At 58.9% G+C, this 66,549-nt stretch overlaps 4 protein-coding genes across 11 annotated transcripts; 3 read left to right on the top strand and 1 right to left on the bottom strand.

The window, feature by feature from the left end:
- Positions 1-14,106: 14,106 nt before the first annotated feature.
- On the top strand, positions 14,107-15,382 carry VENTX (VENT homeobox). Its single transcript, XM_060126816.1, has 2 exons — positions 14,107-14,341; positions 14,970-15,382. Exons 1-2 carry the CDS (start codon positions 14,128-14,130, stop codon positions 15,380-15,382), a joined length of 627 nt encoding a protein of 208 aa, XP_059982799.1. The 5' UTR covers positions 14,107-14,127.
- Positions 15,383-28,475: 13,093 nt separating this feature from the next.
- ZNF511 (zinc finger protein 511) lies at positions 28,476-32,120 on the bottom strand. 5 transcript variants are annotated; one of them, XM_060126805.1, is made up of 7 exons: positions 31,908-32,120; positions 31,635-31,708; positions 31,147-31,348; positions 30,871-30,995; positions 29,601-29,750; positions 29,152-29,210; positions 28,476-28,781 (listed from the first exon to the last, which is right to left on the bottom strand). In XM_060126805.1, exons 1-7 carry the CDS (start codon positions 32,058-32,060, stop codon positions 28,732-28,734), a joined length of 813 nt encoding a protein of 270 aa, XP_059982788.1. In that variant the 5' UTR covers positions 32,061-32,120; the 3' UTR covers positions 28,476-28,731. The 5 variants fall into 5 exon arrangements, with proteins under 5 accessions (XP_059982788.1, XP_059982787.1, XP_059982791.1 ...); XM_060126804.1 differs by having other exon boundaries at positions 28,476-28,810; positions 31,908-32,119; XM_060126808.1 differs by lacking the exon at positions 29,152-29,210.
- Positions 31,934-51,740, top strand: TUBGCP2 (tubulin gamma complex component 2). Of its 3 annotated transcripts, none has more exons than XM_060126803.1 (18): positions 31,934-32,216; positions 34,802-34,971; positions 35,912-36,007; positions 36,698-36,844; positions 37,721-37,880; positions 41,228-41,435; positions 41,617-41,816; positions 42,067-42,256; positions 42,834-42,979; positions 44,422-44,602; positions 44,988-45,168; positions 47,393-47,565; positions 47,715-47,843; positions 48,116-48,236; positions 48,748-48,891; positions 49,012-49,140; positions 49,801-49,964; positions 51,483-51,740. In XM_060126803.1, the coding sequence occupies exons 2-18, from the start codon at positions 34,822-34,824 to the stop codon at positions 51,616-51,618; spliced, it is 2,655 nt and encodes an 884-aa protein (XP_059982786.1). In that variant the 5' UTR covers positions 31,934-32,216; positions 34,802-34,821; the 3' UTR covers positions 51,619-51,740. The 3 variants fall into 3 exon arrangements, with proteins under 3 accessions (XP_059982786.1, XP_059982784.1, XP_059982785.1); XM_060126801.1 differs by having other exon boundaries at positions 31,936-32,216; positions 35,879-36,007; XM_060126802.1 differs by lacking the exon at positions 31,934-32,216 and adding an exon at positions 32,408-32,627 and having other exon boundaries at positions 35,879-36,007.
- A 2,556-nt stretch (positions 51,741-54,296) lies between these two features.
- Positions 54,297-66,303, top strand: ADAM8 (ADAM metallopeptidase domain 8). Of its 2 annotated transcripts, none has more exons than XM_060125630.1 (24): positions 54,297-54,428; positions 55,582-55,685; positions 56,557-56,633; positions 56,792-56,870; positions 56,965-57,041; positions 57,206-57,389; positions 57,698-57,760; positions 57,839-57,907; positions 58,207-58,376; positions 58,473-58,554; positions 58,862-59,010; positions 59,123-59,300; positions 59,558-59,647; positions 59,735-59,924; positions 60,020-60,101; positions 60,408-60,567; positions 61,003-61,080; positions 61,705-61,789; positions 62,471-62,585; positions 63,109-63,295; positions 63,756-63,821; positions 64,004-64,054; positions 65,334-65,411; positions 65,760-66,303. In XM_060125630.1, the coding sequence occupies exons 1-24, from the start codon at positions 54,383-54,385 to the stop codon at positions 65,808-65,810; spliced, it is 2,511 nt and encodes an 836-aa protein (XP_059981613.1). In that variant the 5' UTR covers positions 54,297-54,382; the 3' UTR covers positions 65,811-66,303. The 2 variants fall into 2 exon arrangements, with proteins under 2 accessions (XP_059981613.1, XP_059981612.1); XM_060125629.1 differs by having other exon boundaries at positions 64,001-64,054.
- Positions 66,304-66,549: the final 246 nt, after the last annotated feature.

The following is a 66,549-nucleotide window of genomic DNA, read 5'->3' as shown; positions in this document are numbered from 1 at the left end:
CGAGGCCGACTGTCCCTGAGGGCGGCGCGCACTCGAGTGTGGCTGGTCCGACCCGGCCCCGACTCCTGGGCGCTTCTGCCGGGAAGCCAGGGGTCGTGGTTCCAGCCCTCCCTTGGGAAACCTGCCACCGACCAGTCCCCTGCCCGGTGCCTGCCCTGGGCTCACCACCCCGGTGTTTGCCGAAGCCAGAACTGCCTGTTCCGGAGTCAGGAAGGAGAATTTGAGGCGGGGGTGCCCTCGTGGCCACAGCATCCCTGAGTCAGGGAGCCTGGTTTTCCTTGGCCACTGCAGGAACCAGGGACGAGCAGCCAACCCCAGAGGCCAAAGGGAAGAATTCCCGCTGGTCTGCAACCTGGGGATCCGAGAGGGGCCCCGGGTCACTGCCTCCTCCTCCGGCAAGCTGACAGACTCAGGCGCAGGACCTTCGAGGACCTCCTCCGTCTGACGACAGCTCAGCGCTGGGTCCCTCCAGCCCCCATCTGGTGCAGGAGAAGCAGGACTGCTGTGGGGGGCCCTCTGGGGAGAGGCAGGGCGGTGAAAATGCTCCTCGCCACAGCGCCCTCACTGGGGATACCGGAGAGCGCCTCGGGCAGGAGCACAAGCTCCACACCCAGGGACCTGGGAGCCAGCCTCGGCGGGCTGCCTGAGCCTGGCTCTGCCCCTCCTGGTCTGGTGGGCGCTCTTCAGGGTCCTGCGGACGTGGTGGTGCAGAAGGCGTGGCTGCCTGCTTACTGGGGCTCAGCCCACCTCACCGGCAAGAACCTGGGAAGCATTATCCTTCCTTGGGTCATGGGTGCGCACAGGCTGCCCAGCCCTGACCTGGCAGAGTGAGGAGGGCATGCTCGTCTTGGGTGACTGAGGGTCGCATGGCAGCGAGGGCCTGGGCCCTACGAGCCTTCAGGCCTGGGACATCCCGCAGCTTTGCCTCAGCCCCTTCTGAGCCCCGGCTGAGGGTCCTGCTGCTGCTCCAGACCCCCAGCAAGTCTCCCCACCCCTCAGAGCACAGGGAGCCCTCAGCCCTGCACGGCTCCCCGGCGACCTGGGCTCCTTGCTGCCGGCTCTGGGCTGGGCGAGCGCCTCCAGGATTTCACACGTGCCCCAGAGAAGGTCCAGTGCAGGGCTGAGGGGTGACAGCTTAATAGGCGCACACAGGATGGGAACCGCGCTCGGGCTTCGCAACCAAGGGAGTAAAGAACCATCCAGGTGCTAGTTCCGGTTAAGGCCCCGTCCTCGGCTGGCCCGACACACAGGCCCCGCGACAGCCAGGCACAAGTTGCGTGCAGGTCACACGTGTGAGTCGGGGTCTGAGACCAGGATGGCGGCCTGGGGCCTGGGGCCTGCGCCATCCCAGGGAAGGTGCTGCCCTTCATGCCAGCCTGGCAGTAGTGAGCTTCCCCCGCAGTGAGCCTGTCATCTGTCCCATCTGGAGTCTGGGAGCACCACGGTGTGCCCGACCCTCATTCCCCCCTGACTGAAGCCCAGGGCCTAGACAGCCGCAGTCCTCCAGAGCCCGGCAGTCAGACCCACTGCCCAAGGGGTCACTCAGCTGCTCAGTCTTACATGAGCTTTCAGACCAGGATTAAATTAGATACTCGATTGTTATTTACCCTCTATAGGCTGTTTTCAAACATAACAAGCCTCGGGCCATGAATCGTCCGCAAATGCACACAGTTCACACTGCCAGCCCTCTCTGATCAAGAGGAGGAATTCCACTGGCTCCCGTCAGGCCCTCATTGCCTGCCCACCCACCCTGCTGGAGGAATCTGTTAGGCGGGAATAGAGAGCTGCTGTGGCCCCTCTGACCTGAGCCTCTGAAGCTTCATGCCTGCCCCTGCCCCCTACCACCATGTTGAGAACCAAACCCAGAGTCCCCACCACAGGTTTGACGACCCAGGGTCCTCGTTCCCTCTCCCGCAGTGCGGGCTCTCGGCCTCGCCTCTGTCCCCACGGCGCTCCTGGCCTGAGTCTCCTCTCAGATCTCACTCTGGGTTTCCTTGACCAGGCCACCTAATCGTCCCTCTCCTGTGTCATGTGGCATCGTGGCTGTAGGGCTGTAGGAGGACGCATTAAGAGTGCCCTGCGTGACCTCCCGGCCCTTCGCTGCCCCTTATTCCCTCCGTCTCCCTGGAGAGGTCCAGGCGCTGCCCGGTGGCCACTGGAGGGTGGACAGGGCCCAAGTGGTCTGAGGCCCCCCTTCCCCTTGAGCGGGCACAGCTGGGGCAGTGGGGGGCATGCTGGGGGGATGCCCTTTCTGGGGCTGGCCCCTTTGGTCCTCACCACAAGTTGGCCTCCAACTTGGCCATTTTCAGGAATGGAGGCCATCAGCTCAGAGAAGACTTGCCAAGGCATGTACTTCCCGAGCCAGGGTCCACGTTCAGTGCGAACAAAAACGCCAGAGCACCCTTAAAGGTCCCCAGTAGCTCCCATCCAAGGTGCTGGGGAGGCCCCGGCTCTGGTTTACTTTGGCCCTGGACCTGGACCGGGCTAGTTGCCTCTGCCTTCTGTGCGTGGCCTCGCCCAGGCCGAGGGGAGGCCACAGAGAGGCAGGCGAGGCCGGCACCTCCGCCTTTCAGCTTCTCACCTGTGCACGCAGGTCCTGGACCCAGAACCCGAGGGGAGGGTCTCAGGGCCGGAGGGGGCCACTCCCCCGGCCTGTCCCCAGGACCAGGATCTGCCGAGGCCACTGTGTGTGGCCTTCCTTCTGCCCGCAGGGATCTGAAGCAGGATTACGTGGGATTGCAACCCCAGAAGCCTCCCGCGGAGGCTCAGAGGATGAGCGGCCCACCCGCCCTGGTTGGGAGTGGTCCCCGCTGCACGGGGGTTGGGGAGGGCGGAGGGCATTTTGTCAGGACCCCCACTTCAGTGGACAGCCAGGGGCACCCTCCCACCTCAAGGCCCCGGGCATCTGGAGCGGGCCCCATCAGCCCCGAGGGCCCAGGACAGGACGGCCCCCCTTCCCTCCCCTGAGCAGCAGAACTCAGTAGCCCCTGCTTCTTCCGAAGGACCTGCTGCCCTCTGTTGCTGGTGACCTGCCCTTCCCCAGTGCCTCTGTGCCTGGCTGACCAGAGGGGCTATAAGGGCAGTGGGTAGGGGCTTTGATGACCATGACTGAGGGAATTCTTTGTAAGTCTGCTTCAGCATATGTGGGGGAGACCGAACAGGAAACTGAGGCCCAGAGAGGTTAAGACACCAGGTCAGTGGCACGGCCCTTCAGCAGAGCCAAGACTAGAACCGGGCATGCGACTCCCAGCGCCCCTTCACCTCCCCGACCCCCCTTCCCACCCCCTGCAAGGCCCACCTGTAACTGGCACTCAGGACACGCCCCTTGTCCTCTGCCAGGGGTCAGCTCCGAGTGGCAGGAGCGTGGGGTGACCGGTGACGGCGCAGCACGGGGCCTGCAGGGTGGAGCTCAGGATGGGTAGGGGTCTGAGATGTGGGCACTGTCTCCAACTCACGCCCACAGGCCTTGGCAGCTAGAACATTCCACCTAGCCCAAGTGCAAGGGGCTCGGCAGGCAGGTGGGTGGGTGGGCAGCTCTGAGCAGGGCCCCCAGGCCCCGTCCCCAACTCCAGGCTTCTTGCCGCATGTGACAACACTGCTATCGCTCATTACTGGGGACAAAGGAGAACTTCCCTTGCTATGGAGGGAGAAGGAAACAGAAACCCTCTAAGGAAAGGAAACGTGCCCAAGTTAGGGCTGCTCTTGTCTTGGAACCACCTGGTTTTGGAAGCCCACGTATGAGCAGGAGACGTCTCAGTCCCGGGCTGAGGGGTTTCTTTTCTCCCCATTTTGAGGGGTTGCACTCTGGTCCACGTGTCTCACTACACAGGCCCACCCTGCTGACACCGGCGCCCCTCAACACCCCTCACGGTCCTGAGACAGCCCCTCCCCCCGGGATTTGCAGGCCTTCCTCAAACCACTTCCAGCTTCTCTGGGCTTCTGGAAACCACGGAATCAGGGTCTTGGCTCTGAATTCCAGGCCCAAGTAGAAAATGACCCACAGGTCCTCGACCCGCGTGAAGATCCGAGTCGACTGCTCTTGGTGGCCCGTCTGTGGCGTGGCCCAGCGTCTGGTCGCCCTGCAGCAGAGGGAGGGGTACCCCTGAGCACAGCCCGCCACCCACCAGGGCTCAGCCCGGCCCCCTGAGGCCTGCAGCCCCACCCGCGTCATGAGGATAGACTGCGTTCCAGAACATGGTCTTTCAAGGCGTCCACAGAAGCTGGCCTTCAACAACTTCATAAAGATCTAAAGCCGAACACTGGGTCAGCCTGAAAGACGGGAGAAAACGTCACAAAACGTCGGGCGCTCTCGGCAGAGGCTCAGAAATCGGTTACACCTTCGTGACCCTGCATCTCAGAGATGATTCAGATCTTCCCTGCAGTGCCCCCCGACATGCCCGCTGTGCCTGGACGTTCAGCCGTGAACGCAGAGCTGGCCAAGAGACAGGCAACGTCGAGAGTGATCACGGGGGGCCTCTCGGGCAGGGCTGGCCCTGCTGACCTCCTCTGGAAGGAGTGAGGGTGGGGTGGTGTCCGGAGCCCAGTCCCAAGCCCCCAGCATCGTCCTCCTGGCGTGGCGCCCGCTGTGGGGAGGGGTCTGGTACTCAGTCCAAAAGCAGGGGAGGGCTCTGGAAATTGGGGGAGACAGGAGAAAGGCGTCTGCTGTTTTGTTTTTCAAGCCTTCTCATTCCTGGGGTCCCCAGCTGTATTCAGAGCCCCTCTGAGGCCTGGGCTGCTTGGGGTCTTCTCGGGAGGAGGCCCAGACCCGGCCCGTGGCCTCTGCCGGGATGCACTGGGCCCTCCTGACAAGGAAATCAGTTCTGGGTTCTCCCAGCAGTAAGTTGACTCTGCCGCCCCTGAAGCGATTTTCACAGCCGGGGAGGTGCAACTGTGTTTTCCAGCTCACTAACCCGCGGTGGCTATGGCACAAAGCACGCCGGCTGCACAGAGCAGAGCGCGGCAGCCGGAGGATTCCACAGGTCCCTGCCGCCTGGAGACTGGAGACCAAGCCGCCCGTTGTCCCCCAAATGCCCCACCTGTTTACTCAGGCCCTTTGAACACTCTTCCGCCTGGGGAGAGCCCAGCCTGGCTGGACGGTGCCAGGCCGTGATTAAAGGGGCCTGGCCAGGCGTTCAGGGCCGGGCAGGGAGAAGGCCTTTGGGAGGGGAGCACGTGGCCCAGCTGAACAGGACCCTCTCTAACTTCCCGGGGGTGGGGCCGGGCCCAGGAGGATCCCTCTGTCTCTCCCTAGGATGGGGTTCGGGTTGGCGGCCTTCCCCACCCATGCTACGAGCTGGCGCCCCTCACCAGCACTTCTGTCCACAGTGCCCACGGCTCGTGAGAGGCCCCTTCCACAGTGGGATGGCTCATGGGGGGAAGAGCAAAAGGCTGCCTAGGGTGGGCCTGGGCAGCCCCCCACCCACCCGCATCACTCCATCCCCACCCAGACCCGGGACCACCTGTCACCCGGGAGAGCAGGGTACGGAGGGGAGGGGCCCCGAGCCAGTTCTTCCTGCAGCACCAAGAAAAGTAGTGAGGCCTCGAACCGGCAGGGCTCGCCGTTTGCTTCCCTCCCCTTCCCAGGGGTGGGGGCTGCCTTGGGGGTTCCAGGCTGTCACCATCCCTCGGCCCAGGTGCCACATGAACTTTTCCGTGGACTTCCCAGAGTCCTCGCAGTAGGCGGGCAGGTGACACAGAGACGACATGGGCCCCAGGGTGCCCGTCCCTCCATGCTTCCCGAGTAGAGCCCTGACCCCAGCCACACCCCAGCCCCAGAACCTGCCCTCTCGTCCCCGCGCCCACTTTCCCCTTACTCCCTGCACTCGAGCCACACAGGGCCTCCAGCTGCTCAGGGGCCTTTGCCTTTCCACCAGCCCCTCCTCGGTCAGAGGGTCCTGACAAAGGGTTCTCCCCCCAGAGACTCTGGGGGGGCCGTTTAACTCCCAGGAGAAGCAGTTGCAGACCCACTGCGGTTTCACTGCTCTGAACCCTGGGGCCCCTCCCCCATGAGTCCCATGGCCTCTCAGGCCCCATGGGTCCTGGAGCCCCTCCTCTGAGCGCTGTGGCCCTGGCCTCTGCCCCCAATGTCTCTCTCTGTTCCAGCTTCCCCTTCCCTCCTCCCAAGTCAAGGCCTGTACAAGGCTGCCCACGATGCTTGACCCCCCAGGATGGACCCTCCGCCTGTGCACAGGTGGGAGGGAGCATGTGCCTGGCTGGCCTCTGAGTGGTGCAGGTGAGAGCCAGATGCGGTCCCACCCAAGGAACTCAGCGCACGCACCCCAGGGTGGAGTTTCCCATGACCTCCAGTGACTCTGCGAAGCGGAGATGTTTGTAATAAATCCTTGTACCAAAAACATGACACACCAATCAAAACAAACATAAAATTACATCAAGGCCCGTTATAGCCAAATTGCTCAAAACCAATGATAAAGGCAATGTCTTCTTTCAGAGAGAGAAGACATCTTGTGTGCACAGGAGCAAAGATGAGGACGATAGCAGAGCTCTCGTTGGGAACAGTGCACATGAGAAGACAGTGGAGCAATGTCTTCAAATACTAAAACCTGCTAACTTATAGTTGCACTATAAGAAATATTTTTAAAAGTCCTTACACAGTAGGAAAGTGATACCAGATGGAAATATGAATGTACCAAAAAAATGAAGAGCACCAATAACAGTAACTACATGGAGGAATAGAAAAGGCTTTTTCTTATTATTTAAATCTCCTTAAAAGGTAACTGACCATTTAATCAGAATGTAGTGTGAGGCTTATAACACGTAGTGGTAAAACGTATGACAACCATAGCATAAGAGTCAGAAGGGAGAAATGGAGATACCAGACACTACTGTAAAGTTCTTATACTGTACACAAAGCAGGATGATATCACTAGAGGTACGTTGCGGTAAACTGAAGATGTATACTGTCAACCCTAGAGTAGCAAAAAAAATAATAATAATAATAAAAGTTATAGCTAGGGCTTCCCTGGTGGCACAGTGGTTGAGAGTCCACCTGCCGATGCAGGGGACACGGGTTCGTGCCCCAGTCCGGGAAGATACCACATGCCGCGGAGCGGCTGGGCCCGTGAGCCGTGGCCGCTGGGCCTGCGCATCCGGAGCCTGTGCTCCGCAACAGGAGAGGCCACAACAGTGAGAGGCCTGTGTACCGCAAAAAAAAAAAAAAAAGTTATAGCTAATAAGCCAACAAAGGAGATATGCTGGAATACTTTTTAAAATATTCAATTGATCAAAAAAAGAAACAGAACAAAGAACAGATGGGAAGTTATAAAATAATTAGTAAGATAATAGATTTAAACCTAACCTACCAGGACTTCCCTGGTGGTGCAGTGGTTAAGAATACGCCTGACAATGCAGGGGACATGCGTTCAATCCTTAGTCTGGGAAGATCCCACATGCCGTGGACCAACTAACCCTGCGTGCCACAGCTACTGAGCCTGCGCTCTAGAGCCCGCGAGCCACAACTATGAGCCTATGTGCTGCAGCTACTGAAGCCCATGTGCCTAGAACCCATGCTCCGCAACAGGAGAAGCTACCGTGATGAGAAGCCCACGCACCACAACAAAGAGTATCCCGTGCTCGCCACAACTAGAGAAAAGCCCGCATGCAGCAATGAAGACCCAAAACAGCCCCCCCACAAAAATGTAATTAAGCTATAAAAAAAATTAAAAATAAACCTAACCCATCAATAAGTACACCAAATGTAATTGGTCTAAATATCAAATTAAGAGTCAGAGGCTGTCAATGTGGATAAAAGAGCCAGACCCACATGCACAGAGCCTACACAAAGCACTCTTTAAAGATAAATACACAACTATGTTGAAAGTAAAAGCATGGAAAAGTGAAAAACATGCTAACACTAGTCAAAATAAACCTGGAGTCTCCACGCTAACATTAGACAAAGTTGACTTTAGAGCCAAGAAATTACAGAAATGAAGATCATTTCAAATTGATAAAAGCATCAATTTGTCAAAGGCATGTAACAATCTTAAACATTTGTGGACCTAACAAGACAGCTTCAAAATAGGTGAAAACTGATAGAATCACAAAGAGAAATAGACAAACTCACAATTACCATTGAAGTTTTCGATATCCCTTTCTCTATAATTGACCAAACAAGTAGGCAGAAAATGAGCCTATAACCCTACAGTACCAAACAATAAGTACAGTCGGTAGGTGCTTATCAACCAATTGACTCAATTGATATTTACTGACCACCCCACCCAGCAACAGAAGAATTCATATTCTTTTCAGGGACAACAGAAAATATTGACCAAGATAGACCATATTTGGGGCTGTAACACAAGTCTCAATAAATATAAAAGGACACATGTCAAAGTGTGTTCTACCAAACGAATGTAAAATGAAAACCAATACAGAAACATCCCTAAAAAATCCTGAAATACTTGGAAACTCAGTAACACGCTGAGTGACCCTGGGTCAAAGAAGAAATCAAAAGGGAATTATTATTTTGAACTAAGATTGAAAACATATCAAAATTGCAGGATGCACCAAAGCAGTACTTAGAGGAAAATTCATAGCACTGAGGGCTATATTAGAAAAGAAGAAAGGTTTAAAAAAATCAATGACAGCTTCTACATTAAGAAACCTGAAAAAGTAGACCAAAGACAACCCAAACTAAGTAGAAGAAAGGAAACAATGAAGATCACAGTAGAAATCAATGAAATAGAAACCAGGAAACAATAAAGGCAATGAATCTGAGAGCTGGTTGCTAGATATCAGGGGCATTGGTAAGCCTCAGGCTGCCCAAAGAGCTGGCACCAGGGGACTCTTGTGGGCTTCTTAGTTCACTTCCGAGCCATGGTCCTACCCTGTCCAGCCTGCCCTAGAGCACAGGCCAGAAGCCCTGGGTCTAATTACTGTCCCGTCTGGGGCCTTGGAGCCGAGGGGCGTCAAGCTTGGAGTGGCTGCTTGGTTCCTCCTGTTTCTAAAACCATCCTACACTCATTCCCGTCTTCTCCTGCATGGTGTCGTTTCTCCCTCCATCCCCCGCCTGTTTTTCAAGCATCTCCAAAGAAAAGTTGTTAACCCTCAAAATAAAACAAATATTTACAACTCAATAATTCCAAAATAGCATCATCTCTGCGGAGCTTCATGGATTCTTCCAGCCGTCCTACACTCGGGCCCGCACCTGGGGCTGCACGGTGAGCCCTTCCTTAGGGCCCCACTGTTTCTGCACACGGTGGCTTCACTGGCCCACTGCTGTCCTGTGCCCACCGAGGCCCCCAGCTCTGCCTGTTCTCTGCAGTCAGATGCCCAACGGCCAGTTCCCCCAGGAGAGAGCGACACCCCCACCGCACACAGGCAGTCTGACTCTCAGCTCTGCCAGCAGAGGCGACTTGAGCACATCCCACCTGGGGGCTTGGAGATGGGCTGGGCAGGCAGAGCGAAGGAGGCAGCAAGGAGGCTTTAGGATGCGCCGGAGGGCCTGGGCTCTGGGAGAGCTGGTGCCCGAGCAAAGGTCCCAGGTGCCATGGAGCCCTGGCTCCCTGCTGCCTCTGACCCATGGAGAGCGCTAGGCCCACCACCCTAGGCAGAGCACGGACTTGAGAGTCACTCAGGGCTGGGTCCACCCTGCCCGACCCCCACTGCCAAGTCGTCTGTCTCTCTGAGCCTATTTCCTCTCCCACCAAAGCTGGGGTGATAAGAGGTGCCTCAGAGGGGAGACCAGCTCCCTACTGTTGCCGTAACAACTGACTGTACACAGCCCAGATTTACTGCTGCACAGTTCTGGGGCCAGAAGCCCAAGTGGGTCTCCCTGGGCCAAATCAAGTGTCAGCGGCCTGGGCTGGTCCTGCTGGAGGCTCTGGGGGACCCCAGGCCTTAGAGGCCGCCCACCAAAGCCAGCTATGGCTAGCTCATTCCTTCCCACGCTGCCATGTCTCTGGGCCCTCGAGGACCCTGGTGATTAGATTGGGTCTACCTGGATGCGCCAGGATGGTCCATCCCAAGGGCAGTTGATGAACAATCTCAATCCTGCCTTTGCCACGTACACATTGCCAGGTCCCAGGGACTAGGCTGCAGACATCCTGGGGGGGTGGGTCATTCTGTACCGGACAAAACTACATGCACCTATTGCTCTGGACAGAGAGGTCACTCAGTAAAGATGGGCTTCTCCTCTGATTTCCCCCATCAGGAGGTTTGGCAAAGTTTCAAAGCCCTGGATGTAAAGAGTAAATGTGAAAGTAAATTGGCAGAGAAGATAGAGGTGAACAGGAGAAAAGAAGTGATGTGGGGAGGGACTTCCCTGGCTGTCCAGTGGTTAAGACTCCACACTTCCACTGCAGGTGGCACGGGTTCAATCCCTTGTCAGGGAAATAAGATCCCACATGCTGCGAGGTATGGCCAAAAAAAAGATGTGGGGAGACACTATGAAGTGATGGGGTCGCAGGATGAGTCCCAGGGCCTTCTCTCCTCAGCTCCCACTTTCATCTGAGCCTTCCCCATCTCATGGGCCTCATCTGACTGGGAGCAGGTCCTCTCCTGAGCGACGCCAAAGCATCCACCTGGGGAGGTAGACCTCACGTCCCACCTGGGGGACCTCACGTCCCACCTGGGGGACCTCACGTCCCACCTGCCTCTCTTTTAGCACACCCACTAGCTGCTGGAGCTCATGTCACCTAGTCCCCCTCTGGCCAGAGTCATGGGTAAAGTACCACTTGTGTTTGGAGCAATTTTCCAATAAGTTGAGAAGGAAAATTTCAAAGGCTCCAACACAGATGCCTTTGAGGAGGGGAGTGGCCCTAGCCTTTCAGGATGAATAGGAGGCTCTCTGGGGCCTCAGCAATGACAGCAATGACATAGAGGATGAGGCATAAATCGATGGTTTCTAACATGGTTCCCCTGGAGATTACACTGTCTGGGAAGTGCGGCCCTTTGGAAGGGGCCCTGAGGAGTGGGTGGTCCCACCCTGGAGCAAGACCCAGGAGATGGGCCCATCATGGTCCCTGGTGTGCAAACTGTGCTACCACCCTGTAAACGGCATCCAGGACGGGATGCCCACCATCCCCATACAAAAGGGGACCATCGCTTTCTTCAGTCACTAACGTGGTATCACCTTCAATCCTGCGGCACCGTCTGGCGTGAGCTCTACGTGACCTCTCCTCCGCAGCATCAAACCCTCCCCTCCACCAGGTTTTAAGAGGAGGGAGAGCACTTCTGTTTGAGTCCTGCCCAGTACCAAACTTGCCCGGATAAATCCCACAAAACAAAATCCATTCTCAAGAATCATCTCGCTACACTGACTCCACTGAGGAGGCCCCTCAGGGCTTCCAATCCCCCCGTGTCTGTACTCGTCACTCATTTCTGGAAGCTAAGGATGTGTTCATTCCCCATGAATTCAGCACCAAAAAGAGGCACAGGAACTGTACTCGTCACTCATTTCTGGAAGCTAAGGATGTGTTCATTCCCCATGAATTCAGCACCAAAAGGAGGCAGAGAAACACAGGAAATGAAAGTGTCTGGGCCTTCGCTTGACCTCCTGTCCCCACACAGCTCAGAGCAAAGTGCAGGGACAATGCCACTCGAACTGGGGGGACAGTGTCTGCCCCAGGGTGGATTGAGTGGGGCATTCTTTGGGGCTTTGCCATCATTTCAGGGGCTCACCTGGGATGGGAAGGGTGCTCCTGTCCACACAACATGCCTGGCTGGCCTGCTCCTGGGCCGCTGGGAAGCCGGGTCCCTGCAGGTGTCTTCATCCCTCCTGGTGGCCAGAGACGGTGCCCAGGCTCCCCTACACACGGGGTCCAGGGTTCTGCACCCAAAGCCCCCACGTTGACAGAAGTGGGATCCCTTCCTTCTCACCGCCACCATCCCCTGCCCCATCTCCCATCCCAGGGCCCAGCGGGGCTGGAGCTGACACTGTGCTGGAGGCCTGGTTGTGCTCAGTGTTGGGGTCTGGGTTTTGATATCCAAGCCCAGGGGCTCTCCCCCAGCCCCACATCCTCCCTCCCTCCTTCCTCTATGCCCCTGCTGGAGCCAGTGCCAGTCAGGGGCCTGGTCAGCACTGGCCCAGCCTTGCTGGGAACTAGAGACACCAGTCCAACACCCTCAGGGAGCCGGTCCTGAAGGTCGGCCCCTGCGCCTGGCCCCATGGCCCCATCCCACCCCCAGGCTAGCCAGGCCGCAGCCAGGCCCCCACGTCATCCACCCAGAGGCCACCTCCGGAGTGTCCTGAGTGGACATGGGGCAGGCGGAGGCAGCTGGCTGTCATCCTCATTAAAATTCTTTTTCAAACGCTCCTGTGAGTGGCCTGCTAAAGATAAGCTATCAGGAGAGAGGCCTTCAAAGAAAGCGCTCTAATGGTACAATTATCTTCAATCAACTCAGAACATCTTTATTACATTAGAAAGGGGCAATCCATCTTGGAATGCAGAAAGAACTGATCTAGCCACAGATGCAGGCCTGGCCTGGAGGGGTCTGAGGGCCCCTTTCAGTCATGCTTCTAAGTTTGCATGGAGAGAAACTTTCTAATTGAATTTTTCTAGCTGAACTGGATAAAGTGTCACCCAAAGCTAGATTTCATTAAACAACTTTGAGGGTTTCCCTGGTGGCGCAGTGGTTGAGAGTCCGCCTGCCGATGTAGGGGACGTGGGTTCGTGTCCCGGTCCAAGAAGATCCCACATGCCGTGGAGCGGCTGGGCCCGTGAGCCATGGCCGCTGAGCCTGCGCGTCCGGAGCCTGTGCTCCGCAACGGGAGAGGCCACAGCAGTGAGAGGCCTGAGTACCGCAAAAAAAAAAAAAAAAACACTTTGGTTTTTCAAAAATAAACATGTACGGATTTAGGTTGCTGTTTCCGTGTTCTGGGATATTAACCGGACATAAAGGTGTTACCTGCAAAATAATCTCATGATTTATTCTAAAACACAGTCGGGGTTTCTTTCGTTCCGCGAGAGGCTGCAGAGCGGTGCCTCGTCTGCAGCACCCCAGAAGGTTTTTAAACCAAAGATTGGTTCAGTTTTGGAAAAATAATCCGAGTGAAGCGTAAATCTCTGTCGGGCCTTGGCTCCACCTTCTACGAGCTGTGTCGGGGATCCCTCTCCGCCTGATCCGCGGGGTCCCCGTTGACAGCCCGGCCCCGTCTGGCCGGGTCAGTCGGAAGCCCGCGCCGCGGGGCTTTTCCCAGGTCCCAGGTCCCGCGACTCCGGACGATTCGGCCAAGCAAGTGAGGAGCGGGAGAGGCTGACGGTGAATCCAACACCCAGCGACTGACCTCGCGCCCCAGCGGCCCGAGGCGCCCTGCCTGTGCCCCAAGCCCTGCGTCGCAGGCGGATGAGAGGTCGGCCCCTCGGCCTTCTCCGCGGCTCCGGGCCCTGCCCGGGGACCTTCGACGTGCCTCGCCGGCCGTTCCTGGAGCCAGGCCGTGGGACGCCACGGAGAGCGTTCGGCAGCTACGGGTGCCTAAAAAGCCATTCAGGGTCAGGGCACCTGAGGCCCGACTACAAGGCGACAGAAGCAGGGTCCTCGGTCCGGGCGCAGGTTCAGTCAAAAGCAGCCCCCAGGGTTCGGAGGGAACGCCTGGGCCACAGCAGGCACGCGCCGAAGGCTCAGGCTCCGGACTGGGCGCAGCGGGAAGAGCAGCCGGCGAGCGACAGAGGGACAACACTACGGGAGGCGCCGGCGCCGCCTCTCTGACGGCGCCGAGCTCTCCGCGTCTCAGGATCCGCGCGCGGTCCCGACCTGTGCCCGGACCGCGGCTCAACCAGGTCGCGCCCACTGTGGGCTCCTGCGCGTGGGGAGGCTGGGGCCAGCGCCTCGTGCTCCCCGGGTGTACCAGCCACCTCCCAGCCGGGCCGCAGCGCTCCGGGAGAGGACAGCCAGGCTCTGGGAAGTCCACAGGGGTGCGCCAGGCAGGCCGGGGCTGGGGCGCTAGAGTCCCAGTCGGCCGTCCCGCCCTCCCGGGTCAGCGAAACCAATGGACGCCTGGGTCCACGCGGCAGCGACAGCGGCGATTGGAGAGCTGGGCATGAAAGGGGCGCCGCCTTTTTATAGGGCTCTGAGGGCGGGGGCGCAGTGGAGCCCCCGGCAGTGTCGCGGCGCGCTGGCCCCACGTCGCGCCTGCTGAGCCCCGCCAGCCCCGCGCCCGCCGGCCAGCGCATGGCCCCGGCGTCGCTCGGCATGAACCCTGTTGGGCTCAGGACGTGCAGCAGGGACCGTGCGGGGTCCGGCCCGTTGCCCTTCAGCGTCAAGTCGCTGCTGCAGGCAGAGCACTGGCTGGGCGCGGAGCCCGCGGAGCCCCGGGAGGAGAGGCCGCGGGGCGCCGCGGAACCCCGGGCCTGGGTCCCGGCGGCCGCCCCCTTGTCCTCCCCACGTAAGTGCCCTGTCGCACGGTTCTGGGCTGCGAGAGGAGCCCGCCCGGCCCGGGCTCGGAGGACTAGGGCGGGAAGGACGCTGTCTCTCGTAACTTTGGAAAGTAACCAGCCACTAACGCGCCGGCCCGGGCGCAGAGAAAGAAACCAGCCCACGCGAGCCCACCCGACCCCTCCCGCGCGCGCGCGAACCCCACGGCGGCTCCCCGGCCCCACGCCAAACAGGCTTCTGCTCTACCCTGGGGCGGAGCCCGCAACCCAAGACCCGGGGCTTCTTGTCTCGGAGTCTCTCTGGCCGAGCACCCCTTTTGCTGCCGTCACTCCCCGCGATGGTTGACTTCTGCTTGGCCTCTGTGCTTCCTGCCCAAGTTTTTCGCTTTTCCAAGTGGGCAGAGTTCCCCTCCTCCCGAGGGACGCAAGGCCACCGATCTGGGGAGCAGAACCCGAGTCCACAACGGCCCCCCTCTCCGCGCGCCGTCTCCCCGGTGCCTCGCTTCTATTACCCCGGAGGTTTGGGGGTATCTTGTCTCAACTGAGGTCCGCGGTCTCGGCCGGGACACGCATCCGGAACCGTCCTTGGCGCGCACTGCTGGCGTTTGAGCGTCCGCTTTGTGCTCTCTTTCCCCCTAGGCGCCCCCAGCCCTCCACCCTGCACCCTCAGGAAACACAAGAACAACCGCAAGCCGCGGACGCCCTTCACCACCGCGCAGCTGCTGGCGCTGGAGGGCAAGTTCCGCCAGAAGCAGTACCTGTCCATCGCGGAGCGCGCCGAGTTCTCCAGCAGCCTGAGCCTCTCCGAGACGCAGGTCAAGATCTGGTTTCAGAACCGCCGGGCCAAGGCCAAGCGACTGCAGGAGGCCGAGCTGGAGAAGCTGAAGCTGGCGGCCAAGCCGCTGCTGCCCTCGTTCGCCCTGCCCTTCCCGCTGGGCGTCCACCTTCACGGCTCCCCGGCCGTGTACGGCAGCGCGGCGGGCTCCCTGCCGCAGGTGCCGGGACTCCTCGCCGCGCCCGTGGCCGCCTACGGCATGTATTACCTGTCCTAGGGCTGCAAGGCCGTGGGCCCTGGGGGCCCGCTGGGGAGGAAGGGCACGCGCGCAGGGGGTGTAGGGGGCGGGGTGTTGTCTTCCGCCACCGGGGCCACCCCTTCCCAGGTCCGGAGACGGGTCCCCGCGGGCGAGCGGCGCCCCGGCCGGTTCCTTGCTCCTGGTGCGCAGCGGGCGTCTCGGAGTTCTCTTCTTGTCTCGTTTTTCAGGTTTTTGTTTTTGTTGTTGTTAACACTGTGTTAAACTGGATGCCGCAAGACTATCTGTGGGTATCTTACGGTTATTTTAAAAAAATGTTTTTATAAAGTTATGTTAGTGCAAACTTTCCTGAAAGACAGTGAACATAGTTTTATATTGTCCTCGAAATGGACAAAATAGGACTTTCCAATGTATACAAAGCAGCCAATAAAGTATTCTGAGGTTTCCTCTGTGGACCTGTCTCGGTAACCGCGGCGGCTCGGAAGAACTTAGTAGATTGTTTCTGGCTGCAGCGGCAGGAAACTGATTCGGAACAAAGAAACGACAGGAACAGTTTGGTGCCGGAATTGCTAAAGAGAAACTTACCAACTACTTTCGCTAACTAGGTTTCTCAGCGTTGTGTGCGAGTGGAGACTTTCACGCTTATTTTAGGGAATTTTTCCCGCGTTCATTTATGTATTTATGTATTTTACTAGAGAACGTCCGGGAGCCTGAGGCGAAGTGCTGTCTCTGTGGGATCATGTGCGTGAGGGTGCGTGCGGTGAGTGTGCGCGGGGCATCCACGCGTGGGCCCGGCGGCCTCGGAACCTCGGACTCGTGGAGCGCGGACCGCACCGCGGGCTGGCGCGGTCGCTTGGCTTCCGCGGGGACGGAGCTGGAGCGGGACAGCGGTCGGCGTTGTCCGGCGGAAAGAGAAGGAATGGCCGCGCGCCCGCAGCGGGACCGGCGGCGCCAGCGGCCAGCTGCGTCCTGCCGACTCGCCAGGGTGGCCGGTGGCCGGGGACCTGCTGCGCATCCTTCTGCTGCCTCTTGACAACATGCTGACATAACTTAGGAACCGGGCGCCCAGGCGCCAAGCAAGAGGACGGTCCGACCCTCTCCCCTGTCCGAGCGTCTGCCCTGCCGCCCCCAATGCTCCGACTCAGGGCTGGGGCCGTGGCGGGCGATCTTGGGGTTAGCTCACCTCCCCTCCCTCACCCGCCGGGCCGGAGGGGGCACCTGGGCGGCAGACCGCCTCTGCCGCGTGGGCGTAGGGACACGCAGTGACCACGCGAGAGGCCAATTCCAGGCCCGTCTCTCCCTGTAATGACTGCAGGGCTGGGGTCCTGCCGCCTGCGAAGGCGAAGCACTGACTTTTACTGGGCAGGCAGCGGAGGTGCCGCTCCACGGGAAGCAAGGATAATACTGCATTAATTTACATGTCGTAGCCATCATTCTCCCTCGGTTTCCTGGAAAAATGCAAACTCAGGATGAATTTGAAAGAGAAACTAACGCAGTTCTTGAAGTGCAGCTGCTAAGAATGAAGGCCTGGTGATGGGAAGGGGGAGGAGGCCAGATGCGTCCAGTCCCTCCTGGGGTGTGGGCCAGCGAGTCCTGAACCTGTGCTGCTTAAGCTCAGAACCCAGCTCCAGTCACGATTTGCGAGGGGCCAGACCCGTCCGTGGTCTGGAAAGTGCCAGAGAAGGCAGGTGGGGGCCGCTGCACCAAGGGAGCTGGACGAGGGGCCCAGGGGCCCTGAGAGCGACCACCCGCCTTCTGTGTGCCCAGGCACCTGCAGGACCACATCTGTGGCTTTTTAAGGCCCGTCAATACTTTGATCCTCTTCTCCACACCCCAGAGCGCTGGGCAGCCCGGGGCTGGCAGAGGGATCGGCTGCATCAATTTGCTACGGGTCTGCATGACCGGTTCTGACCAAGACACCTCCCCAGGGAGCCTCTCCTCTCAGGACCCCACGGAGCAGCTCGACCATCCTTTGTCTGACTCAGGGCTTGGCACCCAGACCACTGGAGGGTGAGCAAGGCTCTGTGGAGGCCCAGAGCCCACCAGCTGGGTGCCCTTGCTGGGAAAGGCTGAAGCAAACTTATCAAGACCAAGACTTTCCCATTGTTTTAGACCAGGCTCCCGCCCAGGGCAGAGCACTGTGGACTTCTACTGCCTGTCCACCGTCTCATGGACAACTCGGGCCCCTGAATGCCCTGGGCCAGGTCCTGGGGCCAGGGGACACTGCCGGCCATCTCCTCAGCCACTGTGTCTCCAAGGCCTTGAGGCTGCCCAGCTGGCCGGAGCCAACGCGGGAGGACTCACCCATCAGGACCCTGCACGGAGGGGTCCGAGCTCCAGAGTCCGGCTTCCCCCCCAGCCCCGCTGGTTCCCAGTCACCTGCCTCATGCCCGGCTGCTGGATTTGGAGACAGCAGCCCTGCCCTTGGGAGACCACCTGGACAGGGGGACAGGAGAGCAGTTCAGGGCAGAGCACGCCTCTCTGGAGGTGCAGGGGCCACCTGATCTGGGGACAAGGAGTGGGCCAAGTTATGCAAAGGTGTGGACTGCGGTGACCCTCGTAGTGCCAGAGTGGGGAAGATGGGACTAGGGAGGGCGCTAACAGTGACCCAGCCAGCATGCCTGGGTCTCGGGGTCTCAGGAAGACTGCCCTGAGGCTCCCACGCCAGGGTCGCCTCTGGCTCCTGGGTGGGGACCAGGGTCCCTTCCTGGCATCCAGTCAGCTCCTTGGTCCCTGCTGGCCCCCGAGCCAACCTGGCTTACTCTGTGCCAGGCGTGGACCCCAGGCCGCAGGTCTTGCGCCTGTGGACCACTCAGAGGGTTGGGCCAGGTCAGTTCTGCTTCAGCACTTCTGGGGGAGGGACTCCCGCAATCTGACCATAGGTCTTGAACGATCATAAAGAAGCAGTGCCGGGAGGGTAGAGGCCCTCTCATGGGACTCCTAAAAGTAAACACTGGGTACTTCTTAAGCTGGGTTGTGGGGCTGTGGTATCTACTGTCCTTGCCAGGACGTGTGATTTTATTTTTTATTTTTATAAATGTATGTATTTATTTATTTATTATTTTTGGCTGCATTGGGTCCTCGTTGCTGCGCGTGGCTTTCTCTAGTTGTGGCGAGCAAGGGCTACTCTTCGTTGCAGTGCGCAGGCTTCTTATTGCGGTGGCTTCTCTTGTTGTGGAGCACGGGCTCTAGGCGCGCAGGCTTCAGTAGTTGTGGCTCGCGGGCTCAGTAGTTGTGGCTTGCGGGCTCTAGAGCACAGGCTCTGTAGTTGTGGCGCACGGGCTTAGTTGCTCCGCGGCATGTGGGATCTTCCCGGACCAGGGCTCGAACCCGTGTCCCCTGCATTGGCAGGCGGATTCTTAACCACTGCGCCACCAGGGAAGCCCAGACGTGTGATTTTACATTTGCTTTTGTGCGTTTAAAACATTTCATAACAAGAAAACACTACTTAGGCAGTACTTCCTCCCAACAGACTGTAAAGACCTTGCCATGATTGGCATGTTAAGAAAAATGCCATTTCTGCATCGCCAGAGATGCCATGCTTCATGGACACAGCCAGGGGCAGGCAAAGGGCAGGGTTCTTTGCTGGCCTCGCTGGTCCCAAATCTGTGCACGCCCTCAGGAAGTATTTCTGAATCACTGTACTTCACCGTGTTTCCCTGGTGTGATAACGCATAATGCTATCCAGATGGCCTAAAGCTCTGGTACTTTCATTTGACTTTTAAAAAAGTGTTGCCTCATTAGCTAAACATACACAGTTCTTGCTATTTCTGATATTCCATACGTTATGCTGTGTTTCCATTGATTAGACCATTAAGAAAAATACCCATATAGCAAATTAACCAACATGGCCATGATGATAAGATGCTAAATTTCAGAGGCAGTAAAATGTGGGCAGGAAACGTCTCAGCATGTTAAGAAGCACGTGTTTTTAAAAACCACACCAAACAGCTGCATTGTTCCTGTACGCATCCAAGGGGTGTTACCGTTCTTCCAGGTTGACTTTGAAAATCTGTAGAACGAGGAACCATGTACTCACCCCTACCCTCGGCGAGCCCGTTTCCACAACTTGGGGTGGTGAATGCTGCACTCAGAAGCCCAGAGGCAGCGCCCCTGGACCCTGCAGGAGGCTGGGGAGGCCTCAGGGGCCAGAGAGGATTGCGTTCCTACCCGTGTAAGCAATTGTTTGGGTTTTCTGTTAAATGGAACTGAAACAAAGCACAGTGGTACCCATCTCTTACCTCTTTCTCCTGTCTTACTGGGCCGGCTAGAGCCTGCAGTGTGAGTGTGGCTAGAAGTTTCCAGAAGGGGCATTTTGTCTTATTCTTGCTTTTTAAAGGAAATACTTTTAACATTTCACCATAAGCATGATATGTGCAGGGGGGGTTTCAAAATACCTTTTCCAGGTGACCTACATTTCCTTCTGCAACTAGTTAATAGGACGTTTTATCATCAGTGAGTGTTGTACTTTATCAAATGCTTTTGCTGCATATATTGAGATGATCAGTTGATTCCCCCATTCAATCTGTTAATGTGGTAAATTATAGTGGAAAGTTCGATTTCTCCATATTCTTTCCAACACTTGCTATTATCTGGTATTTTGATTCCAGCCAGCCTAGTGGGTGTGAAGTCTCAGGCTTTAATCTGTGTTTCCCCGATGGCTAGAGATACTGTCTTCTCATGTGCTCATTGGCTATTTATGTATCTTCTTCAGAGAAACATCTATTTAAGTCCTTTGCCCATTTTTTAGCTGGGTTGTCTTTTGTGTTGAGTTTTAGGAGTTCTTTATACATTCAGGATATTAAATCCTCATCAGATACAGGATTTGCAAATATTTTCTTCCATTATGTGGGTTGTCTTTCCACTTTCTTGATTGTGTCATTTGAAGCACAAACTATTTTAATTTTGATGAAATACAATTTATCTATTTTCAATTTTGTCGCTCATGCTTTTGGTGTCATACCTAAGAACCCTTTGCCAAATCCAAGATCATTAAGATTCACTCTGTGCTTTTTTCCGAAGTGTTTTATAGTTTCGTCTCGTACATTTAGGTCTTTGATGCATTTTGAGATAATTTTTGAATATTTTGTGAGGTAAGGGTCCAACTTGATTCTTTCCCGTGTGGTTATCCAGTTATCCCACACCATTTGTTGAAAAGACTACTCTTTCCCCATTGGATGGTCTTTGTATGCTGTCAAATATCACTTGACCATAGGGGTATGGGTTTATTTCTGGACCCTCAGTTCTATTCCATTGGTCAATATATCTATCCTCCTGCCAGTACCACAGTGTCTTGACTACTGTTGCTTTGTAGTAAGTTTTGAAACCTTCTTTTGTTCTTCTTTCAAGAATGTTTTGGCTCTTCTGGGTTCCTTGCAGTTCCATATTAGAATTAGGTCGTCAGTTTCCACAAAGACGTCCACTGGGATTCTGACAGAGATTTTGCATCGAATCTGTAGATTAGGGACTGTTTCGGGAAATATTGACATTTTAACAATGTTAAGTCTTCCAGTCACGAGCGTGAGATGTTTTTCCAATTATTTAGATCCTCTTTAATTTCTTTGAACAATGTTCTGTAGCTTTCAGGGTATAAGTTTTGCATTTTTTTGGTTAAATTTATTCCTAAGCATTTTATTCTTTTTGATACTATTGCAATTGGAATTGTTTTCTTAAGTGCATTTTTGGATTGTTCATTGCAAGGGTATAGAGAGATAACTGATTTTGTACACTGATCTTCTATCCTGCCACCCTGCTGAGTTCTTTTATCCGTTCTCATCATTTTTCAGTGAGCTCCTTAGGATTGTCTACATACAACATCATGTCATCTGTGAATAGAACTAGTTTTACTTCTTCCTTTACCATCTGGATGCTCTTCCTTCCTTTCTTTCTTTCTTTCCTTTCTTTCATTCTTTTCTTTTTCTTTTTTGCCTAATTGCTCTGGCCAGAACCTCCAGTACAATGTTGGATAGAAGTGACCAGACAGGTATCCTTGCCTTGTTCCTGAAAGCATCCAGTCTTTCACCATTGAGTATGATGTGAGCTGTGGGGTTACCGTAGATGCCATTATCAGATTAAAGAAGTTCCCTTTTATCCTTAGTTGGATTTTGTCAAATGACTTTTCTGCATCAATTGAGATGATCGTGTGGTTTTTGTTTTTGCGGTACGCGGGCCTCTCACTGCCGTGGCCTCTCCCGCCGCGGAGCACAGGCTCCGGACGCGTAGGCTCAGCGGCCACGGCTAACGGACGCAGCCGCTCCACGGCACGTGGGATCCTCCCGGACCGGGGCACGAACCCGTGCCCCCCGCATCGGCAGGCAGACCCCCAACCACTGTGCCACCAGGGAAGCCCTGTTTTTTATTCTATTGATATGATGTATTACACTAAATGTTTTTCTGATGTTAAACCAACCTAGCATTCCTGGGATAAATCCCACTTAGTCATGGTGTATAATTCTTTTCTTTTTTTAATATTTATTTGGTTGCACCGGGTCTTAGTTGCAGCAGGTGGGCTCCTCTTAGTTGCGGCTCACAGGCTCCTTAGTTTCGGCAAGTGGGCTCCTTAGTTGTGGCATGTGAACTCTTAGTTGCGGCATGTGGGATCTAGTTCCCTGACCAGGGATCGAACCTGGGCCCCCTGCATTGGGAGCATGGAGTCTTAACCACTGCACCACCAGGGAAGTCCCATGGTGTATAATTCTTTTTATATGTTGCTGGATTTGGTGTGTTAAAGTTTGTTGAGGATTTTTGCATCATAGTCACAAGAGATATTGGACTATGCCCTCCTTGTGATGTCTTTGGTTCTGGTAACATACTAATCCTGGACTATAAAAGAAGTTGGAAAGTGTTCCCTCCTCTTCTGTTTTTAGGAAGTTTTTGAAAAATTTGTATTAATTCTTCTTTAACTATTTGGTAGAACTCGTGAACCTATCTGGTCCTAAACTTTTCTTTAGGGGTAGTTTTGTGTGTGTGTGTGTGTGCGTGTGTGTGTGTGTGTGTGTGTGTGTTTTAACTAATTTAATGTTTTCAGCTGTTATAGGTCTATTCAGATTGTCTGTTTCTTCTCGAGTCAGTTTTATGACTCTGTGTCTTTCTAGAAATGTGCCCATTTGTTGGGATACAATTGTTTCATAATGTTGCTTCATAGTCTTTTTTATATCTGTATGGTACGTGGTGATGCCTCCACTTTCATTCTGATTACTGGATGTAGGATTCTTGACAATTTTTTTTTTTTGGCTGCGCCTCAAGGCACGTGGGACCTTAGTTCCCCCACCAGGGGTGACCCATGCTCCCTGCATTGGAAGTGTGGAGTCTTAAGCACAGAACTGCCAGGGAAGTCCCCTTGACAGTTTTTTAATAGCATAAGAGCATTTTGAATATGTTATCTCACTTCTTTCTGGCGCTTGTTATTTCTGACGAGAAGTCAGCTGCTACTTTTATTGTCTCTGGACTCCCTTTGCATTTATCCTACTTGGAATTCATTGAGATTCCTGGATGTATAGGTTATTTGTTTTTCAATAAATTTGGGAAGCTTTCAGCCATTATTTCTTCAAGTTTTTTTGCTCTTTTCTCTGTCTTCTCCCCCTGGTACTCCCATCACATGCATGTTGGTGTTCTTAATGGTATCTCAAGTTTCACTGAGGCTCTCTTCATTATTTTTTCTCAATGTTTTTTGGCTTACATAATCTCAATCAATCTTCAAGCTCATTATTCTTTCTTCTGCTAGTTCAGCTCTACTGTTGGGTCCCTCTAGTGAGTTTTTAGAATTTTTCAGTGTTTGTACTTTTCAACTCCAGAATTTCCATTTTGTTCTCTTTAAAAAAATAATTTCTATCTCTTTATCGATAGTCTCTATTAGATGAGACATTGTCATCGACCCTTCTTTTCATTCTTTAATCATAGTTTCCTTTAGTCCTGTGAACATGTTTATAACATGCTTATAATGGCTACCTTGGAGTCTTTTCTGATAGATCTGACATCCTGTAATGCTCACAGGCAGTCTCTGTTGCTTTGCTTTTGCAGATATAAGGGTTATACATTCCTGTTTCTTTGCATGCCTCATAATTTTTTGTTGGAGATTGGACATTAAAGATAGTATGTTGTAGCAACTCTGGGTACTGGTCCCTCTCCTCTGGGGCTTATCATTATTTGCTTGTGCATTGTTTTTGTGACCGGCTGGGTTATTTGGTTATTTCCGTGAAGAGTATCTGCCGCCCCACGCCCACACCGAGTGTTAAGCCTCTGATGTCCTGAGGGAGATGTGCCTCTGGGTACATGCACAGTCACCTGGGACCACACCCAGCTGTTAAACTCCAGTAATTGCCTGATGATTGCTCTACAGTTTTCAACAAGCCCCTGGGCATAAATTCCTCTACAGAGTAATCCAGTCAAGGTCTCTGACACAGTCTTTTCCAAGTCGGGCCTTTCCTGTTTGTTTCCACCCCACGAGGGCTGCCCCTCCCCACCCCAGTTTTCTTATCACTTGTTTCCCTCCTGTGAACCACCCTCCAACTTAGCCTGTACTCCACACCCCTCCTGAGTGCCCCCCACCACCTCACTGTTCCTGAGAACTTGGGCTTCAACTTCTCCACAGTCTGTTGCAAACAGAGTCAGCTCCTTTGGGAAGAAATTAGGAGAGATGTTTTCCGACTTGCTCATCACACCCCCCCAATCTCTGAGCCATGGCTCTGGAACTGGGGCGAGGACAAGGGCAGACTTCTCTCTGTGTGACGCCCCTGCTCCAGGAGCTCCACGGGAGGGGCACTAGCCTGGTGTCCTCTCAGCCGCCTCTCCTGGTGAGAACCACTGCCCCACAGCCAGGGAAGGTGCCCAGGGCCTCAGCACCCTCAGTGGTGCCAAGGTAGAGCCTCCACTCCAAGAGCTGGGCTGGGCAGGAGGGAGGCCCTGCTCTCAACCGGCCTCACCCACACTTAGCCTCAGCAGCAGGCACTGGGCAGGTACAAACACCTAGGCCTGCAGCTCAGGGAAGGAAGCCCTTCCCCGCGGAGCCGGGGGACAGGAAGCCTTCTGTTCTCAACTGCAGCCTCTGGCGCAGGGTCCCTGCGTCCCCGAGCTGAGTGGGGAGGAGGGAGTGGTCTTGGGTCAGATACCCCACTCTCCTTTCTTAGCAAATTTTCATAGATTTTCTTGGATGGATGCTTCTCTATTTGCTGCTTGCCTGCAGGACCATTCCCAGAGGTTGTAGGTATTGTTGTCTTTTTGTTTTTGCTGTTATAGTTCTCACCAGTTTCACTGGGAATGGGTTGTGGAGCGCCTCACACTGCCTTCATGTAAGTTACCCCGCAGGTAGTCTTGGTTTGGTTTTTTCAGTTTGTTTATTTGAACCTGGATCTCACTAAGGTCCACACAGTGCCGTTGACTGGTGTGTGTCTTAGGGATTTGGTGTCTGGGTCTTGCTCCCTGCGTCCTGGGTGTGGTTCACGTGTTCTGTGTCTGGAAGCTTGACCAGGGCCCCGGTGCCTCTGTGCCCGCCTCACATCTCTCAGGCCACCTGAGAAATGAGCAACAACTCTTCCCAAGATGCCTGGGCCTGCCGACAGCATCTCCCACCGGCCGCTCCGAGGCTCCCCGCCCTGCGGCTTCTCTGACCACACTGACCCTTCACACCGCAGACTTGGAAGCGTGAGGGAGTGAGTTCATGCCCGTGGGGACGCCGGTGGACAAATCCTCTGCTCTCGGGTCTCCAGTGGGACGGAGCCTCAATTGCCCACAGTGGGGACCACTCCAATAACGCCCCCCTAGGGTGGGCTTTCCCTCTTCCCTTGTTTCACCCTCCCAGCCCCCCACTCTTGTCCCTTAGGATCATCTCTCAAAATAAACCACCTCCATGCAACCCCTTACCTCAGGCTCTGCCTTGATGTTTTGGCAAGACTATGTAATAGGTTGTGTGGTGAACGTCTATCAGGAAACAGCCAGTGTCTGGTTCACCCTTTTTGTCCTGTCTGCAGACGCTGACATCAACACCTAGTTACCCAGAGGTGTAGTCCTTTCAGGAAAGGTAGGAGAAGTCCTTGACTTCCCCTTGATTTACCAGTTTTCAGAAGATGTCAATTCCTGACATCCTCCCAACGGTAGTCAATGAGGTTTTATTTTTAAAGAATGCTATGAGCTCATGGATTTAAGTGTATTTCATGCACTTCATTCATTGTAGTTCTTGTTCTCGGTGCCACTCAAGCGGTCCTGTTCTTGGCCAGCAGGACCTTCCTGAGGTGGCTCGTGACTCCCAGCTTGGCATTCCTCAGTAACTTCCTTGATTTCAAAAACTAGTCCAGGCTTTCAGTAAAGTTATTGATTTAGTAAATATGGTATGTACATTATGGGTTTATAGCAATACTTCTAATTCAAATTCAGGACTATGGGGTTTTAATTAACTTCAGTGATCCTAAACCTGTATCTTCTTTTTCCCAAGCCAAAAATTTTCAGTTCTCAACACTACTCAGATCATTTGGTACTTGGGACATTTGAGCTGTTCTCAGTAATTGGCTATTAAAAATTTCACTGAATAGTGAAATACCTTTAGGGTATTTTGAATTTTTGCCAATGTGAGTTCAGGATATATCCCCAGAAGTAGGACTGCTAGGTCAAAGGGTAGCTGCAGAGTGATCTCGTGAGGCATTGGTAAACTCCACTTCGTAGGTGGCTGCAGCGTTCAGCACCCCATTACAACGTGGGAGAGCGTAAGCTGCGTGTCCCCCACCCCCTGCAACAGGCTGTGCCGTCAAACCTTTGGGCTTTTGTCAACTGCACGTGTAAGAAAGGGTCTGTGCATTTTTTTTTTTTTTTTTTTTTTTTTGCGGTACGCGGGCCTCTCACTGCTGTGGCCTCTCCCGTTGCGGAGCGCAGGCTCCGGACGCGCAGGCTCAGCGGCCATGGCTCACAGGCCCAGCCGCTCCACGGCATGTGGGATCTTCCCGGACTGGGGCACGAACCCGTGTCCCCTGCATCGGCAGGCGGACTCTCAACCACTGCGCCACCAGGGAAGCCGGGTCTGTGTATATTTATTTCTACTTCTCTTGCTATAAGTGAAATGAGGGGTCTGTTTCTGTTACTCAGATGTTCTGCTTTGGCTAAGGTTGTGTCAAGGCAACACAGAAAAGGCATTTGCGGAAAAGTGAACTGGGGGTGAAAACTCATACCTAATAATTTTTTATTTTTATAAATTTATTTTATTTACTTATTTTTGGCTGCATTGGGTCTTCATTGTTGTACGTGGGTTTCCTCTAGTTGCAGCGACTGGGGGCTACTGTGTGTTGCGGTGCGCGGGCTTCTCATTGCGGTGGCTTCTCTTGTTGCGGAGCACGGGCTCTAGGCATGTGGGCTTCAGTAGTTGTGGCACACAGGCTCAGTAGCTGTGGCTCCCGGGCTCTAGAGCGCAGGCTCAGTAGTTGTGGCACATGGGCTTAGCTGCACCGTGGCATGTGGGATCTTCCCAGGCCAGGGCTTGAACCCGTGTCCCCTGCATTGGCAGGCAGATTCTTAACCACTGTGCCACCAGGGAAGCCCATTTTTTGATTTTAAATTTTATTTTATTTTTTGGCTGTGTCGGGTCTTAGCTGCGGCATTTGGGGTATTCACTGAGGCACGTGGGACCTTTCCGTTGAGGTGCAGAGGCTCTTCGTTGTGATGCGCAGGCTTTTCTCTGGTTGTAGTGTGGGGGTTTTTTTCCTCTCTACTTAAGGCACATGGGCTCCAGGGCGTGTGGGCTCCGTAGTTTGTGGTGCACAAGCTCAGTAGTTGTGGCATGTGGGCTTAGTTGCCAAGCAGCATGTGGGATCTTAGTTCCCCGACCAGGGATTGAACCCACATCCCCTGCATTGGAAGGCGGATTCTTTACCACTGGACCACTAGGGAAGTCCCTCTTTTTTTCCTAATAATTTATTTTAAAGTTAAAGTGGTCCTAGATCATAGCTCCCCAGTCACATGACAGAAGCAAATACTAATTTTTTCAGGAAGAACCCAGACATGTTAGAGAAACTCCAGAGGTAAAATTCCAAGAAATACAAACTCACAGCCAAAAATCACAGAATTCATCAGGAAACAAGGCACCATGAGTGAGTCAACAGAAAAAATTGACAGAAAAATCAGACCCACAGAGTCTTCAAACATTGATATTAGCAATCAGAGAACGTACAATAAGTTTAACATGTTAAAAAAGAAAAGAATGAGTTGAAAACGTGATGAACAAAAGTTATAAAGTCCAGCAAATTAGAAAAACAACATAGAACTTAAAGAATTGAAAATTGTAACTATGGAAATTAAACACTGAATGAGTTCAACAGCACATTTGATACAGCTGATCAGAAAATTAGTGAACTGAAAAGTGGATCTTAAGAAATTATCCAGAATGTAGCAAAGACAGATAAGGAACGGGAAATACGGAAGGGCTGTTAGAAGACGGAGGGCGTCTGACATACATTTGGTTGGGGTTTTAGAAGGAGAAGGAACAGAGATTGGAGTAAAGACAATATTTGAAAAGATAAAATCCAGATTCAAAACATTCAACAATGAGCAGGTAGGGCGATGAGTACCTTCCCCTGACATCTTAGTGGAACCACAACAGACAAAGAGGAGACAAGTAATCTTCCAAAGAACAACTTCAAACTGACACCCACCAGCCCCGACCCGTGTCTGCAGAGCTGTGCGCAGGGCTTGGCGGGGGCGGTCGCAGGCCGGCAACCGCTGCTGCCACCAGACTGGAGCCCAGAGTGGGAGCAGCCGGGTGAGATGGGCCGAGCGGGGCCTCGGGCGGGCACGGCAGCACCGGGCACCGCAGGGGGACAGCTGGCTGGTGCGTCCCCACTCCCCAGGTCCAGCCCGGGGGGGCCCTGATGTCATCAAATCGGAGCTAAGCCAGCTGCCGGCCTAGGTCTGCGCTCCGCCCTCCCTGGCCCGGGTCCCTCCCAGCTCCCCAGCCCCACCCGAGGCTTCTGCTCACCTTGCCAAGCGCGGGAGCGAGGACCACAGGCATCTCCCTTGAAGCCCTGATGAGCTGCGCAAGCCAGTCACCCCCTCTGAGAAGCGGCCGCTGGAAACAAAGTCCTCACCAGTAACTGCTGCTATCTCCCTCCCCCCAACACAGAACGTCGACCAGAGACCGTTAATGATAACCATTTACTCCACGTGTTTCACAAGGACGTTGGGGGGCGGGGGCTGCTCCCCACACCCCAGTCACCGCACGAGGGGGCCCTTCCCGGAATCCGCGGCTCCCCCACAGCTTCCCACATAGCCACCGGCCTCGTTCAGTCGGTCACAGGCCCGCGACATGGAGGGTGGCACGGGCCAGGGTCCTGGGGCCCCCGTGGCGGGGAGGAAAAGCCCGGCAACACCGCCACAGGGCCGCAGAGGAACCGCCGTTACTGGTGCTTATTTCTCTTCTTGGCCCTTTTAAATCCTCGTGAGGCACCTTGACCAAAACAGATGGTAGATGGTATCCTGAAATGAAAGACACCTTCACGCTAAACTGCTACGCTTTTGCTCACAAACAACCCAATTCATGCTGGCAGTCTCGTGGGCTCGCGGGGGTCTGATTCTTGCTCTGGACACTCCCTCTTCCCCCGCGAACCATGCAGGGTGTCCGCTGGCTCTCACCCGGACTCTCCCCTCCCCGGCTGCAGCAGGCCAGCTGCTCCAAACCTGCTTCCGGTGGGAGACGCTCCCCGCCACTGACTACCTGCCGCCGACCACCTACTGCCAACCACCCACCCCGGAGAATGTGTCCGGGCTCCAGCTCAGGCTCCCTGTGACCCGCCCTCCAGGTGGCACCTGGGACTCACTCTCAGGCCAAATTCTGGGCAACTGTGCGAGGGCAGCTGAAGGACACGAGTTCATCTCCCTGTCGGTTTGAATTTATGGGCGATTTCTTCCATTTCTCCAACATTTACCCCCAAATTAGATTTGAAATCAACTTTATCCCCTATAAAAGCACAGTTAACACTAGAAACACAGCCTCGTAGGTTGTAACTCAAGCAATCACACCCTGGGTCTCTCCATCCCAGCTTAGGCCGTGGTCAAAGGGGCCAGTGCTTTGCAGTCCTGTGCTGCTGGGGCCCCAGGTCGTCCGAGGGCAGCAGGATGGTTAGCTTTCATCTCCCGCTGAAGCCAACGCTCCAACCCAGGGGCGGTTTCTCTCAGCGGGAACTGGGCCGGCCCAGAGTCAAACCTAGAATTCTCCAGGAGAAGCACAGATTCAGAACCTGCTTCAGAAAGGTGCCCGGGTACTGACCTGTGGCTGTAGGCCCGCCTCTCTCCCGCGGGTGCTGGTGGGGGCTCCACGTGTTCAGAGCAGACTTCCATGGCGTCGCCTTCCGACGGCACCCCGTCATCCCCCAGGGCTTCTGCCAACACCTGCTCAGCGGCACCGGGCATGACTGGGCTGGGGAAGACAGGTGGTGAGGACGCTCCCGGGTGTCAGTGCCTGCAGCCCCCGCTTCCCCCAGGACTGAATTCGCAAAGCTATTTTATGACTGTTTTATCAGAGAGTAATTTTCAGGCTACCAGAATGTGGAGAAGTGAATGTTCATATGATGTAAGCCATATTCTATGAATTTAGGTATGATGGTCACACTCCGTCTTTTAAAAATAGTATTTTTATGGTGTCACACGGTAAATGACTACCAACGGTACCAAACGTCTCTCCATTACAATTACTGAGAAATTTACTAAAAGCAACCATACAATACTGAGCGTCTCCTTAACACCAGTGTCTCAATCCAGCATCGTAGGGTTTTTCTCCTTCAAACGATTCCTTGGAAAGGAAGGAGCTACCTTATACTCAAGGCCTTATAAAAAGCTCCCATATTGAAGTCAGTTCTCCAGATTACTCTACTGTCAACAGTAAAGTTCTGTCTGGGGACAACAATTTAGTCTGAAACGACTTCAATCAATGCAACTTTTAAATGGTGATGAAGCTTCACCTGAGGAAATCAGTTAATGAAAAGGCAAAGTAACGTAACACGCACTTACGGGCTACTCCCAGAGGTACTTCCTACAGTGCATTCTGAACAGTCACATGTAACATGTGGCTGTGCCGTCAAGTTTGTAAACACATACTGACGGGAAAAGGGAAAAACCGACGGCCCCACGTGAGGTGAGGGGCTCACGGCCTGGGACAAATTCCCCAAGGCCCACATGAGGATGGAAGAGAGGTGATGAGCGGGATGGAGATGAAACGTGAATGTAGAGGGGCGCGGTGGTGTTCCTGCACGCCCGGCAGACCCCAAGATGGTACCCCAGCCACTTCCATCACAGGCCCGGGGAAGGCAGGCTCTCCCCTTCCCGTCCTCCCTGCAGCCGGCGGGGCCACACACAGAACCACCCCATCTGCTTAACCCCTCTCGGTTAACGACTCCCGATTTGTCAGGGCTTCTGTAACCTGCAGCTAAATGTAACGTTAGCGGCAGGGATGCTGAACGAGGGCATCTGCACCCTCAAAGTCTATGCACGCAAAGGCTTTCTAGGCTCGGGAGGCGGCTCCGCGGCGCACCGCCACGCACCCTCTGCTTTTCCTTGGTTTATCGAAGCGGAAGTCCGCAGGGTAGAGATGACGCATCACCAGGTGCTCCTTCCGGTCTCTGCTGGTTCTGAACTTCTCTGTGCAGCCCTCCACCAGGCACTGATACTGAAATGGAAACAGCATCACCCCACCCTGACCCCAGGGCTGCCCATCTCACCGCGCTCTGACCCCAGGCTCTGGCACCACGAGGCACACGGCTCAGGGACGAGCCCCCGTGATGCCTGCCCTTGGCCTCAGCGGGCGAGCCGTCACCCACCATGTCCTGCCGCTCGGCCAGAATCTGGAAGAGGGAGTCGTGCCACTCCAGGATGTGGGTGTCCAGCAGGTGTCCAGAAGGGAAGGCCCGCTTGCAGAAGGAGCAGACGTTTCTGTGCAGAGTGTGGTAGTGGTGCTCGTAATCCTCCAGGGCGTCGAACACCTGGCAGCAGCCGGCCACCTGACACGTGAACTCGGGTACCCTGGCAGAGGAACGCCTGGTGGGGATGCCATTCCACAGCGGACAGAACGTCGGGCTCCCTGTCACCACTCCCCTTTAAGTGGACTGATAAAGCTTCGGATTTTCTCTTGCAAGCCCAAATCCTACTTTCACAACAATTACATTTTTATAGACAAGCTAGGCGGTGGTGAGGCCAGACACGCAGGCTTCCGTGGTGGTATAGGCAGAGTAGCGGGGCGGGCACCAGGGGCGGGGCGGGCAGAGGGAGGGGCCCGGAGAGGGCAAGAAGGGCCCCTTGCAGCACTAACCTGGGCCTCTCGGGCGCCCCGCCCACCTGCATGAGCACATCCTGGAGGTAGAGGTGCCGCTGCACGTCCCCTTCCTGCGGGAGACAGCGTCCTAGGACCCCGGCCCCACCCAGAGCCTCAGCCCCGCCCACCGGGAGTCTGCCCCCGCCCCACCCAGGCCCGGCCCACCCAGGCCCCACCCCAAGCATTTCCCCCGCCCCATCCAAGCCCTGCCCCCAGGGCGCCGGCTCCGCCCCCACCCACAACCGCTCTCTCCTTCCTCGGGTCACGCACCTCAAAGAAGTCGTGCTCCCGTGGGAAGCGCACCGGGCGCGGCGCGAAGCGGAAGGGCGCGGTCCTGGCCGCGGGGTCCCGCTCCACGGGTAGAGGCTCGGCCGACCCGGGTGCCCCCGCCAGGCGTGCGTGCAGCGCGGGTGGCAGCTGCATCGCCCTGAGCGCCAGCGGCGCCACGGCCTGTCGGCCACCGTCCGCCAGCCGGCCGGGGCGGGGCCGGACGTGACGTAGAGCGCCACTTCCGCCGCCGGCGGGGCTGCCCTGCGGGCTTGACGGGCTTGGCGGGCTCGGGCCGGGCGCGCCCCTGTGGTGAGTCCCGGGGCGGCTTCTATGCGGAGCTGGCCTCGCGCGTCCAGCCGATGGTTCGGGTCCCTTTCCCGGCCCCGAGCAGCACAGGCTCCTGGCTGTAGAGGCTCCCTCCCTCCCTCCTCCCTCCCGTCCTCGTTGCGATCACCCTCGGCCCCCCTCCCACACCCCCACGCCTTGTCTCCCACCTGAAGGGCTACCGCGGCCTCTGGACCATCCTTGTCTCCAGACCAGTTCGCAGACTGGAGCCCGAGTGGTCTTTGGGAAATTCGCGATTTGTTGTGCCGGTCCCGCGGCCCCACGGCAGCTCACCCTCAATCACTGGGGTCTGTGGGCCCGTTGGTGGTGACCAGTAGGGTGAAGCCCAAGGGAGCATTAAAAAGATCAGCTGAGCTGGGGAGGTGCTACCTGCAGGTGAGAGCCACAGATCTTGCAGGAATGGTTCCCCACATCCGCGTGGAACAGCAGGCTCCTTGTAGTATTAATATTTGTGATGTGGAATGTCTGCGCTTGTTTCTACCACAGATGTCAAGGTTCACGAAGATAGTTTCTAAATAAGCATTTACTTAAATGATCTTTCTTCTGAAGAGCCCTGTCCACCCACTTGTGACTGGTGGAGAGATGGCAAATGCAGTGTCCATGCCGCCTAGGTGGCCAAAGTGGTCCTCAGTCCAGCTGTTAGAGAACACCCCGCGGTCCTTGGAAACCTCGTAGAATGTGGGTAAAAGCAGTTGCCCTTGGAATGGAAGAGGCCATCAGTGGGAGAGCTCCGTGCTGTCTTTTCTGTTTGTAGTTCGCAGTGCCTCATTCAGCCGCTCTGTGACTAATTAGAAGGTGATAGTTGAGGATGCTGGCAGTGGTTCAGTTCCAGTTTTCCATTTCTCGGGTAACAGCGGGTGTTTCCAGGTGGTTGGCCACGTGTAGCAATAGCAAAGTTTCTTTCTGCTTTTCTGATAACAACAGTGCAGGCCCTTAGGTGCTATATTTAATCTCCACAACAGCTTCGTGGGCAGGGTCTAGTACTCGCCCCTTTTCAGAGAAAGCTTACAGAGGACAGGCTCCTTGTCCAGGGCCCTACAGCCTGGAAGCACCAAGTCAGGGCTCAGGCTGCCTGGGATCCCGCAGCCCAGGCCCCGTGCCCATGACTGTGGTCACCGTGAGCGCCTCCTGGTGTAAAATGTGTGCATGCTGGCGAGTTCCACACCAGCTCACACTTAACTGTTCTGCTTTCGTGTTTGGAGACACCCTGCCTCTGGCCGGTATTTGACATTTACGTAGGTGACTGTGATATTTGTATGTGGGGAACTTGTTTTCCATCACTCAGGATTAGAGTCTCTGGATGTAGAGGTACAAATTAATATCCACGTTGTGGGCGTGTGTGCCGAGCCTTCCCCACCTGCTGTTAACTCATGGCTTGTCTTCACTGGAGCTGTTGACACAGCCGTTCTAACCTTTTTAGGGTCACAGCCTTTGAGAATCTTTTGAAAGACCCTTTCCTCAGAAAAATCACATACAGAAATGACTTTGCCTGTAATTTCCAAGTCTTTTGTTGTTCATGATCCCAAATTATGAACCCTGCGTAGCCGCGTTGAAACGTTTATGTGAAGTGTGTAAAGTTTGCTCGTGTTTATTTGTTGAATCTATGACTAATTGCCCATGTTTGTCTGTCTTACTCTTAATAATAATGGCTAATTGGACCAGTCATCAGTGGGAGAACAGAAGTCTCCCTGCAGGCCACTACTGTCCCTTTGGGGACATCTGCATAGAGGTCCCCTTGCAGGCTACCACTGTCTTCTTGATGGGATCTCATTTATGGTTTTGACCATAAATGAGATCCAGTGGGGAGACCCTAGAACATCTGATGGACAGGGCAGATTGAGCTGAAGGGGAAGCCCACCCAGCTCAAGTACATAGGAGATGTGTAGCAGTCTTAGCAAAGCCCAGCCTGGGCGAGAAAAGGCAGCATCCTGGTTACCAGAGTGCACAGAGAACACACAGCTGGAGGCAACTGGAGCTGTAGGTGTGGGCCTCACAGGGGGAGCCGCGAGGGGCGGTGGCTTAGGCCTGTGCAGAGCTCCCTGTATAGATCAGGGTCCCTGGAGGGCTGGGATCACTGTATCTGCACAGCTGGGACTAGAAAGTGCTGTCTGCCACCTGAGGGGAGCAGCTCCCTGCTGGCCCAGGGCCACGTGTGGTTGGGGTCACCCAGGAGGAATGGGGGCCCGGGCCTTAGGGCCACGTCCACTCTGTATGCATGTGCCAGCCCCCCCGAGCTGAGGAGTGAGCCTGGAACCTGGCTGGAGCTGCTGGGGCTCAGCACTGATTCCCATGGGAGCTGCCCACTGAGACAGCGCCCAGTGAGAATGACAGACCCCAGCAGCGGGTGAGGAGGGCGAGTCTCCCCAGGAAGGGGCCCCACATGCTGGTCGGAGCAGGCTGTGGTGGTGTCTTCATGGGGAACCTTCAGGCCAGGATGGGCTCTGTGACAATTTGGCTTCTCAAAGACCTGACATTGGCCAATTCAATTGCTTTAAAACTTTTTAATTTATAGCCTCTTGATTTATAAAGGGCTCTCCTCTTACCTTTAGGAGAACACAGAGCCAAAATCATGAGTGAATTTCGAATTCACCACGACGTCAATGAGCTGCTCAGCCTGCTGCGAGTGCACGGAGGGGACGGGGCCGAGGTCTACATCGACCTGCTGCAGAAGAATAGGACCCCGTATGTCACAACCACTGTGTCTGCACACAGCGCCAAAGTGAGTGCCTGTCCCCGGTGCTGCACTGGGCACAAAGTTCACCTTCCTGACGAGCAGCCGCAGCGGTGCCGGTACGCTGGCAGACAATGCTGTCAGATGCTTTTCATGGGCCACGTTCTCTGCTCCGCTCTGCTTCCGTTGGTTTCTCCCCATCACCCGTTGCACAGATGAGTAAATGAAGGCTCGGGGAGAGTGTTGGACTGGCAGCCTGACCTGGGAACCCAGACTCCCAGCCACGCCCTCCCTGTGCCCCATAAGGAGGGAGGCCCAGATGGTCCTGATTTCTGTTCACATCGTGACACAGATTCTCCTATGGGTGAAAAAGGAAGCTCCTGGCGTTAGCCACAGTGAAATCCCTTCAAAGTGGATTTTTTAAAATTCAAATAATGTAAAATTCAAAGTTATAGGTTTTCAGTAAAAGACAATTTAGAAGTCTATTTTAAAAACACATTATGAGGCTTCATTTATTTTAACAGCTTAATGATGGCACAAGGATAATTCAGAAAACTTACTGAGCAGAATAGAGAGTTTAGGATACGTAGTTATGTCCAATTTATTTTAAGGGGAGCATTTTAATCAGTGAGAAAACGTAGCCCCGGAACGTGTGTGTAATAATGATTCCAGAGGGAAAAGAGTTAAGTGCATGGAAAGAATGCATATACACTATTAGGAAAAACATAGGTGGTTATGGTCTGACCTAAGGCTTAGGAAGTATAACGTGGAAGAAACCACAGAAGAGAATATGGGTGAGTTTAACAAAGCATCCTGATGAGTTTTCTTCGTTTTAGTTTAGAGACACGTGACTATTCCATCTGCCTAACTTCACTCTTCTTTTGGGTTTAGTTTTTGCAAGGCTTTTTAAAGTTCCTAGTTATCGTCTCTAAATCATTCTGTCTGTGCTTTTGAGGTTAAAATAGCAGAATTTTCTCGTACTCCTGAGGACTTTCTGAAGAAATATGATGAGCTGAAATCTAAGAACACGAGGAACCTTGACCCCCTGGTGTACCTGCTGTCGAAGCTCACAGAGGACAGGGAGGTGGGTGCCGGGCTCGGGGGTGGCTGTGTGAGGAGGAGAGCCTCTCTGCGTCTGCGGGGATGATGGACGGCTGTCCCGCCTGGCGGCCCCCCGTTAACCACCCCAGCTTCACACCTGTAGCACTGAGGTGCGCGCCCCCGAACGGAAGCAACATGGTGGAGATGAGCACAGCGCTAGCAGCGGCCTCTGGGGCAGAGGGCCTTTGACCTTCATTGTCCAGGCCGTGCTCTTGTCTGTGCTAAACTGAGCCTGTGTTACCTGTGATACTGAGGGAAGTGCGTGCTATCTGAGGAGCCCCGGCCCAGGGCATCCAGGGCTGGTTGGCGCTTCCTTTTGCATCACGAGGCCCAGGGTCCGTTCAGCGGGGAAGCATGTGGCCGGGCGCGTGGTGGCCACCGCCCCGGGACAGATAAAGGGGCGTGGTCTCGAGCAGCAAGGGAGGCCGGTCTCATGGAGAAAAGGCTGAGCCACTGGGAACAGGGTCTGGGATCCCGACCTGCCGTGATCTGGGGGCATGGCGCCTCGTGGCGGGCAGTGTCGGGAGAGCAGGCTGCCGCTCCAGGACGAGCGGGGCCCCTGCTCTCGGCCTCCGCGTGGAGGCTGCAGCTGGGGTCAGTGGGGCGGGGCGGCAGTGCCCGGCGGAGGGCCCGAGCGTGAGGCCCGCGTGACACTGGGGCCGTGTGCTTCCAGACCCTGCAGTATTTACAGCAGAACGCCAAGGACAGAGCGGAGCTCGTGGCCGGCGCCCCCGCCGCAGCCTCCAGGATCTCCGTGCAGGAGCTGGAGGAGCTGAGGAAGCAGCTGGGCAGCGTGGCCACGGGCCCCACGTGGCAGCAGGTGCCGTGTGGCAGAGGCGTCTGGGTGTGGATTCTGGCCCGGCAGGGGCCTGGCTCTGGGACACGAGCTCCGGGCCCCAGGCGGGGGGTGCTGACTCACCTGGGGGTCAGCGCCTGCTGCCCGCCCATTCTGTCGGCTTGGCCGGTGCAATCCCGGCTCCCCTCACTGACGCCGGGCAATTGGTTTGGGGTGATACTTTATCTCCCTCACCTGCCGCTCTTCTTGCCTTTGACTTTGTGTCCAGCCCTGGTCTCCTGCCGTCCTTCTGTGTTCCCACGGTCTTGCCTCTGGCTCTCGAGCCACTCAGAGCTGCCTCCTGAGATCTGAGCTGCAGGCCGGTGTGGGTTGGGCATGTCCTGTGTCCCCACCTCATGTGGTCCTCCCACCACTGCCCCCTCCTCGACGCCCCCTCGCCCCCTGCCAGTGCTCTGAAAGCTGGGCACCCGTGGGGACCACGGCTCCCTGCCCGAGCCAGAGTGGCCATCTCCCTCTGTCCCTCAGCCCCGAGGGGCTCGGGTAGGGGCGCCCCTTATCCGGCCAACTCTCACTGGGCCTTCCTTTCACCTGGCAGCTCGGGCCTAGACCTCGTGCCACCGGGAAAAGCGGTGAGCTGTGCCCGGAGGTCCCGAGAGTGGGCCTGCTCCGTGCGAAAGCTCCAGCTTTACCTGTGGGCCCCGTGCAGTCCAGACCCTGATGAGGGGCTGGGCCCCGTCTGCCTTGTCCCCGGCCCCTTGCACTGCGATGGGCTCAGACACGTGTGTTTCCGTTCACACGTGTGCTCAGGGATCTGCTTTTTCGTACCGCGGATGTGTCAGTTTTAAGTGTTTGTACTGAAGGCGTATCTTTCTTTTTTGTTTCTAAAAACCTCTCCACCAGTCTCTGGAACTCACGAGAAAGATGCTTCGAGACAAGCAGAACAAAAAAAACTTGGGCCAGCGCCTCCCTGTCTTCCCAGCGTGGGTGTACGAGAGGCCCATGCTGCTCGGGGACTTCCTGACGGGCTCAGGCGCGAGCATGGACGCGGCTGTGCCCATCGGTAGGTGACGCACCGACTTCTGACCGCAGGGGCCTCGCCGCGGCAGGGAGGGCTGAGCCCTGTGGAGACGGCGGGCTGGTGTTGTGCCATCACCCGGGCCCTCTGCTGCCCTTGGCCACGCGGCAAGGAGCAGTGCCCGCCGGACATCGTCCTTCATGTTCCCATCCCCGGTCAGCAGTGGGTGGTGGTGTGCCAATGTCTGGGCTGGCTCTTGCCCGGCTTTCAGGAGCGCCTGCGTCCCGGGGCTCGGGCAGCCCTGGGACGGCAGGATCACCGGGTCGGCCTTCCCAACAGTGAGTCATGCCGCTGTAGATTCTGCTACACGGGTGACACGGCCTTGGCCACACCGGCCTATGTGTGTCGCATTCAGATGGACTGTGGGGCATCTGGGGACGTGGGTTTGACCACCGTCTTGCCTTCTGGCTCCCGGGGCACACGGGAAGCAGGGGCAGCAGGGAACACTCGGTGCTCACAGAGAGGCACCCGCAGAGCCCGCCTGGGGAGGGGAGTGTGGCCGCGCCCGCTCTGTGGCCATCAGAGGAGCTTGGGCCCCGGGGCCACGTCCAAGGGCGAGAAGCAGGGCAGGCGGGAGCCCCGGTCTGCAGGCCTGGGGCCTGGCATTCCCAGGGTCTGGCTGGGCAGGCAGGTGAGACGCCTCGGGCTCCGCTGCACATGCGGCAGAATCTGGAGGACTTTGGAGTCTGTTCCCCGCGGTCGTGGCGTCTCCGTGTTGCGCGTGCAGGCTTGGACCAGTTAGAAGCCACGGAGGCTCCAGGCCGCATGAGGCGCCTTCGGGGGAGGCTCGGCCAGAGCGGAGGCGGCCAGGCGCTGGCTCTCCAGGGCAGGACGCACTTAGGTTTGGACGTGCGAGGTTTCCCGTGTAGGTTTCCTGTGTGGCTGCTCGCACACAGCAGCCACAGCGGGCGGGCCTCGCGTGGGGGTGGCTCCGAGGCTGCCTTGAGTGACACCATTCCCGGGGAGAACTCTACGGATGGGCAGCCTGGCCCATGTCCCTTCTGCAGCCGCACCCCGTGGGCTCCGGAGGCGGGATTGACGCCCATCCCACAGGCCTCTTGTCACCCTACTGCCCTCTGTCACCCCCTGGCCCAGTGCCTCAGGCCCTGATGCAGCCTCCACGGCCCCCTGGCCCCGTCTATGCTCAGGTGCCTTGGCCTCCCCCTGGCAGAGCCTCACCCAGGAGGGACCTGCCTCCTCAGGTGATGTGCAGCGGCCCTGTGGGACACCCCCACCACCCGCGCGGTGTCCCCCCCCACCAGCCGTCCCTAGTCGTCTTGCCGTCTGAGTCCCTGTTGAGGCAGGTCCCCCCCAACCCACTTGCCCGCCACCCACCCACAGCTGGGCTGACCCTCCTCGCGCCGGCCTGCAGCTCCGTGTGCCCGCCTGGGCCAGCCCATCCACGGCCACACGGCGTGGCGCCTCCCGCCCTCACGGGTCCTGCCCTGACCCAGGGCCTCGTCCCCGAGGTCACGAGCGCGGGCGTCTTCTAACCGCGCTTGCAGCTCCCGTGCGGCAGCCTCTGATGGGGCCCCGAGCCTCGGGCTCAGGTCTTGCGGACGCAGTCGCTTTTCTGGACGTTTGGGCAGCACAGGTGCTGTCCTGAGCCACAGACCCCCGGCCCCCAGGGACCCCTCCCCCCACCTCGTCTTGCATCCTCAGGCCGTGCTCCTGGCTCTCGCCAAATGTCCCCTTCCCGGGTGACCACATCAGTTTGAAGGAATCCGGCGTCCCCAGTGTGACCCCAGCTCTGTCCCTGGCGCCGCTCTCCTGAAGTCCGGGAGAATCTGTGTGTTGAGCGTGTCTACAACGGGCTCCAACCTTCCCCAGCGTCTCTTGCTCGCTGTGTGGTGTTTGCGTCCCTCCCGCTGCGCCAGCCTGGCCCCAGCCCCACCTCCACCTGCCCTTTCAGCCCGAGGGCATTTGTCCATTCCCAACAGCTGGGGTCTCAGCATGTCCCACAGAACTTTCTGTCTCGTCCAGTGCATATACCGGCCACATGCAGCTGGTGGGCATTGGATGGCTGGCGTGGCTGAGAATTGGATTTTTGGTTTTCTTTAACTTGACCTTGGTGGCCAGTGGCCCTACACGAGGGTACAGACCTGAGCCCTGCCCTGCCCGGCCCCAGTGCTCGTCTCCGTCGTCCCAGAGCCGGCTTCGCGTGTCCGGCCTGTGCCCTGCACCCCAGTGAGTTGCGGAGACCCTGGCGGCTTGTGCAGCCTCCCATCCCAGCCCCTGCACTGTGTCCCTCAGAGCTAGGCCTCAAGCTGGCCGTGCCTCCCGAAGGTCCTGTGCATAGTCTCTTGGTCCGCCTCACAATAACGCAGCCTGCGACACTCTGCTCTACCCGCTGGCGGGGAGAGGGGTTGGGGCCTGGGTGGCGTCTGCCCCGGGGCCTGCAGCCCGAGAGCCTCAGCCGGGCCTTGGCCAGGGAGATGCCAAGGTTGGCGGTAAGCAGTGCAGAGGTCAGCAGCCCTGCACTTGGGGGTCAGGCAGCCGGACCTGCCTCCCTCAGGGGTCCTGAGGTCGTAGTCGGACCTGCCAGAGCCGTGGAGGAAAACCACCTGAAGTTCAGGGGCGGCTCTGAGTCCAGAGTGATCCGTGTGCCTGGACAGGGGGCCACTGGCTCAGACCCATCCTGCTTCCACCGGCAGGTGTGCACCCGCGGATGTGCAAGGCCGGCGGGGCTTCTGTAAGCGTGGGCGTGTGGTGCGCCCCATCCCAAGCTGCCAGGCCCCGGTTCTGGGTGCCCTGGGGCTGACACAGGCGCCCAGAGGGCGCCAGCGGTCTCTTGGATGCCTCTTTCCTGGTTCTGCCTCTGGCCTAGCAGTGTCGGGAGGGTGCCGAGGGCCATCTGGGCTGAGAACCAAGAAGTGGGGAGCCGCTGGGGCTGTGAGGCATTTGGGGGGCAGCCCTGGTCTGTGGCCTGTGACTGTCCTGAGTCCATCGGGGTCAAAGGGAACCATCTCGCACTGTGAGAGAGAAATCATCAGCGTTTTAGAGCTTCAGAGGAAACCTTTTTCTCCCTGAGTGACGCAGGCTCACCCAGCTGTAGTGAGTGTCACGAGCGCGACACATGTCAGAAGCTCTGTCGTTCCCGACTTCATCCTTTTGAGTGCACGCGGGTTATGTCCGTGTGGAGGGTTTTACTTGCTTTAAGGCTCCAATAGGCCGGTCCAGGCTGTGTAATCTCAGCCTGTGGTGCCCCGACGGGATCAGCTAAGCCGAGGGATCGCCTTGGCTTTCAGGTCCACCAGCGCTGGAGGGAGTCACCAAGGGGCGGCGGAGGGGGGTCTGGGGGAGGCGAGGCCAGCTGGCGTCTGTGCCCACAGGCACACTGCCCCTGGCCGCCCAGGAGGCAGCCGTCGTGGAGGACCTGCTGTACGTGCTGGTGGGTGTGGACGGCAGGTACGTCACCGCCCAGCCCCTCACGGGGAGGCAGAGCCGCACCTTCCTCGTGGATCCCAGCCTGGACCTGTCCATCCGGGAGCTGGTGAGCAGGGTCCTCCCGGCAGCCTCCAGCTACTCCACCGTGACCAGGTAGGCACCCAGCAAAGCGCACTCAGCCCCTTGCGGGGACAGTTGCAGCCTCACTCCTGGGCCTGGAAGAGGGAGGGAGGCGTTGCCCACGGTGCCCTCTGGGGTTGGGGAAGAGGCTCCGACCATCCCTTCTGAGACACAGCTCTCACCTGCCCGGTGCTCTGGGCTGCTTTCCTTGCAGGTTCGTCGAGGAAAAGTCCTCCTTCGAGTACGGGCAGGTGAACCACGCCTTGGCGGCCGCCATGAGAACACTGGTAAAAGAGTACCTGATCCTGGTCACGCAGCTGGAGCAGCTGCAGAGGCAGGGCCTCCTGTCCCTGCAGAAGCTCTGGTTCCACATCCAGCCGGCCATGCGTACCGTGGACATCCTGGCTTCCCTGGGTGCGCGGGCCTGGCGGGAGGGACACCCTGGGCCAGGGCACTCGTCCTCCAATTCTTACTTTGTGAGGCGAAAGCCGCGCAGCTTTGTGTTTTATTAGTTTGCGGGAGGAAGACTCCGGGAGCGTCCAAAAACCACAGCTTTATAGTTGGAGTTTATCCCAAAAGGAAGGCCTGTCCCCTGAGGAGGGGCTCTAGCCCGTGGTGGCCCAGTGGCCCTCTCAGCACTGAGCACCGTCCTCTCCCCTGGCAGCCACCTCGGTGGACAAAGGCGAGTGTGTCGGGGGGTCGACCCTGAGCCTCCTGCACGACCGCAGCTTCAGCTACACGGGCGACAGCCAGGCTCAGGAGCTGTGTCTGTACCTCACCACGGCCGCCAGCGTGCCCTACTTCGAGATCCTGGAGAAGTGGATCTACAGGGGCATCATCGACGACCCATACAGGTAGGGGCCGCGGAGGCAGCGGGGTGAGGTGGGGGCCTGCGGGCCCTTCTCAGCTGGCGCCACGCTCAGCGCACAACATGAAGCGTGTCAGCTCACGGAGAGTTCTATGCTGACGTGTATCTGTTGTACACGTCGGAACATTAAAAAAATGAGCCTGTTGTCTAGACATAATTTACTAACGACCCAGATGACAAAATCTAGCATGAGGGCCTGGCAAGGAAGCCCTTCCACGGTAAGCGTAGGTGGCGTCAGGGTGTCTGGCTCTGCTGGTGACAGGAACATGGGCCCCGATGGGAGTGTCGTCTTGTTGCCCGTGTTCGAGATGGAAGAACACGCGAGGTTCCCGTGGGGGGGGCGGGTGGAGTAAAGTGGAGTCAGCGTCCTGTCCAGCTCTGCAGACCTCAGTCCCCTCTGCGCCCGGTAATGAGCACCTCGCCCCATGGGTGTCGGTGGGTGTATCTTCACTCGTGGCTGAGAATGAAGGGCGGCGAGGCTGTCCGTGGCCCCCGTGGACTCCCGTTGTTTGCGGCGGCCTGTGTGGCGAGATCTGCCCGTCACCAGCGCCCATGCCTTTCAGCGAGTTCATGGTGGAGGAGCGAGAGCTGCGCAAGGAGAAGATCCAGGAGGACTACAACGACAGGTACTGGGAGCAGCGCTACACCGTGGTGCAGCGGCAGATCCCGTCCTTCCTGCAGAAGATGGCGGGCAAGGTGCTCAGCACAGGTGACCGTGGGGGCGGGGCCTGGCGGGCTGTCTCGTGTCCCCACCTGCCCAGGGTAGGCGCCCGCGGTGCCGGGGGCGCCCGGTGGACTCACTGTCCCCCACCCGAGCTGGACTTGCCGTCCTTTTGTGATTCTTAAAGCTCTGTGGCCACTGAAAGGAAGACTGTTTTCTGCTCCCAGCGCTTCTGACCGCAGGTGTGCGGGTTTCCGCACAACAGCCAGTTCTCCGCTCCCCGTGGACACCAGCTGGGTGACCCCCATTTAACTCAGTTCTGGCACTATGTGCCATGGTCAGTGCAGGCCCCACAGGGTCAGGGCTCCGTCCCTCGAGGCGGCCCCCACCAGGCGCCGGTCACAAGTGTCGGGTCCCCAGGCCACCGCACTCCATGCAGTGTGGCCATGAATCGGGTTCCCACCACCCCCTCCTCAGGTTCGATGTTTGCCATGACAGCTCCCAGACTCAGGAAAACGCTTGACTTAACTAGATCGCTGGTCTGTTACAGAGGATGTTGTAAAGGATGCAGATGAGCAGCCCGATGAGGGGGTCCATGGGGCAGGTGTGGAAGGGTCCCGAGCACGGGAGAGTCTGTCCCCGTGGAGCTGGGGTGTGCCGGGCACCACCCTCCTGGCAGGTGGACACGTTCACCAGCCCAGAAGCTCTCCAAACCCCTTCCCGCAGGGTTTCCCTGCAGGTTCCGGGACAGGGCACGGCTGATCGGCTCGCGGGCTGTTGGGAATTAACTCAGCCTCCAGCCCCTCCCCCCGCCCCAGATGTCGGGATGGGGCTGAGGGTTTCACTCTCCCATCATGTGGTTGGTTCCTCCGGCTGCCAGCCCCCATCCTGAAGCTCTGTAGGGATGGCCAGGAGTCACCTTGCGAGTGTAAACTCAGGTGTGGGTGAAAGGGGCTTGTGAACCACCAAATCCCAAGGGTTGTAGGAGCTCAGTGCCAGGAACCAAGAACAAAGACCAGAGGTATGTGTCTTATTTCTCAGTATCACAGGCTAGCACAGGAAAAGCAGTAAAGGACACGTGCCCCGCTGGGCTGGCAGGGTTTTTAGTCATCTCCTTGCGGTCAGGAACGTGACTGAGAGACACATGTGGGATGAGTTACCTGGAGACATGCTCCAGCCAGGGCCTCACACTTTGGTTCTGAGATCGGGGCTGGGAGGTGGTGTAGCGTCTGGTTCCCGTGAGGCTCTCTGAGGTTATTCCTGTGCCCTTGATGAGGCAAGTGCAGGTATGAAGTCACAGGAGGTTGCAGCCCTTTGTGGCGACAGCTGTGCTGCTCTGCTCTGGGCGAGGGGTTAGGGACTGTGCTCAGCTGGTTGGTTCTCTTGCCTGCCTCTGGCCGGCACTGGGGCTGCGATGTCTGGGGTTCAGGCCTGTGAGTTATCACGTATACAGCAAGCATGGTAATCTGACTGTTTCCATCCCTTTCCAGGAAAATATCTGAATGTGGTCAGAGAGTGTGGCCGTGACGTCACCTGCCCTGTGGCCAAAGAGGTCATCTACACGCTGAAGGAGCGCGCGTACGTGGAGCAGATCGAGAAGGCCTTCAGCTATGCCAGCAAGGTGCTGCTGGACTTCCTCACGGAGGAGAAGGAGCTCGTGGCCCGCCTGAGGTGCGCCCGCCCCCAGGGGCCGACAGAGGGCCGTGTGTGCCCACGTCCCCTCGTCTGCGGTGGCACAGCTCCCTCCTTGTGGCCGCCAGCCCCCTCCTTGGCCCCCTGCCCTCCCAGGGACCTGTCTGCGGTCCCCAGTGCCTTTCTGGCAGCATGTCCTGCACAGTGCTGTGACCCCGCCGTTCATTTCAGCACATTTGGAGCTGACCCCTGCTCCCCCCGTAAATGTATTTCTTGGCGTGGGCACCCGTGGACTCGGGGCACCTGTGGGCATGGGAACCTCCTCCCAGTCTCCGCCCAGCTCCCCCCATCACCCCTCGTAGGGAGCACTCTGCGGGTCTGGGCCATCCTCGTGTCCACGGCCTCTCACCTCTCCTGCCCGCAGGTCCATCAAGCGCTACTTCCTGATGGACCAGGGCGACTTTTTCGTGCACTTCATGGACCTCACGGAGGAGGAGCTGAAGAAGCCGGTGGACGACATCACGCCCACCCGTCTGGAGGCGCTGCTGGAGCTGGCCCTGCGCATGAGCACCGCCAACACCGACCCCTTCAAAGACGACCTCAAGGTGAGCAGGCACCCCCCAGGGACCTTGGAGAGAGAAACAGCAGAAGCCAGCCCTTGAGGAGTGCTTTTCCTGCCTCGGTTGAAATGCTCACAGGGTTTTCCTTGGCTCTGTTAGGGACACGTCTCGGGGTCGTGGTATGTGAGCCTCTCCATGGGCTGCTGAACTGGGGGGTCGGGGTCTCTGGGGGACTCTGCATCCGTTTCTGGCAGGGATGTTGGCTTTAGTCTTCTGTAGCATCTCTGGCCTCGTACACTGATCTGGAAGGGTTCCCACTTCCGGATTTCTGGAAGAGTTTCGAGAGGGTTGGTATCAGCTCTTCCTGGAGTGTTTGGTAGAATTCACCAGTGAAGCTTTCTTTGTTGTGAAGGTTTCGTTGTTTCTTCCGTCTCCTCTCCAGTTACAGGTCTGTTCCAATTTTCTGTTTCTTCTTGAGTCAGTTTTGGTAGTTTGTGTGTGCTTAGGAATTTGTGTAGGAATTAGTTCTCATAATCCTGTTTATTTCTGTAAGGTTGACGGTAATGTCCCCACTTCCATTTCTGATTTTAGTAATATGAGTCTTCTCTGTTTTTTTTAGTCAAACGTAACTAAAAGCTTATCAAGTTTGCTGATCTTTCAGAGAGCTAACTTGGTTTCATCCATTTTCTCTGTTGTTTCTCTGTTCTGTGTTTTGTTTATTTCTTCTCTAATCTTCGTTATCTTCCTCTTTCTGCTGACTTCGGGTTTAGTTTTCTGTTTTTCTAGTTTCTTAAGTTGTAAAGTTAGATTGTTGACTTGAGATTGTTCTCTTTTTCTTTGCGGTGCGCGGGCCTCTCACCGTTGTGGCCTCTCCCATTGTGGAGCACAGGCTCCGGACGCGCAGGCTCAGCGGCCATGGCTCACGGGCCCAGCCGCTCCGCGGCATGTGGGATCCTCCCAGACCGGGGCACGAACCCGTGTCCCCTGCCTCGGCAGGCAGACTCTCAACCACTGCGCCACCAGGGAAGCCCTAGATTGTTCTTTTTTAACGTGGGCATCTGCTGCTGTGAGTTTCTTTCTGAGCTCTGCTTTTACTGCATCCCATCAGTTTTGGTTATAGTGTTTCCATTTCTCTTGGTATCAAGATGTTTTTGAATTTCTCTTGTGATTCTTCCTTGACCCATTTGTTTTTAAGAGCATATTTTATTTTCCCTATTTGTGAATTTTCTCACTTTATCCTCTTACTGATTTCTAACTTCATCCTGTTGTAATCAGAGGGCGTGTCATGATATCAGTTTTGTTAACCTTACTGAGTCTTGCTTTGTGGCCTCACACATGGTCTGTCCTGGGGAGTGTTCTGTGTGCACTAGCTGTTTGGGGCCGTGTCCCATGGGGGGCAGTCAGCTCACTGTGCTCACGTTCCGTCTCTGACCTGCCTGGTTGTCTCTGTTGTTGACAGCAGGGTGTCAGGCCTCCCACTGTCATCGTAGACCCTTCTCAGTTCTGGCAGCTCGCTCTTCATGTGTTTTGGGGTCTCTTGTGAGGTATAGGAGTGTTCTTGTAGGATAAGATCCGGGAAGTCAGATTCTTGGGTCAAAGCACAGGCCAGCGCTCCACTGGACTGACATCTCTGATGCTCAGTCCCCGGGCCTGGGCTGCCCGCTGAGTCGGCCGCGGCCCTGGTGGGAGGGAGCACAGCCATTCAGGGTCCACTTCTGCAGCAGGTGACGTGAGTTCTCATCTGTGGATTCCTGTTCATTCCTTCATCCTTCCTTGTTTGTCCTTCATTGTGGTTCTGTCATTCTCTACCCTCCCAGTTTCTTATCAGCTTACAGGAATTGTCCCACGTCTCTGGCACATAGGTGGCACCGTGTAAGGGTGTGAATGAGGCAGTGTGTGGACCACATTCCCTGCCCAGAACCGCTGTGCCGTCCTCACCATGTGCTCCCTCCGCCTGGCCTGTGCAGGTGGTGGAGAGGGCTGAGTCTCGCAGGATTCAGGGTTTCTCACTTGCCCTTGTTTCTCCTTGATACCATCAGGGATGCTTTTAAAGTAATTTCTCTGTACCCTTCTTTTTCTGTTTTGATTCAAAGCAGTTTTGTTTTTTAATTAAGGTGTATCAGTAGATGTTTGGTGTTTTAAGCCAGCCTCCCAGACTTAGAATCCATGTCTGGAGGAGATTCCTCGGCCCTGGACTCGCTTTTCCATTTCGTGATGTAGGGGCGGGGTGGGGTTGGGACCTGATGCTTTTTTGTTTCTCTTTCCCCAGATCGACCTGATGCCTCACGACCTCATCACCCAGCTTCTTCGTGTCCTCGCCATCGAGACCAAGCAGGAGAAGGCGATGGTCCACGCTGACCCCACCGAACTCACGCTGAGCGGCCTGGAGGCCTTCTCCTTCGACTACGTGGTGAAGTGGCCCCTGTCTCTGATCATTAACAGGTAAGCATCAGGCTCTCGCGCCTGCTTAGGCCACTGGGGGTTACTGGCTGCTCAGGTCACGCTCCGCCCCGTGAGCCTCGCCTTTGACGTCTGGTGCCGGCAACAATCCCCAGGCGTCCGTCGGAATCCGCTTTGTTCCTTCTTCGCAGGAAAGCCCTGACCCGCTATCAGATGCTCTTCAGACACATGTTCTACTGCAAGCACGTGGAACGGCAGCTCTGCAACGTCTGGATCAGCAACAAGACTGCCAAGCAGTACTCCCTGCACTCGGCCAAGTGGTACGTCCTCCGGGGCTCCTGTGCAGCAGGGTGGTTCCTCTCCACACCCCGAAAACGGAGACCCAGGAGCTGGCCTGTGCAGCCTCCACGTCTCTGATGTTCCATGCTACCGTTAGACTGTGGGATGGTGGGGCGTGTCTGAGCCAGAGCCCTTCGTGGACCTCCGGCTCCTCCAGGGTTGGGAGCGCCTGCAGGCCCAGAGGTGCTCGGCACTTCGCGAGTGCTGGGGGCCCGCGGGCGCCCTGTGTATCTGACGCCTTCGCCTGGCGCAGGTTCGCAGGCGCTTTCACCCTGCGGCAGCGGATGCTCAACTTCGTCCAGAACATCCAGTACTACATGATGTTTGAGGTGCTGGAGCCGACCTGGCACGTCCTGGAGAAGAGCCTGAGATCTGTGAGTTTAGCCCGGCTGGTCACGACGCCTGGTCAGAGGTCAGGGAGGCGGAGGTGGGGCACGGACCCGACAGCTCCCCCGATGGCTCCCCCGACGCCGCCAGAGCCGTGTTAGCAGTGGAGGGCAGGGCACGCAGGACCGCGTGGCCCAGGCTCAGGCTGCCAGAAGAGTGTGCAGTTCCTTCGGAGCCTCGGCTCTGGGTCAGCGCCCCATCCAGGCCCATCCCAGGGCCCCTGGGGGCCGTCAGCCAAAATGTTCATGTCACCAAATTCCAGGAGCGGAAAGTGCAAGGGAGCAGTGTTTCCTCCTTGTTTTCTGTCTTTAAAAACGAAAACCTTGGACCTCTTGGGGCACATTCAGTGTGTCCTTTTAGCGATATTTTGAAGTTTTCCCCCAAAAGACCACAGGATTGTTTAAAACATGGAAACAACACAGAGCGTACAAAGCAGCCCAGTCAGGGCCTTGGTGCGGTCGTCTCAGCAGAGCGGCTCTGACAGTGTCTCCCGCCCAGGCCTCCAACATCGATGACGTGCTGGGACACCACACCAGCTTCCTGGACAGCTGCCTGAAGGACTGCATGCTGACCAACCCCGAACTGCTGCGTGTCTTCTCCAAGCTCATGTCCGTGTGCGTCATGTTCACCAACTGCATGCAGGTGCGCCCCCGGGGCTCTGGGCGGCGGGCGCCAGTCCTGCAGACCGTCCCAGCCACGCGGGGGCTGCGCTTCCTCGAGTGGGCTGCTCGTGGCTGATGCGCATTTCCTCCCGACCCCCAGAGGTTCACGCAGAGCATGAAACTGGATAGCGAGCTGGGCCACCTGACACTGGAGCACGGCACGATGCGGGGGCCGCCCACGGAGGCCGAGCGGGCCGAGGAGCGTGCCCGCAAGGAGCTTGCCCGCAAGGTGGGTGGGTGGCCAAGCGGGCGTCCCCGAGGCCGTCCTCTGTCCCGCTGGGATTGGACACAGCATTAGGGTCACAGCGCTGCTACAGCCCGCCATTCCTGTCTTCCCTTTGGTTGATAAAAAGGCTCTTAAATGTATGTTCCAAATACAAGCCGCGGAGAATCTCCCTTCCCGACTTCCCGCAGTGAGGCTGCGTCGTTCAGGGGTGTGTGGTAAGCCCGAGCCATGGGGATACCCCGCAGGGGCCTGCGGTCACTGCGATTAAAGTCTGTCCATAACCGGAAGGGCCAGGTGGTTCGGCGGGTGCAGGTGTGTGTCCTGTAGGGTGGGGTGCGGCGGGGCAGGGTGAGCCCGGGCAGGCACTCCCAGGTCCCCCACTTGCTGAGCGGCGGTCAAGAGAAAACAGTGTCAGCTGGAAGATCTGAGCCACACGCGGAAACCCTGAGGTTCACGTCCTTCCTGGCTCCGTGTGGTGGGGCCGCAGGGCCGGCTGCCTGGAGCGTCTCTAGGTCCTGCCGTCTCAGGGGTTTTCACAGTGCCTAACGTTTTACCTTTCTTCACATGAAGAATTGCCGAGACACATTTTTCTATTTAAAAAAGAAGAGAGAAGGGGGTTGAGCTGCTGGCGGGCGGCCGAGTCACTACAGCCATGTCTTGCAGTGCCTGGCCGAGCACGTGGACGCTCCGCAGCTGGCCTCCAGCTTCGAGGCCACCATCAGTAAGTTCGATAAGAATTTCTCAGCCCACCTGCTCGACCTCCTGGCCCGGCTGAGCATCTACAGCACCAGCGACTGCGAGCATGGCATGGCCAGCGTCATCTCCAGGTGGGTGCACCGGCCCCCGCCGGCGCCCTGCCCCGCCACGCCCTCCCACCGGCGCACGCGCCCTCCCGCCACTCGGCGCAGGTGTGACTGAGGCCGCGTGTGTTCAGCCGAGGCTCCCTTGGTCTCCGTGTGCCGCCGCTGGCCGCTTGCTGGAGGAGTGGCCTCTGGGCGTTCACGTGTGCGGGTGTTCGTGTGCATGCTCACCTGCGTGCCCGTGTTGACTGGTATACGTCAGGCCGTCCCATCAGCCCTCTCCCCGTTTCTCTGTGTTCCGAGGGCCAGGCCTGGGTCAGCTGCACTGGCCGCTGTGCCCCAAGCCAGGACCCAGGACACTGGAAGGGCCCTTTGGCCCCAGCCGCAGGCCGTCGCACTGTCTCCAGGTGAGCAGTGAGGAGGCGCTGCCTTCCTGCTGGCGGCTGGTCAGGAGACCCCGGGGAACGCATGGAAGGTCAGGGCCGCGCTCGCCCAGCCTGCCGCGCCTCGAGGGCCACGTTGGTGCCCCCCTGGGGTCCACCTCCCGTGACCCCGGGAGCGGCGAGCGTGCAGGGCTGACGCGAGCAGGAGTCCGTGGAATCTGGGGGGCCGTGGGGAGGACCGTGCAGCAGCGAGGACGGGTGCGCGGGGCCCGAGGGCCGGTCGGTGGGGCCTGCAGACCTGGGGCTGGCGGTTTCCTGCTCCTCAGAGGGGGCGTGGCGGGCCTGCTCCCTTTGGGGGCGGGTTCAGGTGAGGAGGGGGCTGTCCCTGCCCTGGGAAGCCTTCTGTTGGGTAGCCTCTGGCTCAGCCAAACATTGGGCTGCCCTGTTCTGCCCACAGGCATTCCAATGTCCTGGGCTCCGGGGTTCAGAGAGCCCCAGTGTCCAGGGGCTGGAGACGTTTGTCTCACTTCACCCGTGTCTTTTTTTTTTTGTGGCTGCGTTGGGTCCTCGTTGCTACGTGCGGGCTTTTTCTAGTTGCGGCGAGCAGGGGCTACTCTTCATTGCGGTGCGCGGGCTTCTCATCGCAGTGGCTTCTCTTGTTGTGGAGCACGGGCTCTAGGCACGCGGGCTTCAGTAGTTGTGGCACACGGGCTTCAGTAGTTGTGGCTCGCGGGCTCTAGGCACGCGGGCTTCAGTAGTTGTGGCACACGGGCTTCAGTAGCTGTGGCTCGCGGGCTCTAGACCGCAGGCTCAGTAGTTGTGGTGCACGGGCTCAGTAGTTGTGGCTCGCGGGCTCTAGAGCACAGGCTCAGTAGTTGTGGCACACGGGCTTAGTTGCTCCACGGCATGTGGGATCTTCCCAGGCCAGGGCTCAAACCCATGTCCCCTGCATTGGCAGGCGGATTCTTAACCACTGTGCCACCAGGGAAGCCCTCGCCTGTGTCTTTAAGCTTTATTCTCAGTATCGCCTGGGTCCTGTATGTGTGTCTGAGTGCGCGTGTGCTGGAGACTTGCCTCCCATGCCCTTCACCGTGGGGTGGTAAGGGGATCGCCAGTGTGGCCACGGAGGCATCTGCAGGGACCCTGCCCACTTCCCTTGCAGGCTCGACTTCAACGGCTTCTACACAGAGCGGCTGGAGCGCCTGTCTGCAGAGAGGAGCCAGAAGGCAGCCCCCCCAGTGCCCAACCCGCGGGGGCCCCCAGCTCCAGCGCCCAGGGTCGCTGTCACTGCGCAGTGAGGCCAGCCGCTCCTGCCACAGCTGAAGCCTCAGGTGGATGAGTTCAGAGGTTTCTCACCACATGTTTCCAGAACGCTTGTGCTGTGTGTGTCCTGTTTAAACATAAAGTTGAATTGTCTGCACTCAGCTCCTCTCGTTTCTTGGGGCTCGTGCACTCAGACCAGAGAGGGTCTGGTTGTCTGCGCGCTTTCCTGAAGCGAGCAGAGTCCCTTTAAAGAGTTTTTTGGTTTCAAGTCAGACAAAGTGAGAACACATGGCCTCTGAACAACATCAGGACAGTCACCAAGGTGCCAGGTGGAGGCGAGGTCTGGGCCTGATGTCCACACCTGTCCCTGTGAAGTGGGGCTGGGCTCCCTGGGGTCAGCAGGAACCCCTCACGGCAGGCAGGGCGTTGCTCCAGGCAGCAGGGGGCAGCACAGCCCCTTGTCCCGAGGCTGGAGCAGCTTGGGGGGTGAGTCACCGACACGCCCACTGAGGATGGAAGAGCTGCCTGGGGCGGCTGGCTGAGGCTGTGGCCTCTGTCCTGTTAGGCCCAGCCTTGTCCGGCCCCTCCCGATGGGCAGTGGGTGGCACGGCCAGCCCCAGGTGTGGCCTGCGGTGAATACCTTTGTGCTGCTCTGCCCCCCTCCCAGCCACCCTACCCTTTGCCTGCAGAATTCCACGTGGGTCGTTTTCAAAATTCAGTTCGGACCGCCTGCTCCAGGTGTTCCCCGCCCACCCACCCCCACCCCGCTCTGGCAGATGAGGAACGACAAGGTTCCCCTAGGGGCAGGCGTCGGGCAGCTCCCAACCCCGCTGTTGCCCTGCGGAGGGGGCACCCTGAGCTGGGGGCCTGGACTCAAGCCACAAACTGCTTCCTCTTCTAAGCTGCAGTGCGTGCGGGTGCACCCAAAATGCCACAGTCCGGGCTTCTGCAGCACAGGCTCTGAGCAGAGGCGCCCACTGGCCCTCCCACCTGGCCTGAGGCCCAGAAGCCCTGCGTCCCTGTCCTGGGCTCTGGGCATTGGGCTTTCCTGAAGGAGACACCTCCGGGTTGCAGGCGTTGACAGCGGGAGGGGAGCGCCCTGTGGGCTTGGGGAGGGGTTCTCTGGGGTAGGGGGCTCTGCGGGCCCACGTTGGTCCTGTAGGTGGGGTTGGGGAGGGGTTCTCTGTGGCAGGGGCTCTGCGGGCCCACGTTGGTCCTGTAGGTGGGGTTGGGGAGGGGTTCTCTGTGATAGGGGGGCTCTGCGGCCCACATTGATCCTGTAGGTAGGGTTGGGGAGGGGTTCTCTGTGGCGGGGGGCTCTGCGGGCCCACGTTGGTCCTGTAGGTGGGGTGGGGGAGGGGTTCTCTGTGGCAGGGGCTCTGCGGGCCCACGTTGGTCCTGTAGGTGGGGGGGAGGGGTTCTCTGGGGTAGGGGGCTCTGCGGGCCCACGTTGGTCCTGTAGGTGGGGTGGGGGAGGGGTTCTCTGGGGTAGGGGACTCTGCGGGCCCACGTTGGTCCTGTAGGTGGGGTGGGGGTGCCGGTGCTGAGCCCCTGCTGCCGAGTTCCCTGTTGAGGTCTGGGCAGCAGAGCGTGTAGTCCCGGCAGCTGGGGTTTTTGCCCAAATAGGGACACGTAGCCTTTGAACTTCCGCTATCAGATAACACGCAATATCAAAAAAGAGAAGTAAAATGGCCAGGAGGATTTGGGGTGGTTCACACGCATCGTTGTGTGAAACACGGTCACGTATGGGCTCAGGGACACAAGCTGCCTGTGCCCCTTGCTCACTGTGGCCCTGGGGGCTTCTGTCACCCACGCCCGAGATACCCCAAAGTGTGTGCAAAGCCCTCCTGCCTTGTTTTCCTTTTTCTGCTGTTCACTTTGGGGGAAATCATGGTCCTTTGAACTTTGACCTCTGGTCTGGACCCACTGTGGGCACCACACCCTTTCACCTGAGGCCTTGACACGCTCTGATGTTCTGCCTTCCCAGGGGCACGTTCAGAGTGAGGCTGGGGTGCCACCGGCCAGCTCAGCTGCAAGAAGCCTGGATCCCCAGGTACCAGGCCAGAGTGGAGTGGTCCCAGCCTGCAGGGCAGGGCAGGGCGGGCAGAAACTGGGGGCTGGGGGCAGCAGCGGGCAGGCAGCTGCAGACTTTGGCCCATAGCGACCGCATCCCAGGGCTGTCCACTGGGCCTCCACATCCGCCCTCTCCACAGAGCAGGGTCTGCTCCCTGAGCCAGGTGGCTGCCCGGCACCTGGCCAGCGGCCCCACCTGTGTGCTCCCCTTGCCCAGTCTCCCCAGTGAGGCCTCAGGAGCCTGGGAGCAGGGCTGCTGGAGCTTGCGCACGCCTCACGCAGCAGGGCCTCCACTCCCACCCCCACCCCCGGCGGGGCCCCCCGGGCAGCCCCAGCCTGTTGCCTCACCTGCATGGGGGATGCAATTGCAGGAGTGGCCCAGGTTAGTCTGTCCACCTGCCCTGCTTAATTCAGTCCACGTTGACAAAACTGTGTGCTGAACACTGGATACGGGACACTGTCCAGGAGCCCCAGGGGACCAGAAGGAGACCGGGGAGGCGGGGTGGGGGCGGGACCGCGCCCTCAGGTGCCCAGGCCCGGCCCTTCCCGGCCCCGAGGGGCTGATTGGCCACGGGCAGGGGGCTGGTCGCTGGGGCAGGGCGGGGCGCGAGGGCAAGAGCCTCAGAGGCGAGGGCAGGACCAGAGCCAGCCTGAGCACGGAGCACCTTCTCCCCAGCCCCCCCGGAACCGTGGGTTCGGATCCGGACCCCGCCCGCACCGCCCACCATGCACGGCCTCGGGCTCCTGCTGCTTGCTGCGCTGTGGCTACAGGGTGAGTGCTGGGCGTCTGGCTCTGGCTGGTCCGGTCGCCTGGCCCCCTGCTCCCTGCGCGGGGCTCTGGGCTGGTCTCTGGGATTCGGCGGCGCACAGGTGGCCAGTCGGTGGGGAGGCCCTGGGCGGTGCACACACGGAAACTTCAAAAGGGAAGTGCGTGGGGAAACGGCCACCTGGGCGTTTTCTACGTTGGAGGTGGGGACCGGCTGGGACAGAACAGGGTGGAGGACCTGGCTGCTTCGGCCCCATTCCGGGGCTTCGGGAGGATTGCCCACCTCCACGGGGAGCCCCCAGCTTGGCAGGGAGGGGAGGACCGAGGAGCAGTGGCCTGGAGCCGAGGGGTTGGGGGCACCCCAGGGGGTTGTTTTGCCACATGGGGACCTGCCTCTCCTCTGGGGGAACTGACTGTGCTGCTGGCCTTGGCCCCCACCCTAGCTCCTGAGAGCCTCCTGGGGTTCGGGGGGGAGGGCACTTACGGGGCAGGCCCTCTGCACGGCCTTCACTCCGGGAGGTTTGCCAGATAGCCGTTACGGAGACACAACCATTAACACCTTGAAAGAAGGAGAAAAGAGTCACCTGGGGAGTAGGTCTCCATCTCTGGGCCTGGGCTGGGTCCCTGCTGTCTGTTGCTGGATACGGGGCAGCTTCTAGATCTGGGCTGGGTGAACCCTGCGGAACAGGGCTGCCAGTTCCCTGTTAGATGCGGTCACGTGATTAGTTGGGATGAAAAATGTCAGCTCTAAGCGCTGGACGGGCAGACCGGCCCCCCCCCCGCACCCTCCACCCCTCCCCCCGCGTCCCCCACCCCTCCCCCCGCCCAGGGCCTGTGTGTGTCCTCGTTCTGAGGGGGAGGGGGCATCCGGGTCACCCCAGGGTCTGGGAGGCAGCCTGGTGGGCTCCTGGAAGGGCAGGCGCTGGGTGGGGTCTCCGTGCACTGCCAGGCGCAAGTCTGCCCGACCCCACCCGGGCAGGGGTCCTGCGGCCTCTTTCACGCAGAACCCCACTTGGGCTGGGCAGCCAGGGCTCAGAGTCTGCGGTCCCCACGCTGTCGGGCGATTCCCCAAGAGGAGGTGCCGGCGCACAGCAGGCTGGGAAGGGACCCCCAGGGCGGGAGGGTGCCCTGTGCGCCTGCTGACCCCCCTCTCCTGCAGAGGTTGCCCCCAGGGCCACCCTGCCCCACGTGGAGCAGTACGAGGTGGTGAGGCCCCGGCGCCTGCCAGCACCCCGCACCCGCCGAGCCCTGCCCTTCCACTTGGTAAGCCTGGGCGGGAGGCTGGCCTGGGGGTCCCTCCCTGGCCCCTCAGAGCCCGTTTCTGTCTGTGAGCAGGGTGATAGCTCCCCGTGTGCCCAGCGAGCTGTGAGGGGCCGCCTTCCTCCCTCTCCGCCCCCCCCCCCCCCACCCCGGGCCTCACCTTCTTCTTCCATCCTGCCCACCCTTGGGCAGGGCCACAGCCGCCCCGCCTCGGGGTGGGGGGTGCCGGCCGGGCCGCCCTGTCTGTCTTCCTTTCAGGAGCTCCGCCGGCCGCGGCCACTCCCCAGTTTCACTCCAGCGATTAGTCAGACTCCTCCAAGACTGGAGGGGATGGCTCAGCAGGGCGCTAGCTTACGCCTCTCGGGCATTTGGGGCTGGGCTGGGACTCCCCGGGGCGCCTGGGGGCACTCCTGAGACCTGAAGCGCGTGCGCCTGCACGTGCCCAAGTGTGTGTTGAGGACAGCCCCGTCCTGACCTCAGGGTGCGGGCACAGCGCACGGTGTCCTAGGGGTCAGCTGCGGCTGGGGGCGCCCCGCCAGTCGGGCCCTGGGCTGGAAGGGGCGGGGCCTCGCAGGGGCGGGTCACCTCTGCTGCCTGGGTTCTAAGGCTGCCTGTCAGGGGCTGTGTCCCCCCTCCCCTTGCTTCCCGGTAAGGGGCATTCTTCTTCTCCCCGTGTGGACTTGTGAGGAAACCACCGAGGCCTGAGGCACCCGAGGCGGTTCTGGGTGGAGCTCCCCACCTGCCCACTGCCTCCGGTTCGACCCAAGGCCCCACCTCCCCCTACTGGCCCTGTGCTACCCACCCCCAGGTTTGAGGTGGGCGTGGCTGGGGCAGGGCCCCTCTCTCTGGACCCCTCCCTTTTCTCCCGGCTCAGGGCCTGTACCCGGAGAGTGTGAGCTACGTCCTGGGGGCCCGAGGGCACACCTTCACCCTGCACCTTCGGAAGAACAGGTGAGCAGGGGCCTAAGCCTGCAGCCTGCTCCCATCCCTGCCCCCGACACACCTGTGTCCTGGGCATACAGCTCCCTGGCCCAGCCTCTCCTCCACACCAAAGGTGGCTTCTGGGGCAGGCAGGCGGGGCCCAGAGCATCACGGGGGCTCTTTTCCAGGGACCTGGTGGGCTCGGGCTACGTGGAGACCTACACGGCCGCCGATGGCTCCCAGGTGACAGAGCGGCTACTGAGGCAGGTGTGGCCCCCGAGTGACCCCCCCCCAAGGCTGGCCGTGGCGGTGTGGGGAGCACGGGCACTGACGGCGGAGCCCTCACACCCTCCTCCCACAGGACCACTGCTTCTACCAGGGCAATGTGGAGGGGCACCAGGGATCCGCTGCCAGCCTCAGCACCTGTGCCGGCCTCAGGTGGGTGCTGCCGACCAGGCGGGGTGCATCAGGACATCAGGGCCCAGCACTGTCTCACTCTCCAGCGAAGTGAACTGAGGCCAAGAAGGGAGGGATGGGCCGGGGGCACCTGCTGCCCTGGGGTCCCTCGCTAACTCAGAGCCATGGGCTTCCCTCTGCCTCAGGGGCTTCTTCCAGGCCGGCTCCACCATCCACCTGATCGAGCCCCTGGATGGGGGCGGGGAAGAGGGGCAACACGCACTGTACCAGGCACAGCACCTGCAGCAGAAGGCCGGCACCTGCGGGGTCAACGACAGCAGCCTGGAGACCATCCTGGGGCCGCGGGTCTCGGCGGCCCTCAGGCCCCGGGTGAGGGGAGGCCCTGCCCGCTGCTTCCGCGTCCGCTTGGCCCCATGCATCCCCAGACTCCTGAATGCCCCGCGAAGCGGGGGTGCTGCCTGCCGCCCCCGTGGCTGGGGTGGGCCTGGGCCTGGCTGCGCGCTGGCCGCAGAGCCAGCTCCTTAGTCTGTGCCGGAGCCCCCCCCAGCTCCCACCAAGGCTCCCCCAGCGCTGTGGGGCCAGCTCCGGGGCCTGGAGATGCTCCGTGTGCGCAGACGGGCTGAGGACAGGCGGGCTGTGGCTGGGTGGTTGACCGGCTTCTGGTCCCTACTCCTCAGAACTGGCCAGTGCCCCGAGAGACCCGCTACGTGGAGCTGTTCGTGGTCACGGACAGCACAGAGGTGCCGGGGGCGGGGGCGGGGGGTGGGGTGGGTGCAGGTGGGCCGACAGGCTGCAGCTGAGGGTCTACTGTCCTCCAGTTCCAGCGGTTGGGGAGCAGAGAGGCTGTGCGCCAGCGGATGCTGGAGGTGGTCAACCACGTGGACAAGGTGGGGGCCGCTTCGCTCTGGGGGCTTCCTCTCAGCAGGGGCTGCTGGGACCCCGCGGCAGCACACACCCAGCCCAACAGAGACCCTGGTTGTAGAGGCCTGTTGGGGCACCTGGAGAGGAGGAGAGGGCTGGCCATGGGGGGCGCCCGGCTGCCAGTAGAACCATCTGCCAGGTGATGGGGGGGCTAGGACTCTGCCCTCGTGACCTGTCCCATCGCAGCGGATGCTGGGGGGACCTCTGGCCCTTGGCTGGCCTCACCGTTGGAACCTGACCCTCGGGGCTCCCTGCCCTCTGGCAGCTTTATCAGGAGCTCAATTTCCGCGTGGTGCTCGTGGGCCTGGAGATGTGGAACGGTGGGGACAAGATTCACGTCAGCACCCAGGCCGACACCACACTGAACAACTTCCTGTCCTGGCGGGTGCGAGACCTGGCGGGGCGGCACCTGCACGACAACGCGCAGCTCATCACGTGAGTGGGCGGAGGGCCACCTGTCGCCAGGACGAGGGAGCCCCCAGGGGAGGCGGGTTCCGAGTGTCCACGTGCAGACACTGCTCTCTTTCCCAGCGGGGTCGACTTCGCAGGGACCACCGTGGGACTGGCCAGGGTGTCCGCCATGTGCTCCCAGGGCTCGGGGGCTGTGAACCAGGTGCGGGGGATCCAGCTGGGTTTGCTGGACAGAGGCTGGAGCTGGCCACTGGGGGTGGGGGGGAAGGGAGTGGGGATCAGAGCTTGAGCTGGGGCCTGCGAGGGGGGGCCTCAGGACTCAGGTCCACCTGCTGGTCCCTACGCTGCCCCTGGACACCTGAGCAGCTGCCTCTTCTGAAGGATGCACTGACGCTTTGGGTTTGAAGAAGTGATGCTGGCAGGAGGGACCGCCGAGCCCCTCAGCCTGCTGGGGGCGGGCGGGGGACTGGCCACCAGAGTGACCCCAGCCAGCATGGCCCCTCCTGTAGGACCACAGCCCGAACCCCGTCGGCGTGGCGAGCACCATGGCCCACGAGATGGGCCACAACCTGGGCATGGACCACGACGAGAACATCCAGGACTGCTACTGCGCAGTGCCACGGAACAGCGGCGGCTGCGTGATGGCGGCCAGCATCGGGTGAGGCTTGGCCCCAGCCAGCCCGCCCGAGGGCCTCCCGCCCAGCAGGGGTGTCCCAGGGCACGGGCGGCTGCCCCCCCCCTTCTGATGACAGGGACTCCCCTCCCCGCAGCTCCAGCTTCCCCAGAAAGTTCAGCCACTGCAGCCGGGCTGACCTGGAGACGTTCGTGGAGAAGCCCCAGACGGCCTGCCTGGTAGACGCCCCGGACCCCGACCGGCTGGTGGGCGGCCCCGTGTGTGGGAACCGGTTCCTGGAGCGTGGGGAGCAGTGCGACTGCGGTGCCCCCCAGGTACGGGGCCGGGCCCCGCCACCACCCTCTGCTTTCTGCCCGCTGCCCACATGGGGGGCCGGTCCCCCTCCACAGGCTGGGGCGACCGTTCCTGACCCCCGGGCGCCCTGCGCACGCACAGCGACACCTCCTGTCCTCTGGTACCAAAACGACTGGCAGGGCTCGTGGCGGGGAGTGACCAGACCACCCGAGGGAAGGGCCTGGGGCCAGCCCAGCGTGCAGCCCGCTCAGACCTTCGCTGTTGCCCCCGCCCCCAGGACTGTCAGAACCGCTGCTGCAATGCCAGCACCTGCCTGCTGGCCAAGGGGGCTGAGTGTGCCCATGGCAGCTGCTGCCACGAGTGCAGGGTGAGCCTGGGGTTCTGGGGCACAGCAGCAGGCGTGGGTGTTCGGGCGCCTCCTGTTCCCTGGGTGAGCTCGGCTCTGCTGAACCAGGTGAAGCCGGCCGGAGAGCCGTGCCGCCCTGCAAAGGACCAGTGTGACCTCGGGGAGTACTGCGACGGCCGGCAGCCCATGTGTCCCGAGGACGCCTTCTGGGAGAACGGCACGCCCTGCCCGGGGGGCTACTGCTACAACGGGGCCTGCCCCACGGTGGCCCAGAGGTGCCGGGACTTGTGGGGGCCAGGTGAGGCGGGCATGGGCCCTGGTCATGGGCCCCTCAGGACTGCCAGGGTGGCTGCTGGTCCTGAGTCGGAGCGCTGACCTGCTCCTGCCCCGCAGGCGCTCGGGTTGCCACGGAGACGTGCTACAGCTACAGCATCTCCACAGGCTGCAAGGGCAGTATCCCCCTGGACTTTGGCAGGTGAGCGTCCTCCCGTGGCCCGACTTCCCTGGGTCCAGGGCACGGAATGTTTCCACCAAGAGAGTCCTCTGCACAAAGGAGTCCAGGAGCTGAGTCAGGAGCCTCTCCGGGGGCCTACCTGGCTCTGCAGGACCCCCAGGCCAGAGCATGCTGCCCTTTGGGAGAGTGGGTCACTGTGGCTGGGCCGTGGACCCCTGCGGGTGGACCCAGGGCCTCACCCACAGCTCCTGGTGCGCTGAGCACGGTTGTGAGCACCGCGCAGGGGTCCCCGCGGAGCTGGCTCCACGCACGTCCCTCTGTCCTCAGGGTCAACAGGTGTGGCACTCTGTTCTGTGAGGGGGGGCAGCCCCCGGAGCGGAGTTCCTGCACCCTCACCACCTCCTCGGGTGCTTGCCAGGCTCTCGTCCAGGAGAGCAGCAGCGCGTACGAGCCAGTGCCGGAAGGCACCAAGTGTGGCGAGGAGCAGGTGGGCTGGACGCGCCTCGGTTGGGCTGCTGGACCCCAGGGCGAGCTGCTGGGGCCCAGAGCAGGGCGGTGGCGGCTGGAGGAGGGCTCTGTTCTGGGGAGAAACTCGGAAGGCGCATGGGGGGTGCGGGAGAAGACCCTTCTCAGTTAATGGGTTTGAAGACTATTTGTCCTGCAAGCCCTCTGGGGATGGGCGGGGCCAGTCCTCTGTGGCCCTGGTGGCAGCAGAAGGCTGGCCGGGCAGTGCCTCTCCCCGTGGCCAAGGCCGGCCAGTAGATGGGCTGCGCGCGAGGCCACCGGGGGTGTGAAGGCTGTGGCCTGCCCCTCCGAAGCCCAGACACAGGTTTTGGGTCCGCTCTGGTTGATGGTGGAGAGCTGGGGTGCTTCAAGCAGGGGTCTAGACTGGCTGCCTACGGAGACCCCCACTGCCCTCCAGGTTTGCTGGAAAGGCTTCTGCCAGGACCTCCATGTCTACAGATCCAGAAACTGCTCTGCCCGGTGCAGCAACCATGGGGTACGTGGGTCCAGGGGATGGCCTGCCACCAGCCCTTTGGGCTTGAAAGACGCTCAGGCTGTGCTGAGGATAGCCCAGACAAACAGAGGGCAGAGGCTGGTGCCCTGGGGCTGTGCCAGGAGCCTGCTGAGGCCTCCTGAGGCTGGAACTGACAGGGATCTGGGCGTCCCGTGTAGACACGGAAGCCCAGGTTAGTCACAGTGCTGGTGGACACGTGGGCCAGGCCGGTCTGATGTGAAGTGTCCTATTCTGAGCTCTTAGTAACCTGTGCTGTGACGCTGGGGAGGTCAGAGCTCTGAGGGCTTGAAACCGGGGGGCCTGGGGCAGTGCCCTCCCGTGTCCCCGTCTCAGGAGAACAGCCTGCCCCAAAGTTGTCCTGCCCGTCCTGCGGCGATGCCTGCTTTGCTCAGAAAGTCCGCAGCGTCCCGTCAGAGCCATCCTCCCTCACCCGGGGAGGGGCTGCTGCCGTCAGCACATCTGACGAAACCTGGGTGGTGGCAGTCCCGGACCCCTAGCTTGTCCTCTGTCAGTAGGGGCCCCAGCAGAGCAGACGGCGCCTCAGTGGGCACTGGGCGGTGCGGCAGGTGGGGGTCTGGAGACCCTGATGCCTTGGTCGTCCCCCAGGTGTGCAACCACAAGGACCAGTGCCACTGCCACCCGGGCTGGGCCCCGCCCTACTGCGCAGAGCTGCTGTCTACCGTGCGCACAGGTAGGCAGGGCCCACCCCGCCCTGTGCCTTCACACACCTCCACAAGCCCAGGGGGATCTGGCTGCGGGTCCTGCCTTTTCTCAGGCCACCTGGGAGGGGCCGAGAAGGAGGCCGTGTGCCCCTAAACCGTGAGGGGCATGTTGAAGATGTGGCCTTGCAGCCCCCGGCATCTGGACCCCAGGACCCCGAGTCCCCACCTCGGCCCTACAGGAGAAGGGGGGCCCGTCCCAGAGGGAGGGCTGCAGGGGCAACGAGGGACAGCACCAGCTCCTTGCTGGGTGCTCAGCCCCGTCCTGGGCCCGGGAACCTCGGGGCCTCCCACCCCCACAAGTGTCTTCCTCCCCAGCGGTCAGGCCTACAGGGCCTGGCCTGGCCGCACCCACATCACTGAGGGCCTGGGGCTGCCCACCACCAAGCCCTCCAGCTGGTCCCCTGAGAGCCCAGAGTGCTGGCGTCATGTACCGGTTCTCAGGGCCAAGGATCCTCAGGTGGCCCTGGCCTTCGCAGGGGGCCCAGGGCTCAGGGCTGTTGGCGTGGCCAAGGAGGGGGCGCCTTCCTCAGGCCCCTCCTTGGCCCCAGGCTGGCCTGGACATGCGCTAAGCTGCCCGCGGGCCCTCCCAGCCCCTGCTGCCTCGAGGCACATCTGGCCCTGGTGGCACCTGGCCTCCTGTGTCCCCACAGCGTCCCGGAGACGCCTGGTGGGCGTGCTGGTGCCTGTGGCGCTCCTGGTGCCTGTGGCGCTGACCCTGGCAGGCGTGGTCATCTACCGCAAAGCCTGGCGCCCCGTCCGAAGGAGGTGAGTGAGCTCTGGGCTTGCAGGGCGTCAGCGTGTGTGCACAGAGCGAGTCGCCTGCTCGCACTGCTGGAGGGGGAGAACGCGCTCTGGGCCCCCTGCCTTCGCTGACACGGGAGCAGGTGTGAGTCATGGTGACAGGTTGGTGATACGGAAACTCAGAGAGGACCCCGTCTCCCCCTTGCACCCCACCGCCCTCGGTGGACAGTGCGCTCTGAGTCTGCCCTGGGCTCTGGGTGTCCCCGGTGCCCACTCTGGGGGGACCTCGACCCCCACGCTGGCCGCAGCAGGACACACTTGCCCAGTGGCCTCCAAGTACCTCCTGCGGGCCCACCTGGACCCCCGAGTCAATGGGGACACGTGAGGCTGCCTCTCCCTCTGCGCACAGCTGTCACTGGCGCACCCCGACGGGCAGCTGCAGCTGAGTGGGCCTCTGGCCAGGCCAGGGTTCCCACGCCCAGGAGCCCCAAGTCCCTGGGCTGAATCCTGAGGCCAGGAAGCACTGACCCATCTTATTTCTCCCCAGGAATGTGGCGCCCAAGACGGCCATGGGGCTCTCCAACCCCCTGTTCCACGAGGGGCACAGGACACCGGTGAAGGGCAGGGCCCCGGCTCCCACCAGGGGGCCCCCAGAGCCGGGCCTTTCCTCCCACCCCAGCCAGCCACCCAAACCCATGGCTTCCGCGGTGACCCCTAAGTGGCCACCTCCTGCTGTAAGCACTAGGCATCCCCAACGGGTTCCCCAGGCCACCCCCAAAGCTCAGGCCAGGATGCAGTACCCAGTGGCTTAGAGTGGCCACCACGCCCGCCATTTAGAGGCAGAACGAGGCTTTAGGACGAGTGGTCTGAGGACCCGCAGGAGCTGGTGACAGAATTGAATCTGAGGCTCGAGGCCTCTGCAAAGTCCACCTCGGGGCGGTTTTGAGGCCCAGACGCCCTTGCTGCCATGCAGCACCTCTGTGCGTCCCCAGGGCTGTGGGAAGGGAGCATAACTCAGGGCCCTGCCCAGTGGTGGGGCAGGATGGCGCCCCCTGTGCACACACGGGCCTGTGTTCTTCCCACTCTGGGAGGGGCCGGAACCTTGGGTCCTCATCTGGGTGGGGGCAGCTCCTAAGCCAGGGCTCCCTGGAGGTGGCTGCCCTGAGACCCAGGCTCACGGCCCGCTTCCTGCAGCCTCCAGCCGCTATGTCCAGCCCACCGTCCCCAGTTCCTGTGTATACCCAGCAGGTCCCAGGCCAGGTGAGTGGGGGGCTGGCAGAGGGGCCGTCGAGGTGGCATAGAGCAGATCCTGGGAGGCGGAGGGTCTGGGGCTGGCTTTGGTGGGCCAGGGACCCTCGGGTGGTGGCCACTGCACCCTCAGGGGCCGACATGAACTGAACCCAGGGGAACTGGGGTCCTGACCTCTCCTCCCCTCCCAGCAGCTCAGACCTGCTCCTCCCACCAAGCCCCTCCCCGGGCTGAAGGCCAAGCAGGTGAGAGGACCCCCGGGGGAGGGGCACAGGGGTGTGGGACTGTGGGCTCCATCGTTGTGCTCCCTTTGGTTGGAGGCTTCAGGGGTTTGGGAAGGGTCTCTCCCAAATGTGAGTCACTGCCGCCCCAGCAAGCCCCCTGCCTTTGGGCTCACTCGGGAGGCCCTCCCGCCTGTCCTGAGGTCTGGCCCTGGTGGGTCCCGTTCTTTGCTGGGAGCCCCGTGGGTACTGCCGAGGGTCCTGCGCACCTCTGGACAGGCACACGCACCGCCCGGCAGGCGGGGAGGTCACCTGCTCTGGCGAATTGTGAGGCAGGGAGACCCAGGCTCCTCTCTCCGCCCACCAGGAGCCTGGGGGGCCCGAGGCAGCCTGTCCGCCGCCGGTGTGGAGTCATCACTGGGTTGCATGGTGTCCGCAGGGCTCTAAATCTCAGTAGGGCCCGTCTTCCCTTAGCGGTTAATGTCGTGGGGGTGCTTGGAGCAACGCCCGGCTGGTTACTTCCTAAACTGACCCGCGGTGCCTCTGTGGGTGGATCTCACCTACCACAGCCATTACTGTGGCGTTTGCTTAACGGAGATCCTCTACTTTTTGCTTTTTATTTTGAATTAATTTTAGAGTTACAACGAAGTTACAAAAATAGTCCGTAAAAAAGTCTTAGGAGGGGTTTTGACAGGCCAGACAGGGAAGGGGGTGGGCAGAGAGATTTCTGGCCACGGAACTGGTGGCAGCCAGGGAATTGTGCTGGGGGAGAAAAGTGCAGGCGACTTCTGCCCCTCTGCTCAGCAGGGACCTTCTCGGTGTGCTGGGCCCACCCTGTCCCTCTGGCGCTGGAATGAGCTGCCTGGGCTGAGCAGGGCCTCTGCTGGAGGCCTTCCGTCTCCACTCCAGCCCTGGCTCCGGGAAAGCTGAGATGCAAACAAATGCAAATTCTAGTAGTGGATCCTTTGCTTTAGAGCTTCCGAAGACCCCCACTCTGGCAATTTAAGAGCTTTTCCTGGGTCATGTTGGGGGAGGGGGGAGGGGGGAGTTGAGGGAAGAGGGCAGGGCAGTGAGATAAGCCGATGGGCCCAGGAATGGGGGCCTGCCACATCTGGGTTTCATTGGGGCAGTGGCAGCTGTGGGTGGGGAGGGGGTTGGGGGCACTTTTCTGTAGAGAGCTCAGCGAAGAGAAACATGCAGGCCGGTCTGGAGCAGAGCAGAGCACCCAGGGAACTTTCTAGAAGGAGCTGGGAAGCTGGCGCCCTGGCCCAGCTGGCTATCAGCTGTGTCTGCCTCCTTCCAGGTCGTCAAGCCAACCTGCACTCCACCGATGCCACCCATCAAGCCCAGGGCCGGAGGGGCCCAGCCTGGACCCACTAAGGTGAGGCCCTCACACACAGGGCAGTGCCCAGCTGGCTGCCTGGGGCACAGCCCTGAGAGGGTGTAACATCCGCCCTCTACTCTGTCAGAGGACTTTTCAGTGCTTGCCGCTTCTTCCAGCTGTTACTGTGTCTTTTTCTCCACTAGTGTTAAGTACAGAAGTCTATTCTTGATAAAGCATCAGCTGTTAATACCCGGGCTGTCTCCACTCGGCTCTGAGCTCTGAGCACAGTCATATCGTTGGATGAACTGAGGATCCAAATTTTAAGAAAAGTAAATGGAAATTAGATTCAGTTGTGCTCTTCGTAGCAGATGGTTTTTAATGTCAGTTCTTTCTTCCTTTTCCAAGGGAGTTGTTGCCCCAAAGGTTGCTCTGAAACCCCCCGTCCAGAGGAGGTGATGGGGCCCGAGCTCAAAGCACCCTGGGGGGCATCTGTGCACCTGTCTGGACGTTACCTGTGATCATGTGACCTCGCCACCAGCACCGACAGACCAGCTGCCTGGCCCCAGGCCCTCCGTCCCCCTCCCTGAGGGCTGGGTCCACTGTGAAAAGTCCTAGCGGAAGAGCCAACTCCTCATGGCTAAGGTCACTCTTCAGCACCCCACGGTCACAGCCCAGGCCCTCTCCGCCCAGGACTCCGTGGTCGGGCCCTCGGCTGCTGTCCTGACCTCAGGAACGGGGGCCAGGCCAGTGCCTCCTCACCCACGTGTGTCTCCATACTGCCCCTGGTGTCTTGTCTGGGTCTCTGGAAACCTCAGATGCACATTCAGTAGGGCTGAAAACTTTAATGAAGTTTTTGTGTTCTACGATTAAATTATTGATCAAATTCTAAATGACGGGAGATGGGTGGAAAATGTTGCATGCGAAACAATGTGGAATTTATAAGATTTAAGAGTCCAATGCTTGTTAAAATAAAACTTTCCCCTCCTTTTCTTCTGAGACTTTACCGTAAGCCCTCCTCTGCTTAAACTAAGCAGCTCGGTCCGCCCGCGCGGAGCGGGCCGCCAGCACCCAAGGTGGCCGGCGCCCCTCCCCTTCCGACCCCGCTCCGGTCTCCCGGCAACGGCCCCGCCCTTCCGCCGCCGTCTCCCGGCTCCACGGTGGGCAGCGGCACGCTGGGCGCCGCCAGGCCGAGCCA

The sequence above is a fragment of the Lagenorhynchus albirostris genome, chromosome 16, assembly GCF_949774975.1.
Source record: "Lagenorhynchus albirostris chromosome 16, mLagAlb1.1, whole genome shotgun sequence".
Classification (NCBI taxonomy): Eukaryota; Metazoa; Chordata; class Mammalia; order Artiodactyla; family Delphinidae; genus Lagenorhynchus; species Lagenorhynchus albirostris.
The sequence above is the reverse complement of the archived record's forward strand: the minus strand, read 5'-3'. Positions and strand labels throughout refer to the sequence as shown.

What these genes read in the sequence shown, in the direction of transcription:
- VENTX (XM_060126816.1), top strand. Translation starts at nt 14,128, where the DNA reads ATGGCCCCGGCGTCGCTCGGCATGAACCCTGTTGGGCTCAGGACGTGC. An exon ending in CGCCCCCTTGTCCTCCCCAC is followed by an intron (nt 14,342 to 14,969) that starts GTAAGTGCCCTG and finishes CTTTCCCCCTAG; the next exon opens with GCGCCCCCAGCCCTCCACCC.
- ZNF511 (XM_060126804.1), bottom strand. Translation starts at nt 32,060, where the DNA reads ATGCAGCTGCCACCCGCGCTGCACGCACGCCTGGCGGGGGCACCCGGG. An exon ending in TGGCCGAGCGGCAGGACATG is followed by an intron (nt 30,996 to 31,146) that starts GTGGGTGACGGC and finishes TTTCCATTTCAG; the next exon opens with TATCAGTGCCTGGTGGAGGG. An exon ending in AGGCGGGCCTACAGCCACAG is followed by an intron (nt 29,211 to 29,600) that starts GTCAGTACCCGG and finishes TCAAACCGACAG; the next exon opens with GGAGATGAACTCGTGTCCTT.
- TUBGCP2 (XM_060126801.1), top strand. Translation starts at nt 34,822, where the DNA reads ATGAGTGAATTTCGAATTCACCACGACGTCAATGAGCTGCTCAGCCTG. An exon ending in ATCATCGACGACCCATACAG is followed by an intron (nt 42,257 to 42,833) that starts GTAGGGGCCGCG and finishes CATGCCTTTCAG; the next exon opens with CGAGTTCATGGTGGAGGAGC. An exon ending in ATGGCCAGCGTCATCTCCAG is followed by an intron (nt 49,965 to 51,482) that starts GTGGGTGCACCG and finishes CTTCCCTTGCAG; the next exon opens with GCTCGACTTCAACGGCTTCT.
- ADAM8 (XM_060125629.1), top strand. Translation starts at nt 54,383, where the DNA reads ATGCACGGCCTCGGGCTCCTGCTGCTTGCTGCGCTGTGGCTACAGG. An exon ending in TGGTCACGGACAGCACAGAG is followed by an intron (nt 57,761 to 57,838) that starts GTGCCGGGGGCG and finishes ACTGTCCTCCAG; the next exon opens with TTCCAGCGGTTGGGGAGCAG. An exon ending in GCTGCTGCCACGAGTGCAGG is followed by an intron (nt 59,648 to 59,734) that starts GTGAGCCTGGGG and finishes CTGCTGAACCAG; the next exon opens with GTGAAGCCGGCCGGAGAGCC.